The sequence below is a fragment of the Gossypium hirsutum genome, chromosome A05 (genome assembly GCF_007990345.1).
Source record: "Gossypium hirsutum isolate 1008001.06 chromosome A05, Gossypium_hirsutum_v2.1, whole genome shotgun sequence".
NCBI classification, from domain to species: Eukaryota; Viridiplantae; Streptophyta; class Magnoliopsida; order Malvales; family Malvaceae; genus Gossypium; species Gossypium hirsutum.
In genome coordinates, this window is record NC_053428.1 from 31,472,109 (window position 1) to 31,544,197 (window position 72,089).

The 72,089-nt window shown below is 33.8% G+C and overlaps 1 pseudogene; it reads left to right on the forward strand.

Annotated features, from left to right (window-relative positions):
- The first annotated feature begins 23,019 nt into the window (after nucleotides 1-23,019).
- Nucleotides 23,020-52,929, forward strand: LOC107960618 (pentatricopeptide repeat-containing protein At5g64320, mitochondrial-like; annotated as a pseudogene).
- The last annotated feature ends 19,160 nt before the right edge of the window (nucleotides 52,930-72,089 follow it).

Sequence of the window (72,089 nt, forward strand, 5' to 3'; positions counted from 1 at the left end):
CAATATATTTATTAAAATATTTTACTTAATTACTAAATAATTATAAAAATATTATACCTAATTTAAAAGCTTTCAAAATTTAAGGAAGTAAAAATTGTTTATAATATAATAATAAAATTTATTCAGTATTTTAAATTTAAAAGCATAAAAGAATGTAAAAGGAAAAAGAGTAACAATAAAAAGTAAGGAACATGGTAATAAGTAAAAGAGTAAGGTTATAAATGTAAAAAAAATAGTGGATATACAAAATTTTCATCTGAGCTTAAAGATTCAATAGGAAAAGTTTTATCGGTACGTACGTAGTGCGTATATAATTCAGTTTTAATTGAATTAATCGATTAAATCAAATTATTTCAGTTAATTAGTTGGTTATTCAATCTAACTCTGTTAAAGATTAATTAAGAATTTTTTAAATATTTTGATTAATAGTTAATTCAGTTCAAAACTTAATAATTAATTGATTAATAAAAAATATTAATAATAAAATATTATAGGCCCAATATATTAGATAGAACGTATATATTATGTATGCCCAAAATATAAAAATTAAAGGATGGATTTAAAATTAATTGGATTTATACAAAATATTGTAATGGGCTTAAAATCATAATAGATTTACATATTTTTGAACTAAAATAATAAATAAAAAGTAAAAGAAAGAAGCCTTAAAATTTTTTTTCACTGCCAAACTCAAAACAAAGTCTGGGCGGGCGCTGCTTGACACCAGACCATCTTCTATTTTTCTTGACTTTTTCGATTTTTTTTTATTTCATCACTTAAGTCTCAATTTTTTTTTATTGTAGTGTTTGTTATGATGATTTTAAATTAGTGTTGTCATTGTATTATTTGTTGTTTTTGTTTTTTCTTCTTTTTTGAATTAAAAGCAAAGTAAAATAACATTGCAATGATAATTTTTTTTCATTTTTTAAATTTATTTGTATAAAATAAAAAACATATAAAATTTCTGTTAATTTAGTTAACTATTCGAATTAATCAAAATTATTTTAGTTGGCTAAAATATTTTTAAAAAAAATTAATTTAATTAACAATTAATATTTTTAATATTTCAGTTAATTCGATAAATGATTTGTTGTTAAGCATTTTTTCCCACTGGAACGCAGCTAATTTTGGTGGTGTTAGACACACCATCAATCCGGTGAAATTGTTTCACTGGTTGCCAAAATTTTGGCCGGAACTTTTAGCTCCAATGATTACACCGGAATCCTAGTTAAGTGGGGATAATTATTGTTTTACCCCTTTCATTCATTATTGTATTATTCATTTTATTTTTGATATAATCATATAAAAATAATTTAAGTACTAGTAAATATAATATAATTTTATTATATATGTTATTTAGTATAAATATCATATAAATACTTTTTAATGATTTAATTTTTAATAATAATTACGATTTTATTAATTAATTTAAATATATTTTTATAATTTATTATATATTACTTTATGTTTTGAATATCTTATTAAGTGGATGTCTATCATGATCAAGATAAAGTTTTAATGTACTTTAAATTTTAATAGTTATTAGAATTAGATCTCTACTTCTTTTATACTTCTTATGCCTATAAATAGAGACTCTGATCAAGTATTGTAATCATCCCAATTGATCAATAAAGTTCATTCTCTATTGCTTCTTACATTCTCTATTGCTTTCATATTTTCTTTGTTTTTTATTCTCCACATCTCTCTTTATTTTATAATACGTTATCAGCACGATCTTGCTCAAAGTGATAGTTCCTTTTATCGATGATCAAATTTATCCTCCAAGATTTTCAACTTCTTTAACGGTAATATGGAAAATTTTTACAGGAAGTTTCTTTTATTTAATGTTTCATATTTGATTATTATTTTTCATTCTTCTTTCATTATATGTTATCATTGTTTTGATTAACTTATTTTACTTTTTTTTCTTAAGGATGGTGAAAGATTTGATATCATTATCCATATGAAATCAAGAATATTTTGAAACTATCTCATACCTTCTAGTGATGATGATGATGTTAAAGATCTTCAAATATATTTTACTGTGTTTTATTTATTATTTATTATAATTGGAGACTAATCATGACAACATGCATAGATAGATTTTGATTTGAAATCTCACGCATGTTTGCTATGGTAATTATGAAATAAAGAATCTATTGGGATGTTTATAAGTCTGTCCTACTAGATTTGTTGCATTACCCGAAGTAAATATAAACATAAAGAAAATAAAAGATATACTCATGGACTACTAAAAGTGGGAACATAGTAATGAATAAGAGAACAATAAGAGTTCTCAAGATAACTCTTCAAAGGGTAAAGATAACTAATGTTATCAATGTAATATGAAAGATTATTGGTCACATATGTGACATAGCCTAAATATTTTGTTTCTGTTAATATTCTTTGAGGAAGGATATGAGAATGTAGTAATAAATTATATCATCATTCTATCATCATAGATAAAAAATATTTATCTTATTTGGTGTTGAAACAACTAAATATTATTCCAATATTTGATAATACAAAATTAGTTGAAAGCTCCACAAGAGCTAATATCTCACTATCTAAAAAGCACAAAATTTGTGATGGTTAATGCATACTTTTTAAAAGTTATTTGTAATAGATCTCATATTGAGATTGTGAATGAGAAAAATATTATATTTCATATGAATAAAAAAGGGATTGAGTTATTAATTTATAATCTTTATGATATTATTTTGTCATCATCCCTATTAAAGGGTTGAAAGCAAAATATTTGATTGTGAAAGATATACTCATGAGCAATAGAATATGATAATTTTATCTAAAGTTTATTATGGTTGGATGCATCTAAAGTTGTAAGTATTTTTTAAAAACTGTGAGTATAACTCTATAGTATTCAGAATAAGTTTTCAATTAAAATTACGTGGTAAAATATTACTAATGAGAACTTGCAAGAAAGAAAACTTATGTATGAAAAGTCATTGGTTATGTACTTGTTATACACATGGAAAATAAGGTTCACTCTCAAAGTTTGCTATTAATAGATTTTTGGGCATTTGAAGATTTTGGCATATTCCCTGAAGTGAATATTGCATACAATTATTTGGAAATTATATTTATTGACTTGGTGGCATTATAGACTTCACATTGATTTAGACATTTCCAGTAGTAAATGTCACAATAGTAGTTATATGTGGAAACAAATTAAAATAAATAATAATAAAATTATCAATTTGTTACAATTTAGTACAATTGAAACACATGCCAGATGTTTACTAATACAAATACGTTTACTACTTAGCGTGACCAGTTAGACCATCATGGATCATAAATGATGCGAAAATTAATTGAGAATTCATATGGACATTCAATTAAAGAACCAAAAGATTCTTTAATTTAAAGAATTCTCATTTGTTGTTTGTTCTCAATGAAAATTGATTATTAGAAATTCACTAGCTAAAGTTGAGATTTAATGTTTTGCATTTCTGAAATGAATATGGGCCCATTCTTTCACCACGTGGATGGTTTTGATATTATATGATTTTTGTAGATGGATCTACAAAATGATCACATGCATTATCAACTCGAAACCTGTCGTTTGCGAGATTGCTTATTTAAATGATTAATTTATGATTATGCAATTAAAACAATTCATCTTGCTAATGTTGGTGAGCTTACATCCCAAGTTTTTAATGATTATTGCATGTCAATTGGGATAAAAGTTGAACATATTGTAGCTCATGTTCATAGACAAAATGATTTAGCTGAATTATTTATTAAATGCCTCCAACTAATAGCTAAACCATTATTTATGAGAACTAAACTTTTTATTTCAACATGAGATTATGTTGATTTATGTGTTGTACGCATCAAGCCAATAAGTTATAAATACTCCCCATTACAATTGGTTTTTGATCAATACCTAAATATTTCTCATCTTTGAATTTTTGTATGTCGTATATGCTCCAATTGCTCCACCACAACGCACAAAGATGAGTGAATCCTGAAAGAAAGTTGAGAATATATATTAATTACAAGTTTATTTGTGATTACAATTTTGATTCTATAGTTTTCCCGACATTAAGGGGAGAAAAATAATAACTTGTAATGAGTTAGGAGGAGAATAATTTGAACCAGAAGTTCAATAAGGATAACTTATTACAAGTTAACTGTTAGATGTACTTACAAACTTAATAAGAATAACCAAATGTTATATATCATCTAATATTTTAATTTGATTCAAAGTCCTAGTAGAACAATCAATTGGAATAAATAATAGATTGATCAGTTCCAAATATGAAAATTGTAGGGCCCAATTTTAGCCCGGGGCCCAATAAACAACAACTCAAGATACAAAGCCCATTTACAACCCAAATACCACCCCCACTAAACCACCCCACTAACTCCAACACCCCACTAAACCGACCACTAAACCGACCACTAAACCACCCCACTAACTCCATCACCCCACTTGCCTGCAAAAAGAAAGAGGAATCAGTTGTAAAATTTGGCTATAAAAGCCATTCAAAACTATTGTAAAGGGGTGCTGGTTTTTGGAGAAAAAAGGAGACTAATCAAAAATCAAAGTGAAAGAGGTTTTTTTCGTCTATTCTAGTTTTAAGTTCTTTATTTATTTTATTTTATCTTTCAATTTTTTTTTACATACGAAAGTAAAAATAAAAGGGAAGAAGCTTACCCATTTTGAAATTGCCGAAAAAAAGATTTTTTTTAGGTCCGGCCGCCGTGTAAGATGGCGCCGACAACGACGCGTGGAGGTCCAGTGACTGGAGCAAATCCGGACCGGTGTTTTAGAAGGGAGAGGGAGAGTATTATTTTTAATAATAATAATAATAATATAATAATATTATTATTATTATTTTTATTTTTAATACTTTTACTATTATTCTATATACTATTATTGTTTTCTTTTTTTTTATTAGTAACGTAATAGTATTATTTTTTTTTTTACCTTTTTATTACTATTATTATTAACCTATTATTATTATTTTTATTAATATTGTGTTATTTTCTTTTTTTATTATCATTATTAACATATCATTTCTATTTTTATCATTAATATATTATCATGCTTATCAATATTCCATTATTATTTTCTACTTTATTACTGTATTATTACTATTACTACTGTCCTATTACCAAACTAATCAATTTATATTATTATTATTATTATTATTATTATATTTTTTCCCTTTTTGTATTTATTTATTCATTTTACTTTATTTTTTTTACAAATCTCTATTTTATTTATTTATTTCAGATTTTTACATAATATCTATTTCCAACTTTTATACAAATTATTTATTTTAAATGTACTTATTGTTTATTTTGAACTTTTCTTCATGTGATTTATTATTTTAGATTTTGTCATATATTATTTTTAAAAAAAAATCATTTTGTATATTATTGATTTTCGGATTCTTTTCTTACATTATTATTTTGAATTCATTTATTATCATTTTCAAATTGTTTTTACCCTCTATTTCGATTTGCTTTGTTTTTAATTTATTATATATGTCTTTTAATTCATTTGTCTTTGATTATCATGTTAGTTTGTAAATAATGTATATTATGTGACCATCACAAATTGTTTTATTAGTGCATTCGATTTTGTTTACGTGGCAATTGCATTCGCATATCATGGTTTCAAAGTAAAAAGTACACCTCTTGCACTTGATATTATTATTCAAAAGTTTTCGAAAATAAGGCAATATTTCATTTTTAGATATTCGAGAAATCGTGCCCTAACGTGCTGGGTTTCGAATTTACCGTTTGACCAAATAACCAAATATCCTTTTGAAATTTCAATGCATGAATTTTAGAAATCACGAGATGATATTGGTTTCGAGGGTTTGAATTGTTGTATCCTAACGTACTGGATGTGATATTTTATTCCTTGGGAACAAAAGAATCCTAGCATCCAATTCGAGTATATTCAAACACTTTTAAACGAGATTGTATTTTTAAAATCATTTTAAATTTTCGACATTAGGACATTAATTAATTGATTAGGAACTAATTTTGGGTGCTGCGAGGGTGCTAATCCTTCCTCGTACGTAACCGACTCCCGAACCCGTTTTCTTGACTTTCGTAGGCCAAAATTAATATTTTAAATCAAAACGTTTTATTAGGTGATCCAATCACACCTAAGCAAAAAAGATTGGTGGCGACTCCATATTTTGTTTCAAAGTCGATTCCCGTTTTTCAAACTTAAAAATGGTTTCGACAGCTTGGCGACTGCACTGGGGACCAATAAGAGAGTCAAGCCGTAAAATTGATTATTTTTTGTCCTTTTGTCGAAAATTGAAAATTTGATTTGAAAATCATGATTCTTCTATTGCATTTGTTTGTGATCCTTATGTTTTCTAAAATACTCTTGCATTACATTGTATGAACGTTGTGGTCACACCTTTTAGTGGGAGTGAGAAACTATGCCTTCGTGAGGTTTTCACCTCCACATGGTCTAGTGGATTACTTCTGGAATACATCTGTACTTATATCTTCGTGAGATTTTCATCTTCGCATGGCCATAAGGAAATGTATTCCTCTGAACTGAACTCGATCCACATGAGCCTATCATGGGTGAGGATTGAGGAATCTGCTAGTTCAGGTATCCTTTCTCTAGAACCAAACCGCACATAGCGAGCCTTAAGAGCCCAATCCTAGGTAGAGCCACTCCAAACCCTAGCGGTTACCCAAGTAGGTGTCCTATATTGTTTTTTTCCTCCTGTGCTAACTTGTTTTGTTTTGTTTATGACTGCATTGCATTACATCATTATAGAAAGGAGGTGTTGATTCATATTCGATTGTTAAATAGAACTGTTTGTTATGGGAAAACGAACTTCTTGATAAAGTGGATTATAATACTGTTGTTTGAACATGGACCAAGTAAGCACAATGAAAGAAGGTTGATAGTTCGCGGAGGAAAACAAGACTTTGTTTTATTGCTGAGGATTCAAGTCGATAAGATTATTCGAGAGCCGTCACGTCCCGACTTTCTTAAAGGAGTTAACAAACATCGCGAGGATAAGTGAGTAATGAGTCACGTCTCGGATCAAGCAAAAAGGAGCTAGATGAGGCATCTATTAGAAGTTTGCGAGATTTGACTTTTACGAAGAAAAGAGATCTGTGTCTTTTCTTGGAATATGAGGGAAATGCCGCATATGTAATCCGTTTTATGTAAAGGAATTTGTTTTCTAGAAAAGTTGTTTTAATAGAATAGAATTCAGAATCAACGCCTTACTTTCTTTTGCATTCATTCCATGCATTTGCATTGCATTGCATCATGTGCATTAAACTTCACAAAAGAACCCTAATTAGTTAGAAATCGTGTTATAGTTACCTGGAACATCACTACTACACACGGAGAAAAACTAGAGTTATGGATCAAAAGTTGGAAAAAACTGGAACAAATGTAGAAAGAAATGTAGGATCGGCTGCAAGTACAGATGCAAGAGCAACTGGCCAAGATTCAGCAGGATATGAAAGATTAGATGCTAGAATCGCAGAAGAACATGATGAATCAGTTAACCCAGCTACTACTTGAAGGGCCAGGAAAAAGGGAAGAGCCTTATGGTCAACCCTGAGGATGATTATGAAGACCCTGCCTACCCACCGGGTTTTGCCCCAACAAATACCTCAGTGCAGCCCAACACATATCCACCAACGGTGTCTGTCAATACTAGTCCTCACCATCAAGCCGGCGTTTCGGCATTAACACACTTTCCGACAGGCTTAGGCACTAGAGACAATCCAACAAATCCCGGGGTCCCTGATCTGGATGACATGGTAGAGGTGGAAAGGGCAAAAGGATAACTCTCAAAGTAGTTGAAAGACCAATACAAATGGCTAGAAGAGAAGTTCAAGGTGCTGGAAAGTGCTGATTATCAGTGTGGTATGGATGCTAAGGATTTAAGTTTGGTTCCGGATCTAGTGCTCCCTCCGAAGTTTAAAATGCCAGAGTTTGAGAAATACAAGTGAACCAGCTACCCTGAGGCCCACATCACGATGTTTTTTCAGAGAATGACTGGTCATGTTAATAATGATCAGTTGTTAGTTCACTGTTTCCAGGACTGTAGCCAAATGGTACAATCAGCTGAATCACGCCCAAATCAAATCATGAAAAGACTTAACACAGGCATTCATGAAGCAATATGGCCATGTGACGGATATAGCGTCTGATAGGATCACATTACAGAACATGGAGAAAAAGTCAAATGAAAGTCTTAGGCAGTACGCTCAGAGGTGGAGAGAAGTTGCTACACAAGTCTAACCTCTACTGTTGGAAAAAGAAACAACCATGCTCTTCATTAATGCTTTAAAAGTATCCTTCATTAATCACATGCTGGGTAGTGCAACTAAGAGTTTCGCGGACATTGTGATGTCCGGTAAAATGATAGAGAATGCGATAAGGTGTGGAAAGATAGAGGATGAGGAAAGCACCAGGAGGTCAGCTCCGAAAAAGAGAGAAAACGAGGTTAGCAATGTGAGCGTGGGTTATGCAAAACCAATCACAGTAAAACAACTGAGAACGATGGCTATGAGCCAGCAAGCTTCACCAAGACAAGAGCCCAATACAAAGCAAAGCACGGAGAAGCTTCAGTTTACTCCCATTCCAATATTGTACCGGGAGCTTTACAAATGTCTATTTGATGCGCACGTTGTATCCCATCTCTACTTAAAACCGTTGCAGCCCCCATATCCCAAATGATACAACGCAAGTACTCAATGTGAATACCATGCGGGAATAGCGGGACACTCGATAGAGAATTGCTTCTCTTTTAAAAAGTTGGTCGAAAGGTTCATTGAAATGGGAATTATGAAGTTCAACGATTCCTCAGAACCTAATCGCTCTGACAATGGAGTAAATGCGATATTTGAAAGTAGGGGCAAAAAGACCGAGATACCTTGAACAAGTCAGAAGGAAAAGGAACATCGGGGAATCTGAATAACATATCCGAAGAGAGAATCGGGGAATAAAAGTTTCCAAATCCTTGCATACTTGGGAGTGTTTTGAACAATGGGACTGTGGAAGAGATCCCTATATTTTTAGCTAATCTAGAGTAATATTCAAAACACGCTTGTTGCTTTAGGCCTAAAGGCAATAAGAATCCCTTTTGTGACATAAGCTTGTGTCTAGAATTTTTATTTCAATAAAATGCATCTTTTTAAGCAAATATTCTTTCATTTTTTTTTCCATTTCATAGTATACATTCTTTTGTTCTTTAAACTGTCTTTTAAATATTCTTTCATTCTTCATTCATGATCATATCATACAAATAATCATTCTTAGAATCATTTATTCTTTGAAAATATGCCTTTGTACCTACAATAGGTCTCCAGATATCAACAACATGAACAACGCTGTAACTGACTCTCTTTTGGGGTGAGATATGTGCTTAAGCGGATCTCAAGACTTTGAAGATGACAAAGATTGTAGCCTATGTCCTGATTTTGTTAAGGATGGTAGAACATGATCCTACTCTACAAAAGGTCAGTGGACATTGTGAGCAAGAAGTAAAGATCAGAGCCTACATTGCCATGAAGACAAAGCGAATCATCATTGAGTTACTCCAAGAATTCAAAGATGTTTTCGCATAATTATGTCAGGATATGCCTGGGATATTAAGACCTGTGGGCGCTAATGTCTATACTGTGTTAGAAGGACACATGTTAATAGTTTCACAGTAGCCACACTAATCATGAGGTTTGGGTACTATTGGTCCACCATAGAGGGGGATTGTATCAGTTAGGTAGTATTTAGGTAGACAAGATCCATGTGCCTTATTTATTTCTTTACAGACTTTCTCTACGGAGGGCATGGTGTTATCAGGCTATTCTCGTCTAATCGATTCATCTTGGTAGTCATCGATGGTTTCACAAAGAGGGTGAATGTCACTTCATATAAAAATATTACAAGGTCGATAGTAATCAAATTTCAAAAAAAAAAGAGAAAGATCAGGTGCCGACAAGTAATATCAGAAAAGATCATGTCTAATACAACTGCACAATGTCAAAAGCTTGCAGTCTGTTCAAAGATCAGATACCATATCACAATGCAGCAAAGGCAGCCAAAAAGAAAGAAACAAAGAAGATTGTGGAAGGTGACCGAGACTTATAAAGATTAACATAAATAAGTTACCGTTTACCCTCTATACTTATCAAACATCGGCTAAGACCTTCATCGGGGTAATGCCTTTCTGATTAGTTTGTGGAATGGAAGCGTTTTGTCCATTATTTCTTTTCTCTGAGTCTTGCCAGAACTAAAGTTGGATGAGGTAGAATGGATCCAATCCTGATATGATCAATCAAATTTGAAGGGTATTTAGTACGGTTAGATGATGCGGCTTACGATAAAGGGGGTTCATCCTAAAGAATTGAGGACTTGGTATTGAAGAAGATCCTTTTATACAAAAGGGCTTTAGAGGAAAGTGGATGCCAAACTAGGAAGGACTTTATGTAGTACTAAGGCCTGTTCTGGAAGAGCATTGATATTGTCCGAGATGGATGGCAAGGACCTGCCCAATTCGGTGAACTCAGATTCACTCACAGTTAATAATTTAAAAAAAACACAAAAAAGAAAAGAAAAATAAACTGGAGAGGCCAAGGCGAAAACCTACAAAAGACGCCTTAAGACCAAAGGGGATTTGAGTTGAAGACCCAAAAAAGGCGACTCAAATTTGGATCAAAGTGGGGCATACAATAGTGTTGCTATGTCTGAATTAACAATGAAGAAGTATCCTACGTCTTGGGGCATCGACAAAGTACTCTGGATTCCCTAAACACAAATTGAACTCAAAATGGTTCTCAAGAAGTTGGTACAGAGAAGCTTAGGCTGCGATATTTGGGGCATTTATTTGTTTCCCCTTACTTATTCTTGTATACTGGCAATTTTTGTTCTCTTCGATTAATTCGTTCTTTTCAGATTTTGTTCTAATAAATTTTAGTTTTTATCTATTTTTATAATCTTTTTCAAGCATTTCATATTGAAATAATGATTAAAGGATTAATAACACTTTCACAAAATGAGTTCTGCACATTACTCTGGAAGCTTCTAAAAATATGCAAGAACCTGAAGTAGGACAATTATTTAGAACTCACCAAGCCTAGGAATTGAAAATACCTGAGAAGAAAATTCTAGATTTTTTGTCAGTTGAACAAGAAGACATACGCTAGTGATACAATCTAGACAAGTAGCAAGCAATAATAGCTCAAACGTTAAAAAAGGGCGTTCTCATGACATTCTACATTTATAAATATATCATTCATAGCACATTTAGCTAGGAGCATTTGACTCATTCTGATCATAGCATCCTAGTCATCATCATTAGACATAAACATAGGCCTATGAAATTGATTCTACAGATGTGTCCCCTAGAGGATTATGTAGCAAGTTTGGTTGAAATGACAAATCTCCACTAGCCTTAACTCCCTAAACAGTAAGGCAACAGGCTGGAAATTACAGATCTTATCTCCTTAAGTAGTAGTGGAGCAGATCGAAGACGGTGAGCCTTATGCCCCTAAGTAGTAGGGAAACAGGCTGAAAATTACAGATCTTATCTCCCTAAGCAGTAGTGGAGCAGATCGAAGACAGTGAACCTTAACCCCCTAAGCAGTAGGGCAACAGGATGAAGATTACAGATCTTATCTCCCTGAGCAGTAGTGGAGCGGGTCGAAGACGGTGAGCTTTAACCCCCTAAGCAATAGGGAAACAGGTTAAAGATTACAGATCTTATCTCCTAAGCAGTAGTGGAGCAAATCGAAGGAGGTGAGCCTTATCCCCCTAAGCAGTAGGAAACAGGCTGGAAATTACAGATCTTATCTCCCTAAGCAGTAGTGAAGCAGATTGAAGACGGTGAGCCTTATTCCCCTAAACAGTAGGGAAACAGGCTAAAAATTATAGATCTTATCTCCCTAAGCAATAGTGGAGTGGATCGAAGACGGTGAGCCTTATCCCCCTAAGCAGTAGGGAAACATGCCAAAAATTACAGATCTTATCTCCCTAAGCAGCAGTGGAGCAGATCGAAGATGGTGAGTCTTATCCTCCTAAGCAGTAGGGAAACAGGCTGAAGATTACAAATCATAAGCAGTAGCGGAGTAGATTGAAACGAAACTCTTATACCTCTGGAGATGCAGTGGGTTAAAGCGAGGTTACCTTAAGAAAGGGAACGCCAAGAAGTCAAGACTTAGCAAGATTGGGCAAAATTGGCCCTTTTAAAGTCTTTGCTCCATTCTCGTTACACGACAATGAGCAAAAAGGGGCAGTTGTAGAGCCCAATTTTAGCTTAGAGCCCAATAAAAAACAATCCAAGAAACAAAGCCCATTTACAACCCAAATACCACCCCACTAAACCACCCCACTAACTCCAACACCCCACTAAACCGACCACTAAACCACCCCACTAAACCACCTCACTAACTCCATCACCCCACTTGATTGTAAAAAGAAAGAGGAATCAGTTGTAAGATTTGGCTATAAAAGTCATTCAAAACTATTGTAAAGGGGTGCTGGTTTTTGGATAAAAAGGAGATTAATCAAAAATCAAAGCGAAAGAGGTTTTTTTCGTCTATTCTAGTTTTAAGTTCTTTGTTTATTTTATTTTATCTTTCAATTTTTTTTATTTTTTATTTTACATACAAAAGTAAAAATAAAGGGGAAGAAGCTTACCCATTTTGAAATTGCCGAAAAAAGGATTTTTTTTGAGGTCCGGCAGCAGTGTACGATTGCGCCGACGACGGTGCGTAGAGGTCCAATGACCGGAGCAAATCCGGACCGGTGTTTTAGAAGGGAGGGGGAGAGTATTATTTTAAATAATAATAATAATAACAATAATAATAATAATAATAATATTATTATTATTATTCTATATACTATTACTGTTTTCTTTTTTATTATTATTAGTAGTAACGTAATAGTGTTTTTATTATTTTATTATTATTTTCACCTTTTTATTACTATTATTATTAACCTATTATTTTTATTTTTATTAATATAGTGTTATTTTCTTTTATTTTATTATCATTGTTAACATATCATTTCTATTTTTATCATTAATATATTATCATGCTTATTAATATTCCATTATTATTTTCTACTTTATTACTGTATTATTACTATTACTACTGTCCTATTACCAAACTAATCAATTTATATTATTATTATTATTATTATATTTTTTCTTTTTTGTATTTATTTATTCATTTTATTTTCATTTTTTTACAAATCTCTATTTTATTTATTTATTTCAGATTTTTACGTAATATCTATTTCCAACTCTTATACAAATTATTTATTTTAAATGTACTTATTGTTTATTTTGAACTTTTCTTCATGTGATTTATTTCGCCTTTTTATATATGTATATACATTACTTATTTTAGATTTTGTCATATATTATTTTAAAAAAAATCATTTTGTATATTATTGATTTTCGAATTCTTTTCTCACATTATTATTTTGAATTCATTTATTATCATTTTCAAATTGTTTTTACCCTCTATTTCGATTTGCTTTATTTTTAATTTATTATATATGTCTTTTAATTTATTTGTCTTTGATTATCATGTTAGTTTGTAAATAATGTATATTAGGTGACCATCACAATTGTTTTATTAGCACATTCGATCTTGTTTACGTGGCAATTGCATTCGCATATCATGGTTTCAATGTAAAAAATACACCTTTTGCACTTGATATTATTATTCAAAAGTTTTCAAAAATAAGGCAATATTTTGTGTATGGAAATTCGAGAAATCATGCCCTAACGTGCTGGGTTTCGAATTTACCGTTTGACCAAATAACCGAATATCCTTTTGAAATTTCAATGCATGAATTTTAGAAATCATGAGATGATATTGGTTTCGAGGGTTTGAATTGTTGTATCCTAACGTACTGGACGTGATATTTTATTCATTCGGAACAAGAGAATCCTAGCATCCAATTCGAGTATATTCAAACACTTTTAAATGGGATTGTATTTTTAAAATCATTTCAAATTTTCGACATTAGGACATTAATTAATCGATTAGGTACCAATTTTGGGCGTTGCGGGGGTGCTAATCCTTCCTCGTACGTAACCGACTCCCAAACCCGTTTTCTTGACTTTCGTAGGCCAAAATTAATATTTTAATCAAAACGTTTTATTAGGTGATCCGATCACACCTAAGCAAAAAGGTTTGGTGACGACTCCATATTTTGTTTCAAAGTCGATTCCCGTTTTTCAAACTTAAAAATAGTTTAGACAAAAATTATTCTAGATGGTCATATAGTGGAGGCAGGTGCTCTAGAAGAGACCCAAGACATAACTAATAAGCAAAACTTCAGAAGAGATTCAAGTACCTGAAATTGAATTTTAAAATAATGAAAATAAGAGATCTTGATAAGTTATGTCAATTCAAGAAAATGTGGAACCGAATAATAAAAGTGGTCGACAATGATTTTGCATGCAGTATTATTATAATGAAATAAAAGGAGGATCCTGAATAAATCTATTGAGAAATATAGATATAGAATAAATTGATCAAAACAGAAAGACGTAACTCAAGTACAATTAAATTTATGGAGTTTTTGGACCAGTAGTCCAAATATCTAAAGGTATAAAACTAGTGAATGTGCAATTAAAGTAGTTTTACAAAAGCAGAATAAAAATATGAATTTTTTGGCTAAGTCCTGACATTGATATGAAAAGATATGATATGAAAAGATATAATATTCTTTTGTGGTGGATGTAATAATCTTTAGATATATTATTAAATTGACAATTCATAAAAGATTTAACTTGCGTCTAATGGATATTGTTACAACCTTTTATGAATCACTATATATAAATTTTATATTAAAATCCTTGAAAAATTTAAAATGCTAGAAGCATATTGAAATTCTCCGGAAATTTTTCATTTATATGAATTGAAATAATTGAACATGTGTGGTAAATTTGACTTAGTCAATAGTAGTTGAAAGAGGGTTATAAAATGATCCAAAATACCTATTTGTATTTTTATAGAAGGATCATGATTAAAGTTTGCTATGATTATTGTTGAAATTCCTAAAGAGATCAAAATATGTTTCCCCAAAATTTTCCCTCACTCATGATTTTCAAAAGAATAGTGGTATAAATGCTTAGCAATACATTCAAATAGTCATATGAAAAACTAGTAATCAAGATTGAATACATAAAATATGAGAAAGTATGTTATGTTTTCATGAGGGGGAGTAAATACGCATTGTACTCTTTTTCCCTTAATCGAGTTTTTGTCCCATTGGGTTTTCCTGGTAAGGTTTTTAATAAGGCAGCATATTATGCGTATTATAGATCGTGTACTATTTTCTTTCATTAGGTTTTTATCCCATAGTGTTTTTTCTAATAAGGTTTTAACGAGGCACATTATCTACCAATAGACATCCAAGGGGGAGTGTTATGAATATCTTATTAAGTGGATGTCCATCATGATCAAGATTAAGTTTTAATATACTTTAAATTCTAATAGTTATTAGAATTAGATCTCTACTTCTTTTATACTTCTTATGCCTATAAATAGAGACTCTGATGAAGCATTGTTATCTTCCCAATTGATCAATAAAATACATTCTCTATTGCTTCTTACATTCTCTGCTGTTTTCATATTTTCTTTGTTCTTTATTCTCCCCATCTCTCTTTATTTTATAATACTTTATATGTTTTTTTTTTCTTTTCTAAATGTGGAATTTTAGGAGAATGAAAACTTTTCTAATTGTATTTTATTAAATATTTATTTAGTTTAATTCAAAATAAAAATTAAATTTAAATGACTTAAAAAAATATTTTATTGACACATGTCACGACTCTGGTGGTCCATTCTGCTAGCCATGTAAAAATTTAACATCGTTAGTCTGAGGTCCTTATTTGTGTAACGAATACCAACTTTAGGGGCCAACATGATCTGAAATAAAATTTAAGGACCAATGTGAGAAAAGTTGTCAAATTTAAGAACTAATCAATAAATTAAACCTTATAAATACGTTAATTGAGTTTCAAAAAGTATAAAAACAAGTTCAATCAAATTCATAAATACTATAAGAATTACAAAATTAATTTTTGATAGACATTTAATTAATTCATAGTGAATTTACCTTTGGGTTACTTTTGTTTCAAGTTAATGTTACTTTCATTGTTGTAAAAAGAGTTAGGACAAAAAAAAAATGAAATAAGATAATTTTGCAAGAAAAAATATGAACATTACAAAATTGTTAACACGATTTAAATTCAATAATTATATTTTTACAATACATCACTTAAAGAATAATTTTATTTAACAATTAAACTAGTACAACTCTTGATTTATGCCTTACCTTCACATCAATGGATAATTGCAGCCTCAAAATTGTCTTACAATTGCTACAATCAATCTCCTCAAAACCTCACTTTACAATCAATATAAATCTTTAAAAGAATACCTAAGAAGAATGTCAAAATATTAAGTAAAAGATAAGACAATATTTGAAAAAAAAGACACATCATTATGTGTGTATAACGACTTATAAATAGGTTTTGGATAAATTCTCTCAACTTTATTTCAAGAAAATAAGATAAAATCTTAGTCAAAACTTCACTCTTAATTCCTTCAACAATGCTGCCACATAGAAGTGTACTCAAAACTTCTCTTATACATTATAACACCTCAGACATTTCTTGCTTAATCAAATATAAATAACCAACGTTAATTTTATACAAGTTAAACTTGCCAAGAAAACAAATTTATTTAACACTGTTACAAACTATTGTTTTTGTTCGATATGAGACAATCAATCAAAAGCTTGAAAAATTAATTATGAATATTTTACTTATATATATATTAACACAATTTAAATTATTTTAAAATTTCAAAAATCAATTTTTTTCAGACACTATTTAGAGTAATAATTTCAAACTTTTCATTGGGTATTATCTCTTAGTCAAAGCCTCATAGGCCAAAATTTGAACTGCGAGGACTAAGGAAGTCCATATTAGCCTTTTTTAAAGGCCTGCCCGAATTCACAATATTAATCAATTTCCAAGCATACCCAACAAAGGAAAAATAAAATCCTTGGTTTAGAAGAATTGTTTCTAAAATCTTAAAATTATATCTCATAAATATAATTTATTTTAATTCAATCATACACATTTGAAAAAATAAATACATCAAATTATCTTTTTTATATTAGATAAATATAATTATTTATATATGCAATATATAAACATAAAACAATGGTGATTCAAAATTGTGTTAATAATTTTTTAGAATCAAATCTATTCAAAATTATGTCTAAAAATGCACAAAATTAAAATTTATTTATAAAATTATACATTAAATATAAATTTAAGTATAGTTTTAAGATTTATCTTTTTTTTTTCCGAAGAATAATATTATTTAACAATCAGAATATTGCAAAGATAAAATATTAGTTGCATGGGAAATATTTAAGAGTTTATATAATCAAATCATTCCCTCATTTTAAATGTTTTTAATGAAATAACTTCATCTGATTCAATAATACTCTTTATTATAAATATTTAAACAGAATTTAGACAACATGAAAGATTTTTATATATATTTCTATTGTTTCAAATCCTTTCATATATTAACGTCCTAGAATTTAGACAGAATTTCCCACGTATGTATCTACTAATAAAGTGCACGTACCAAAAAGAAATCTATTAATAAAGTGTCCGAGCAGTCGCCTATGGCATCCAATAAAAGAGTTTTCTTTAAAAAAAACAATTGCCATTCATGTACATTAATTTCTTTTTGAAAAAGTCCGAATGGAAAAAAAAATCATAAAAACTTTCAGAATAGATTGGTTCATCAATTTTTAATTTAACATTAATATTTGAATGGTAAAAGTATTATAAAGATTATTATATTAAAAGTCGAATTATATTTTGATTATTTTATTTAAAAATAAATAAATTAATTCATATATATTAGATTAAAGAGTAAATTAATTATTTTATTAAAAATTTAATCTATTTTTACTTTTAAAAACTAATTTATATATATCAATATAAAATACACATAATATTTCATATGCAATTAATCATACTAAATTTTAACAATAAAATTGAGTAGAATTTTTAAACCATATGCCCATCTCACTTCACCGTGCCTGCGGGAAATATGGGGATTGCCTGCTGCAGAAAACATTAACATTTAACAAGTAAAGAAGTGTAGGTGGGATGAATTTTCAACAATGTTGATTAGAGTTTTTAATTAAAGCATGTTTCAAGCAGAACACCATTTATAAATTCGGGACAAAAATGACTGACACTGGCTGCAGTCATGGTACGACGTGATGCTTTTTGGGGAAAAAAATCAAAATATGACTGACACAGAGAATGGAAAGCCCATGCAAAATCTCCCAAGTGGATGGCTCTGCCTCAGTAGCAAATGTTTTTAATTACCCTAATCAATGACCATATCTACCATTGTCCTCCCATTTATTATTTTCTGGATCATGAACTTCACTTCTGCTGCCCAAAATTATTGGAACTCATAACTTCACTCATAAAATAAGACATAATTTCTTATTTAATCCTTTGAACTTTATAAAAAAACTGAAGCCTTATTTAATTTTGTCCTTTTAGTTAATGAAAGATTAATATTTTTAACTTTAATGATGTGATATACACGTAAATCATCACTTGAATAACACGTCAATATTTAATTAAATTTAAATTTTAAAAAAATTTAAAAAATATTTCTAAAAATTAAAAATTATTTAAAAATATATATTAAATATTTTTTTTAATTTTAAAAATTTAATTAAATATTAACATATAATTTATGTGTATGTCATGTCAATAATTCTATCCATTCTGGATGATTTAATAAAAAATATAAATTTAACAATGAAAATAGAGGAAAACTTAAATGCAGGAGTATAATAACTTTTTCTATAATACTGCATGAATAAGTAAATAATATCTAGGAACTTCACTCATAAAAATAAATGTATGTATAAGGAAATAAATATCTAGGCTATCATTTATCACTTTAGCTAAATATTCTAATGCGTTAATGTTATAAAATCTTGGCATGTCAATGCATAAATACTTGTGAAGCGTAAATTCAAATTATTGCATATCACTGTGGGTCCTTATGAATCTTCCACGTTAGTATTATAAAAATTCTAAGATCATCAACCTCATCAAAGATTAGAATCTTTATTCATTTTATTTGATTCATAGATTCAATCAAACGATGGTTCCTTTATTATTCATTATGCTATAGAATTCAAACAAATCATTAAATATTTGTCTTACATCATGGTTTTTAATTTCGTTCGAATTTTCTATTTCCTTGTCTTTTTAATTTTGATAATTATAGAAGGAAAAACAAATATGATCATAAAGAATAAAGAGAAGTTTGAACTGTGAAAAGTGAAACTTAATTATAAGCAGCTAGCATACATCGGAAATCATGTTTAACATTAATTATCCTATAAGAAAGTTTACATTAAAAACTGTCCTATATTAATTGCACAATAGGAGGGTTAGATTTGATATTCATCTACCTGGGTTTCGTAATAAATGATTTTTAAGTTTAGGATCAAAATTAGTATCCATGATTCAAGGCTTAACATTTAGCTTAAAATAAAATTTAGGATTTGTTTAGATAATATAAAGAATTATAATTCTTTAGATATGTTTAGTTGATATAGTGTAATTACATTATAATTTTTTATATTATGTTTAGTAGTATAAATTGTAATTACATAGTTACATAATTTATATTTTAAAAAATATTAATTACTATAAAAAATTATTAGTACGATAAAATAATTTCTAAATGAGTAATAAAAATTGAAATCAAATAATCATATTTAATATGCTAGTCCAAAAAACAGGAGTTGACAATATGATTACTAATAAAAATAACAAAAAGAATAAGCATTATATACAATTCTATCTAATTGCTCAAGCATTCCATATTGTTAGTTATTACCTCTTTAACATTTAACATTTAACATTCCATATCGTTCATTACTCCTTATCATCATCTATTGGTCCTTAATCGAATTCACCATCGCCAAAATCTGAATTTATATTTGTGTCATTAAGATTATCAAAATCATCTTCTTCCAAGTATTCTTCAAAGTCTGAATCATCTCAATTCCACATATGAATAAGGTTATCAAGTATGCAACACAACAATATGATCTAACCTTATTTTTTTATGTTATACTGAGGTAATGTTGTTAATATGAGAATTTCTTTTTTAGGACAACAAATATCCTCTCAATCACATTTTGAAGTTTTGAATGTCTCAAATTAAGAAGTTTGAGTCATCTTTAGTGCTTGTGTCTAACTCCATTCTCTCAAATGATATCATACCCCACGGCTTGGTGCAAGTAAACCTTTTTGTATTTGCATAATTAGCAATTACCACATAATATTTGGATTCACGGTATTAGAAAATGTGCTCATGTTGTAGTAAATGTAACAACCCGATAGTCATAGGTGTCGGAAAATGTATTTTTGAGGCTCCGTTTTTATAAATTAGATTGAGGCTCCATTTTTATAAATTAGACTCGTAAATATTTATTAGAAATATTTACGAAGTTAGTTGTCTGGTTAATTACGTTTTGGTTAGGTGAATTTGCATGAATTAAGAGTAATTAGATAAAAAGACTAAATTGCAGAAAGGGTGAAAGTTAAATTATAGATCGAATAAAAATTCTAAAGAAGCAATTATGTCATTGCTCATAAATGAGGCCCCATAAGTATATTATTATAAAATTTAAAGTAAATATATATTATAATATTATATAATATTAAAACTTAATATTTAAGTATATATATTATATATTATATTTTAATATAAAACAAAGAAATAAAAGAAAAAGAAATAGAAAAGAAAGAAAGAAAACAAAACAGAAGGGAAAAAGAAAGAAAAAGGAAATAAAGAAGGAGAAAGACAAGCTAGCGTATTCAATTGTTCAAAGTTCAATTGGTTAGTCAATTTAGTCTATTTTTGTTGTAATTTTATGTTTTTAGAATCTCGGTATTAAATATTACCCGACCTATGTCAAAATTTTAGAAATTATTGAGTTTTTAAGTATTGTCTATGTTGAATAATTTTAGTATTAAGGATTAAATTGATAGATTTTTAAGTTAGAAATGAAAATGGATTGAATTGTAGAAAAAATTGTAAAATTTGAGTAATAGGGACTAAATTGTGAAAATTTAAAATTTAGGGATTTAAGTAAAATTAAGGAGTTAAATTTAGTTTAAAGTGGAGTTTGTATGAAAAATATAGGATTAATTGTAAAGAAATAAAATTAGTCTCGGTTTAGAGACTAAATTGGAATTTAAGAAAATATTGAGTAAAAATTTAAAATATTAAATATGAGATTGAATTGTGCTGTATTGATGAATTTTAATTGTTTTAACTCCGTAGCTAACGTCGTATTGGAACCCTCGACTAAAAAGGGAAAAAATAAAGTCGACGAGGAATAGCTCGAAATTTCCAGTTTGTATTTCTATAATCCGAATCTAGTTATTAATTATTAAATTTTAATTTAATGTTTATGGTAAGTAGTTGAAGTGAGTATTTGGTATTTTGATATTGAATTAATTTTAACTTGATAGGAATTGATTGAATTGATATATATATATATATTATGAATGGATTGATTTTTTTAATTGAATTGAATATATGTGTAATTATGTGATTATATAAAAAATCAGTATTGGATATTGATTATATCTGAAATGTAAAATTAAACCATATTAACTATATCAGATTGAGTCGGATATAGATGGCATGCCATAGGATTGGAAGAGTTTAGGGATTTCTTCGACTTTGAGTCGATGAGACACTGGGTTTCAATTTATTACTTTAGATATATTTGATGAGGCACTGGGTGCCAATTTAATTCGGTTTAGCCGATGAGACACTAGGTGTCAAATTATTACTTCGAATTATCTGATGAGGCACTAGGTGCCAGACTGGTGTGTTTGGTTGGATCTATGTATCCGTCCGAGTCGTGTTAATAGGGGTAATTAATTAAAATTGCATTATGATTGATGTTAGATGATATTGTATGTGAAATGAAAATGGGATAGTGAATTGAAATATAGATTGAGAGACATGAATTGTGTATTCATGAATTGGATATGGAATGAACAAAATTATTATTTAAATGATATGTGTATTATATTGTGAAAAGCTATTTATATAGCAAATATGAGAATTGAGATATTGTGAAACAAATGAAATGTGATAGGGTTATTGAAATATTTAGATTGTATATTTGTGATTTCATATATTTTTTTATATTCAGATTATATAAATACCACTAAGTTTTACTCAGCATACGGTTTTGTTTTTCATGATCAGGTTAGATATTAAATTTTGATTGTTGATTTAGCATCCAACAACAGTCCCGAACTCAAACATGGTGATGTTTTATCCTTTTTGTCTGCATGTACCAAGGGGTGCCTAGATAATAACTATTTTGTAGTTTGGTTGTAAAGTAAATGGAATTATAAGTTTAATATTGGTTGGTTATATACATATAATATGTGTTTATGTTTGAGGTCATATTATGGCATATTTTAAGTAAATGCTAAATGAACATGATTTAGGTAAAATAGATTAAATTTGGCATGTCTACAAGTTGGATTTGAATGATATTCTATTGATATGTTTTATTGATATAATTGTGTACCTATGAAGGTACATTGGTTAGGCACCTAGGATGATTGTTATGACATGTTTTGGATGCGTTTGATTGTGCTGTGAAATTATATCTGTTTGATCGGTAATACTCTGAACCCCCATTCTGGCGATGGATGTGGGTCAGGGGTGTTACAATTTAGTGGTATCAGAACTTTGAAGGTTTAGCCGATTCTCGAACTAAATCAAGCTCGAAATTGAGTCTAGAGGTACATGCCATAATTGAGTTGAATTGAGTCAGGATTTGGATGCTGATATATATTTGTTTTTGTTTTATAGTTGAAAATGTTGGATGATTATAATGATGATGTTGATCAAGAGATGTATATCGAAGATGATGTTTCCAATGAATTAGATGAAACTGAATCAACAACACTTAATGTTAATCCAGTTAGTACTCAACAACCTAATGTTGAACGAGGTAATATTGAGGAAAGAGATTATTCACAGTTATTTAGAGCTATTGCTGATGCTTTTCAGTGAGTGGTGAGAACTACATCCGCTAAGACATCTACCCCTACTGTTCGTTGAGCTCTGATAAAAGAATTACGTAAATATGGTGCAATAGAATTTTTGGGATTGAAATGAGTTGATCCTTCTACAGCTGAAATTTGGATTGAATCTACTATTTTGCAACAACTTGAGAGCAACCCATGTGAAAGTTTAATATGTGTTGTTTCTCTACTGCAAAGAGAAGCATATACTTAGTGGCAGTCAGTGACATGTCATGTACCAGCAAATCAGGTAAATTAGGAATTTTTTCAAAAGGAATTTCAAAATAAATATGTGGGTAAATAGTATAGTAAAGACCAAAAACAAGAGTTTTTTTATGCTAAAACAAGGTGAAATGTCTGTGGTTGATTATGATCGAGAATTTTTGCAACTTAGTAGGTATGCTGCTGAGTTTGTGTCTACTAAAATTAACAATTGTAAGCGATTTTTGTGTGGTTTACGCGATGAGTTACGAGTACAATTTGTATCACACAGAATTACTAAGTTTGCAGATTTGGTGGAACAGGCAAGAATGGTAGAAAAAGTTTTGGGTTTTGATAAAAAGACTGAGAATATTCATACTGTTGGAAAGCGTCTTGGAGTTGCTAGTTCAAACCCACCACCGAAGAGATCAAAAGAATTCTGTAGTAGCTGGAAATTAATTTTTAAATCAGATAGAACTGATAGAAACCGTGATAGACAACTGACTATATCTACGGGTAGTGTACGAGGTCCATCCAGGGATACTGATATTCTGAATTGTGAACACTTTGGGAAAAAGCACCGTGGTGAATGCTAGAAATTAACTTGAGGTTGTTTTCACTATGGATCTACAGAACATTTTGTTAAAGATTGTCCGAAGAATGAGAATGCTACATTCGTTACTTCACAGAGATTTATGCCTACTTCTAGAGGTCGCGAGTCGAGTCAAAGTGGTTCAATCTCGAGAGGTGGTGCTAGAAAGGGAAATAATGTTGTTGTTCAACAATCGGAGGCCAGAATGCCAGCTCAAGCTTATGTTGTGCGGACTTGTGAGGATGGTTATGCTAATGATGTGGTGACATGTATGTTTTTATTATATTAAAATCCTGTTTATGCTTTGATAGATTAAGGATCTTCACATTCATATGTTAATACTAAATTGGTTGAGTCGAGAAGTTTAAAATCTGAGACGTCTATAGTATCAATAGTGGTGTCTAGCGTATTGGGACAATCTGTGTTAGTGGATCAGGTATGTAGGAGATGTTTGTTAGTAATACATAATATGACATTCCCTGTTGATTTGTTGATAATGTAGTTTGGTGATTTTTATATGATTTTGGGTATAGATTGGCTTATGGAGTAGGGGGTGATTCTGGATTGTTGTAAAAAGAATTTTGTTTTTCAGAGTGAAAGTGGTGACAAGATTGAGGTGAATGGTATTCGAGCAAGTAGTTCAACTCGTATTATTTTAGCAATTCGAGCTAATAAACTTCTTCATCAAGGTTGTAAAGCTTTTTTAGCCTATGTAAAGCTTTTTTAGCCTATGTTATCAATTCGAATTCTATTGATAGACAGTGGAGTAAAATTTGAACTGTTTTTCAATTCTCTGATGTGTTTTCTGATGAATTACCTAGATTACCACCGGATTGAGAGGTTGAGTTTACAATTGAAGTATTTCCTGGTACGGCCCGGTGTCAATGCCCCCTATCGTATGTCACCTACGGAGTTGAAAGAATTAAAAGTATAATTGAAGGACTTATTGGATCGTGTTTTTACACGCCTTAGTGTATTGCCTTGGGGAGCTCCAGTGCTTTTTGTCAAAAAGAAAGATGGTTTGATGTGGCTTGTATTGGTTATCAGCAATTGAATAAGTTGACGATTAAGAATCGATATCCTCTACCCCGTATTCATGATTTATTTGATCAACTAAAATGAGCTTCTGTCTTTTCAAATATTGATTTGAGATCGGGTTATTGTCAGTTGACAGTGAAAGAAAGTGATGTACCAAAGACGACATTTCAAACACGATATGGTGATTATGAATTATTAGTGATGCCTTTTGGATTAACAAATGCTCCATCAGCATTTATGGATTTTATGAATCGTATTTTCCAATCATATTTGGATTAGTTTGTGGTAGTATTTATTAATGATATTTTGGTCTATTCGAAATCTGAGTCCGAGCATGAACAACACCTCAGAATTATTTTGCAAGTGTTACGGGAGAAACAGTTATACGGGAAGTTTAGTAAGTATGAATTCTGGTTATCAGAGGTTGTATTTTTGGGTCATGTTATCTCAACAGATGGAATTAAAATTGATCCAAAAAAGATCGAGGCAATTGTTCAGTGGAAAACATCGAGGAATGTGTTAGAGGTTCGTAGTTTCCTTGGATTAGCTAGTTATTACCGAAGATTTGTAAATGGATTTTAGAAGATAGCCTTGCCGATAACAAAGTTGTTGCATAAAAATGTTCAATTCGTTTGGGATGATTAGTGTCAATAAAGTTTTGAGAAATTGTGGCAGATATTGATTGAAGCGCCGGTTTTGACTTTACTGAAATCGGGAAAGGATTTTGTTGTTTATAGTGATGCTTCCTTAAGCGGTCTTTGTTGTGTTTTGATGCAAGACGAGAAAGTGATTGCTTATGCATCTCATTAGCTGAAAACACATGAACGAGACACTACTTTGTAATGTGAAAAGTGTTATATTTATATTGATCATAAGAATCTCAAGTATCTTCTATCTCAAATGCAGTTGAATTTAAGACAGCGCTGTTGGATAGAGCTTCTAAAAGATTTTGACTATTTTATTAATTACCATCCTGGTAAAGCTAATGTCGTAGCTGATGCGTTGAGTAACAAAGCAGCGATTGAATTGCGAGCAATGTTTCCTCAGCTCAATATCAATGACAATGGAAGCTTATTGGCTGAATTAAAAATTAAACTGGTGATGTTTGATCAGATCAAGTCAGCTTAGTTAAAGGATGACAAGTTGGTGAAGAAAGAGCAATGGTTCAGAATGGTGCTTTAGAAAATTTCAGTATTGATGATTATGATGATTATGATTGCTTAAGATTTCATAATCAAATCTGTGTTCTAGATGTTTCTAAATTGAAAGAGTTGATACTTTGCGAAGCTCACAATAGTCCTTTTGTTTTACATCATAGAGGAACGAAAATGTAACATGATCAGCGAGAATCTTATTGGAGGCCGGGAATGAAAAGAGATATGGTCGAGTATGTGGCAAAATGTTTAACTTGTTAGCGAGTTAAGGCAAAACATTAGGTTCCTACCAGATTACTCCAGCCTATTACTATTCCTGAATGGAAATGGGATTGTATCACGATGGATTTTGTAACAGGATTACCATTAACGGCAAGTAAGAAAAATGCTATTTAGGTAATTGTCGATCGAATTACGAAATCAGCTCATTTCATTACAGTCATGACTGATTGGTCACTTTAGAAGCTTGCTGAAGTTTATATTCAAGAAATTGTGAGATTGCACAGTGTTTCTATGTCGATAATTTTTTATTGGGATCCGTGATTCATGTCGAGATTTTGGAAAGAGTTACATAAATCTCTTGGTACACTTGTAGCACCCCAAACCCGGCCCAGACGTTAAGGCTGAATCCGACGTGCCACTTTTAAGTCAAAAACCCGTGTTCCCTTTTTAGTGTTTTAAAAAGCCGACTTTTGTCAAACTAACCAAGTGAATGGAAGCTGGGCACCAGGTAGGTATCCATAATAGAGGAGGTGAGCCATGAAGGCTGCTTAAGTACCAAGCTCTCCGATTGGATCCAATCCTAGACATGCCCACATCCATTGCCACACTTGGTTATAACAAGTTGAAATTTCTTTGAGTGATTATCTTTGGTAAATCGAATATTCGTGACGTTGTGTTATTTTAAAAAAAAATAAGTATCGTTTTGAAATCACGCCTTAAGTCTAGCCCATTTGAATTAGTATCCATCAATTTAAAGTTGTTTTTAATAATATAATCCCAGAAAAATCAAAGAAGAAAATAAAGTTAAAATAGCCTTATTACAACCCAAAAATTAAATAGTAATTAAAAATAACTTAAGAAAACCAGTCTATTTTTCAAACCCAAAAGTATTCACCATGGCCACTCTGGATCCCCTCCGGCTCCAAGTCACCCACATCAAGGCTCACCTGCAAGGTTAAAGAAGGGGTGAGTTTGGGGAAACTCAGTGTGTAAGGAAAACCCATTCAAAGCCTAAGTCAGCTCAAGCCCATTGGGCCTAAGCCCATTCAGGTAACAGTGGTACTGGGCCAGAGCCCTTTTCAGATTGCAATAAACTGGGCTTTAGCCCCTTATTCAGATAACAGTATGGCCCATAGGCCCATTTCAAAATACATGCAACATCAGTAAACATATGCAAGCCCATTTGGGGAGACTACTCAACCCACCAACCACTACATTCCACCCATACCAGCCATACACTCCATGTGGGGAATAGCTCAACCCACCCAGCCCAACACTCCACAGTTGCAGCCTTGCTGCTCAGTTAACAGTAAATTGAGGCAAAGCCTCCAGTACGTGGACAAGCCACTTTCAGTACTTCCTCCGTCAATATCCCAGTCCCATGCATCAGATAATAACAACATGGCATGCAATAAATAACAACAGTCAAACATGCATTTAGGTCAATTTAACCCTAGGGGTATTTCGGTAATTTATCTCCTAGGGGTAAAACTGTAAATTTTCTACTTTTAAAAGTATTTCAGTAATTTATCTATTTTAGGGTTTTCATGCATATTCCTACCTTTCACGTACTAACAGAATCACTACCGAGGGTTCTTACCGAATTGGGCCCGTTGGCCCATCATTCCAATTTTGGCCCATTAAGCCCAAAAATATCGAGGGCACAGAAATCATGCACTTTGCAGTCCAAACATTGCAGGTTACCAAAAATATTAATCGATTTACCTCACGAGCATTCGCACACTCGCAAATCTACAAAATACCGGTTTTCGGCTTTTCGGCTTTTCGACTTTTGCCGATCTAGACTAAGAAAGAGGGTGTTAGTTACACACCTGTTTGCGACGATATGCTGACGAGATCCACACACGAACCGCCTACAATTGGATTACTAACACGTTAATCTAACTATTCAAATACAAACTACGTATTAACCCCTTACAATATTCGGCCAACCACACCTACAGATCATAGTAAGCTTATAAGAAATCAATAAGCAACTCATTAACAAATTTTTGTCAATGTTTACCACATAATCAAAATTTCACTGCAAGCTGTCTTCCTGAGCAACAGTCACTAAATCATTTGTAACTAGAGCTATGAAACTCCAAATCAAGTGCCGTTAATTTTCCCTGCAAATAGACTCATATATCTTCTATCCATAAAATTTTCAGAATTTTTGGTATGGCCAATCAATACCAGATTTTTCTTAAAGTTTCCCATGTTTCACTGTTTGACTAATCTGACCACTCTTCATTATGAATCAAATTTCTCATTGTACAGAATTCAAAATATGTTTTCATTTATTTCATTTGAAACTAGACTCATTAAGCTTTAATTACATAATTTATGCAGCTTCTAACTCATCTCCCACAATTTATGGTGATTTTCCAAAGTCACGTTACTGCTGCTGTCCCTAGCAGATTTATTACCAAATCACTCTTTCACACCTAACTTGCATGCTTGTTATTTAAACATGTATATCACCAATCAATCATCACATATCTATGATTTTACTTAAGTATAATCTCCATTTCATCATTTTAAAGCATAACATGTTAGCCGATTTTTCCCCTTAGCATCTAAGGCACATGCATGCTCATTTGTTTGGCTCAACTTCACCTATCTTCCATTTTTCATCAAAAGAACATGAAACAACAACCAAAAACCAAAATATGCTTCATGAGCTAGGGTAGAATCAAGAAGAACTCATGAACATCAAGATAGAAGCAAAGTACCAAAAACTTACCTTCAATTTTTCCCCCTCCTAGTGACCGAATATTCAAGGGTTTCCTCCCCTATTTGCTCTCTCTCAAATTCGGCTATGAAGAACAAAAAATGAACAAAAACCTTTCTTTACTTCCTTTTGTTATTCTTATCACTCAACATTTTATGACACATAAATGATATACTAATATTTGTGCCATACTCATGCCATAATTCCAATAAAAATATGCCCATAATGCTTACCATGCCCATCATCCATTAATTATTAAAATGCTAATGCCCATCATCCATTAACTATTAAAATGCTAAAATGCATACATTATCAACTATCCATCACCTTGGCCAGCCACTACATTAAAAGTGGGAAATTTGACATGCAAATCCTCCTATTTTGCACTACTATTTATTTGGCCACTACAAATTAGCCTATAGCATTTTCAAACATTTTCACATAGGTCCTATTTTATAATTTCACTCCCTTTTTCTTATGGAACAAAAATTAACTAAAATTACCGGGTTCTATCTTAAGCTTGGGCCTTTTAGAGGCCCACTAACATAATTAAACCTATGCCAACATTCACAGAATTCACGAAAATTAGGGCGTTACAACACTACTTAATTTTAGCACAACTTTTCACCCACAGACTGATGGATAGTCTGAGCAAATTATTTAGATTTTGGAAGATATGCTTCATGCTTGTATTTTTGATTTTGAATAAGGTTGGGAGCGTTACTTACCTTTGACTGAATTTGTATACAATAATAGTTTTCAATCAAGTATTCAAATGGCTTTGTATAAAGCTTTATAAGGTCGTAAGTGTCGATCACCTGTCTATTGGATGGAACTGAGTGAAAGAAAAATGATCAGGCCGGAATTAATCCAAGAAACGGAAGACATTGTTAAGAAAATTCGAGATAGATTGAAAACAACTTTTGACAAACAAAAATCATATGCAGATTTGAAATGTCGAGATATTGAATATTCTGTTGGCAATAAAGTATTTCTTAAAGTTTCGCCTTGGAAGAAAATTTTGAGATTTGGCCGAAAAGGAAAATTGAGTCCTCGTTTTATTGGACCATATGAGAATACAGAAAGAATGAGACCAATTGCATATCGTTTAGCTTTGCCTACTGAATTACAGAAAATACATGATGTTTTTCACGTTTCAATGCTTAGAAGGTATAGATCAGATCCATCTCATGTTATTTCAACAGAGGATATTGAAATTTTAGCACGTGAGGTGAAAGAGTTATGTAATAAGCGAGTTTCGTTAGTGAAAGTGTTGTGGCGTAGTCATAGTGTTGAGGAAGTGGCTTGGGAACCAGAAAAAGCTATGAGATCCTAGTACCCCCACTTCTTTTCAGGTAAATTCCGGGGATTAAATTTATTTAGGGGGAAGAATTGTAACAACTCGATAGTCATGGATGTCGAAAAATGCATTTCTGAGGCTCCGTTTTCATAAATTAGACTTGTAAAAATATTTATGAAGTTAGTTGTGTGCTTAAGTAGGTTTTGGTTAGGTGAATTTGCATGAATTATGAGTAATTAGGTAAAAGAACTAAATTTCATAAAGGGTAAAAGTTGAATTATAGATTAAAGAAACATTAACGGGACTAAAGAGGCAATTATGCCATTACTCATAAATGAGGCGACATAAGTATATTTTTATAAAATTTAAAGTAAATATATATTATAATATTATATAATATTAAAACTTAATGTTTAAGTATATATATTGTATATTATGTTATACTATAAAACAAAGAAATAAAACAAAAAGAAGTAGAAAAGAAAGAAAGAAAGAAAATGAAACAGAATGGAAAAAGAAAGAAAAAGGAAAGAAAGAAGGAGAAAGACAAGCTAGGGTTTTCAATTGTTCAAAGCTCAATTGGTTTGTCAAGTTTGTATATTTTTCTTGTAATTTTATGTTTTTGGAATCTCGGTATTAAATATTACCCGACCCATGTCAAAATTTCAGAAATTATTGAGTTTTTAAGGGTTGTCTATGTTGAATAATTTTAGTATTGGGGATTAAATTGATAGATTTTTAAGTTAGAAATGAAAGAGGATTGAATTGTATAATAAATTATAAATTTTGAGTAGTAGGGACTAAATTATGAAAATGAAAAATTTAGGGATTAAGTGAAATTAGGAAGTTAAATTTAGTTAAAAGTGGAATTTGTATGAAAATATTTGTAACACCCCAAACCCGGCTTAGACGTTATGACCGGATCCGACGTGCCACATCAAAACGTTAAAACATTTTTTTCATTCTAAGTCCAGAAAATCGTACTTGATGTTCAAAGGATTAATTCATTAAGGGTTAAAGTGAATGGAAGCTGTGCACCAGGTAGGAAATCGGAAAAGAGGAGGTGAGTCCATCGGACTGCTTAAGTACCAAGCTCTTTCGGATCCAATCCTAGACATGCACACCGCCATTGCCACACTCTAACATCGCGTATATTTTTAGGTTACCATTGTAATTATGTCTATTTTAGAATAAAACATATTTAAATTTGGAAAACATTATCATAGCAGAAGCCTTGTTTGTAATCGTGTTACTTTGAAATTAGTTTATGTTTTTGGAAAACGAACCCTAGATCTAGCCCATTTTGATAGTTAATATAATTTAAGATCATCATGATAAGTTATAAATCAAAACCCAAATCATCAAAGTAAAGAAAATTGAAGTCCAAATCACCAGAAGAAGTCCATATTACAGAACGAGTTGCCACTCCGAATCCCTCGCGGCTCCAAGCCCACTATGGTTGGGGATTACCTGCATGGATGAAAATAGGGGATAAGTTTGGGGAAACTCAGTGTGTAAAATTAACCCAACCATAGCCCATATCAGTTCAAACCACAGAAACAGAATAAATTGGCCTTAGCCCAGAACAGAATATAGAATTAAGCCCATAGGCCCAGACAGATCAGATCAGATATTTCATGTATATGCAAAACCCAACACATAACCAACCACATACACCCCCTTACCAACCTTTCACCATGTGGGGAGACTACTCACCCAACCGCTACACACCACAGAATTATGCAGCATGGCAGCCAGAACAGATAATGTGACAGAGTCACCAGATACAGATAATCGTGGCAGAACCACCAGGACAGATATATGTGGCAGAGCCACCAGATCAGATAATTGTGGCATAGCCACCAGGACGCTTCCTTCATAATATAAACCATGTCCCCATGCAACAAATATTCATTCATGGCATACATCATACAGATTTAAATCAACATGCTTTTCAGACAAAATTATCCCTTGGGGCATATTGGTCATTTACACCTAGGGGTATCATGGTAATTTTCCATACATAAGGGTATTGTAGTAATTTAGCTACTTTTAGGGTTTTCATGCATATCCTATCCATTTACGCACTATCAGAATACTTACCGCGCATACTTACCAAATTGAGCCCAATGGCCCATGAACCCGATTTTTGTCCCATTAAGCCCAAGTTATAAAAATGCACAAAATCGCACGTACTGCAGTTCATTACCTTCAGAATACCAAACATACAAACCCAACTATCTTACGAGCATTCGCACACTCGCAAATTTCCAAAATACCAACTTTCCAGCATTTCGGCTTTTCAGCTTTTACCGATCTAGTCTATGAGAGGGTGTCAGTTACACACCTGCTTTATGACGATTCGCTGATGAGATCCACGCACGAACTGCCTACAATTATAATACTACCACATTAATCTTACTACCGAAATGAACTACATATTAACTTCTTACCATATTAGGCCAACAACACCTTAGGCCTTAGCGTTCCTACCTTTGCCGAAAATAGCGTCTCGATCCAAATTCGTTCGCTCCACTTGTCCAAGCCCTTGATCAACAGCATCTTAATCACACTATTACCAAAATAATACTATTATCACAACCCCTTAGGGCTACAAGTCCAAAAAACGACAACCTCCCTAACCTTTTAGGGATTCTGACTTTTCTTAAAATATGAAAGATAGACTAAGTTGGAAAGAATTACCACCGATTCTTTCAGTCAACATTCCCCTTTAGTTCCTACTTGATTCTAATGCAGTTCTAAGCCCTCAAACGATAACAAAATTCGAGCCTTCAGTGATCTCAGTATTCGGCTATGTCCCTAGGATAGTGTGGGAGTTTCGGCTTTTTGCAAAAGTGTAGAGAAAGATAAAATATGAGGGTTTTTACTTGTGGTGTTGTTGACAGAAACTTGGGGTTTAAAGGTTGAGAGAATCGGCCAAAGATGATGAGAAAAATAAGAGATTTGGCTAGGGAAAAATCGGTAAAAAAGGAGTCAAGTTTTCAGGATTTCGGGATTTGAGGCAATCGGCTATAGTCTTAAAAATAATGGAAGGAAGATGGTATAGAGTAGGGTGGCTGAAGTATTCGGCTATCGAGAAAAGAAGAAGAAAAGAATAAGTGGATGGAGAGAAGAGAAAAAGAAAAGAAGAGGAGAATAGTCAGGAAACGGCACCACTTACCACTAATGCCGAATTTATACTGGCACTAACCCTAGCCGAAATTTGCCCCCTTTAAGCATCCATTGGCCGGCCAACTCTTGCTCTTCAAGAGTCCACCATTCGGCCAACACAGTTCACCCTAATCAGCTCCTAAATCTTCTCCAGACAGACTTTCACTTCAGTTCCACTACTTACCTTTTCTGTACATAAAAATTAATATCATTAATTTGCTTATCTTGTGACTCGAACTTTAGCCCTCCTTACCTTACCACGCCACCTCTAAAGCCCCTAAGTGGTGTCACATGCCAACTTACCACAGGCTTCCTTGTGTCCTCTTTTACCCAGTTAATACTTAAAAGCCCAGTTAACCAGAACCCCTTTTTCCCTATGGATTAAAATCACCTAAAATTACTGGATTTTAACCTAAGCTGGGGCCTTCTAGAGGCCCCCTATCATAATTAAACCTTCATCAAGCAGACAGAACACAAAATTTTAAATTTTACCAATCATTCACAGAATTCCCGAAAATTGGGGCGTTACAATATTAGATTAATTGTAAAGAAATAAAGTTAGTCTTGGTTTAGGGACTAAATTGGAATTTAAGTAAATATAGAGTAAAATTTTAAAATATTAAATATGAGATTGAATTGTGTTGTATTAATGAATTTTAATTGTTTTAATTCCATAACCAACGTTGTACCGAAACCCTTGAATAAAAAGGGAAAAGATAAAGTCGACGAGGAATAGCTCAGAATTTTGGGTTTGTATTTCTATAATCCGAATCTAGTTATTATTTATTAAATTTTAATTTAATGTTTATGGTAAGTAGTTGAGGTGAGTATTTGGTATTTTGATATTGAAATGATTTTAAATTGATGGGAATTGATTGAATTGATATAAATAGTATGAATGGATTGATAATTTTTTGAATTGAAATGAATATATGTGTAATTATGTGATTATATGAAAAATCAGTGTTGGATATTGATTATATCTGAATTGTGAAAATAAACCCTATTAACTATATTGGATTGAGTCGGATATAGATGGCATGCCATAGGATTGGAAGAGTTTAGGGATTTCTTTGACTTTGAGTCGATGAGACACTGGGTTTCAATTTATTACTTTAGATATATTTGATGCACTGGGTGCCAATTTAATTCGGTTTAGTCGATGAGACACTGGGTGTCAAATTATTACTTCGAATTATCTGATGAGGCACTAGGTGCCAGACTGGTGTGTTTGGTTGGATCTGTGTATCCGTTCGAGTCGTGTTAATAGGGGTAATTAATTAAAATTGCATTATGATTGATGTTAGATGATATTGTATGTGAAATTAAAATGGGATAGTGAATTGAAATATAGATTGAGAGACATGAATTGTGTATTCATGAATTGGATATGGAATGAACAAAATTATTATTTAAATGATATGTGTATTATATTGTGAAAAGCCATTTATATAGCAAATATGAGAATTGAGATATTGTGAAACAAATGAAATGTGATAGGGTTATTGAAATATTTAGATTGTATATTTGTGATTTCATATATTTTTTTATATTCAGATTATATAAATACCACTGAGTTTTACTCAGCATATGGTTTTGTTTTTCATGATCAGGTTAGATATTAAATTTTGATTGCTGATTTAGCATCCAACAACGGTCCCGAACTCAAACATGGTGATGTTTTATCCTTTTTGTCTGCATGTACCAGGGGGTGCCTAAATAATAACTATTTTGTAGTTTGGTTGTAAAGTAAATGGAATTATAAGTTTAATATTGGTTGGTTATATACATATAATATGTGTTTATGTTTGAGGTCATATTATGCATATTTTAAGTTAATGCTAAAATGAACATGATTTAGGTAGAATAAATTAAATTTGGCATGTTTACAAGTTGGATTTGAATGATGTTCTATTAATATGTTTTATTTATATAATTGTGTTCCTATGAGGGTACATTGGTTAGACACCGAAGATGATTGTTACGACATATTTTGGATGCGTTTGATTGTGTTTTGAAATTATGTCTGTTTGATCGGTAATGCTTTGAAACCTCATTTTGGCGATGGATGTGGGTCAGGGGTGTTATAGTAAACATGTAACTATTTTCTATATATTTGAACAATGAATAAATAAAGTTAATTTGACATTTCATTATTATCTCTTGTGTTTTTGTCTTCATGTTTTGCACTGTAAGAATGTTTACATTGTGAGAAAGACAACTTATTTCAGTAGGTAATTTAAACAAGTCTGTAATCCCGTAAAGGAATCAAAACGAATATTTGATTCAGATACTTAGAAGGATTACCATGTCATCTACAATTCCAATTAGGGAGATGGCTAGTCTTGGCTATCAAAGTAATTGACTCCACGGATAGAGACAAAGATGTATTCATTGGAAGAGTAATACATTGGACTGGACTCAAGTTGAATTAATTCTGAATCCGTTTGTGAATTAATTCACATGTGGCGTTCATATTGTGACTTACCTAAACCCCGAGTTAGTTACTAATCCTGTGTATGTAACTCATGTGCTTTGATATAAGTGGAAGCTTATGCTCTAAACATGATCGAGCTGATAGTCGGTATGTTAGTCATGCACCAAAATATAGGGGGCTAGTTGTAATGGATAGAAAAGAAATGAGCTATAGGCTCAGAGGTTAAGTGATAATGCATTCATCTAAGAAATCCTAGGTTCGTACTTCCTTCCTCCCATTTCTCTTCCGTTTATTTTCTACAACGTAAGGTAAAAGCTATATCTAAAATGTATATGGTCAGGAGTTGGTACTTAATAACAAATAGGCTTTAGGCCTATTGGGCTTCACTGCCTTATAATCTTAGGTTCGAGTCACTCCTTCCCCAAATGCATCATTTTTATTTCTCATTTAAAAATTTTGGGTAAATTATCCATGCCACCCTTAGGGTTTACAAACCCTGGCTATTTAAGCAATTTATTTCCTAATTGGTTTTCACTTTCCCCTTTTTCAATTCCAATTAGAATTTTATCTTCATTTCCCTATTTTTTTTCCTTTTTCTTTTCATTTCCTTCCTTTACATCAGATTTTCATTTTTTTGCTATTGATTAATTTGTTTTTCAGGATTAAAACATCCTACATTCGATCGTTCTTTCCATTGGGTTTATTTTTGTCGTCAATAGCATCCATTTTCTTGTCAATAATCGGTAAGTACACCTCATTTCAAAGGGTTCGATTTCATTTTTCCGTAATTTGATTATCCAAAGCTAATATTTCATGTAGTCTAATCAATTTTTTACGGTTCTTGCCAAATTCTTTGATAATCTTGACAAATCCTAAAATCAATTGTTAATTTATGAGCAAATGTCATTTAAAGAAGTTGATTTAAGTGAACCATATCAGAATCAGGCATGAGGAACATCAATTGGTCTCCCAGTGAAAGGTGTGTGTTTTTTATGTGTGAATCGAAGTAAACTGTATGTAGGATTAAGGCTAAACGGCCTCCCACATGGGCGTGTGGACCACACAGCCATGTGCTTCTATTATGTTAGGGTACTCTCGATTTTCACACGGCAAAGAACCTCTCACACTGCCTACCATACGGTCATGTCTCTCCTGTAGGGTAATTTTTATATTTGTCACACAGCTGCAGTCTGTTACATTGTAACACCCCAAAACCCGACCTAGAAGTTTAGGCCGGATTTCGGAGGTCACATTGATCACTGAAGTGATCGTAGGAAAAAGTTTATTTTGACCAGCTAGAAAACAAACGGTATTTGAGTTACGTAAAACTCTCCGTTGTAAAATCCTGATATTATAAAAATTTTAGTTCAAAAGACGCTTACGTGCATATAACACAATATTTCGTACCACAATATTCAAAATTAAACTTACAATTCTAATTGTTTATTTATAAATGTGGAATATGAGAAATACTTTTAAAGTCAATTACAAAACGTGGCTGTCCGAGACCTCTTGCGTGCCGAGTCCAGCAACAACATACGAAACTACTTGAAAAAAAAAAGAAAACTGAGGTGGTGAGCTACACGAGCCCAGTGTGAGTTCAAAACGATAGAAAAACGAAAATTAAGCACTACAATAAAAACAAAATATCACAATGGCAATCCGAGATCCAAATACTCATCACAACCAAAACAGAACCATCAGTACTGAACAAATCGATCTATATACCGTTAATCTTGCAATCAGACAGACAAAGACAAAATGTGGAACAAATGCATCAACGTGACACCCACCCATCCAGCCAAACACCTATTCATCCCCCATTCACACCACAAAAGAGCTATAAGAAACTCAACCAGCCCTACACACCACATAGGACCAATCCAACCTTACATACCATGAATGTGGAACAAAAATCAAAGATTAAAAGAAAAAGAAGAAAAAAGTGGAGGGAAGAGAAGAACATGAGAAGTGATTTAGAAACAAATTTTCTTTTTTCTTTTTCCAAAAATAAAAATACAAATAAAAATAATAACCACATAAATATATATAAAACAAAAAAAAACAAAACTCAAATAAAATTAATTCCTCAACACACATGAGGATTCGAACCCAAAACCCAAAGGTAAACTAACACACATCCAACCACCAAACCATCATACCCATTCTAACATAAAACACAGCAACAAACCCAATTGTTCGATCTAGCCACTGACCCTACCTGCAAATCTCAAAACTTCCAACCCCAAATTTCAGGGTGTTACATACATGATCGTGTAACCCTTCCACACGGCTTATAGCTTCTCACACGGCTATGTGACCCTTGTTTTACGGTTTTGTCCAAAATTTTTTGAATTGTCCACTTTAGTCTTTGTATAGTCCCCAAACTATTTTTAGTATTTTATTTCATTCACTCGAGTCCTTAATAATATGAATAATGTTGGAATCCATGATCTGAGTGACTAAATTAATACTGTATATGCATGATATTAGAATGTTATATGTCTACTGTCACTATATTTTTGAAAAATTGTTACTGTTACTCTTGCCATTGTATTACCAATTGCATGATCAGCATGCCTACTGACACTGATGAATAGAGGTGTTCATGGACGGGCCGGGCCTAAACAAAATTCTAGGCCTGGGCCTGACCCGACCCGAAATATAGGCCTAAAAATTTGTCCAAGCTCAGCCCAAAATATAATTGCTAAGCCCGAGCCCTACCCGACCCGACCCATGTTAAATTTTTTTATCTTATTTTATTAAATAAAATGTTTTAAAAATATAATAAATCAAATACATTTAAAAACATAAAAACAAATATTAAAACAAAAAACAAATAAAAAATGATACTAAAACAATTCTTAAAACAATACACAAATTGAAAATATAATAAAAGTGGTTATATTAAAATTGAAACAAGTTAGAACTAAAATAATAACAAAATTAATAATAAAACAAAAGCTCTATAATATCCAAATAATATTAAAAATGACAACAGAAGAACATAATAAATAGCTACAAAAGAATAATAAAACACCTCAAAAAGTAGCACTTAAACAACATAAAAAACAACAACAAATGTAACACCCCAAACTCGGCTAGACGTTATGCCCGAATCTGGCGATGTCACATGGAATGGAAGTCGAAAACGAATGTCGAGTTAAAACTATTCCAGTTAAATTAGCCTTTATCTTAGTTCGAAGTATAACACATGTTATTCGATATGTATAAAATCATATCTTTTTAGCAGAAACTTTGAAAACACTTATTTAAAAAAAAGTATCATTTGCTCTTAGTGAAAACCGAGTTTTATCATGCTTAATAGTAATAAATCGTAAAACAATTAAGAAACCGAAAAATTAAAGCCAGACCGTCCAAAGTCCTTAAGTTACATTAAAACCCCAAATAAGTAATATAATCTAAAAATTGGCGAAAAATAGTCTAAAATTTACGTGCGGCCACCGTCGAGTCCTCCACTGTGCTGATCCGTTAAGTCTGGGGATTACCTGTACAGATTAAACAGAAATGGTGAGTTTTCGCAAACTTAGTGTGTAATCACTATCGAAACATGCATACAGATACACATCAGAATACAATCAGACATAGACTGGGCCGGAGCCCATTACAAATTCAGTTTGGGCCTTAACTCAATCAGATACATTATGTAATAACAGAAAATTAGTCTTACCCACCAACCTCTACACACTATTTCCGTCCATCCCTACACACCATGTGGGGATTAAATCAACCCACCCATCCCCACACACTATGCTGTACCGAAATGCGGCACATAATTAGATATTTGTAGAAGAGCTGCCAGATAACAGGCTTAATAGCCTTTCAGACACTTCCTCTAAATATCGGCAATTACCCACACCGACGCAATGCAACATAAAAAAATGTCATGCTATTATACTGTTACAGTTCATACAATCAGATATCATAATTTATGCTCGGTACAAAAATCAGACAAACAGATCACTCGTATAGGGGTCTAAGTAGGGCTTACCGACCCTCTAGTAGATCCACAGTCGACTTGGATGACCCGTGCAACCTTAGACAACTTTTCAGAAACATGGGCCAACACGACCATGTGGCCTGCTCATGTGGGCCCACACACCCATGTGGCCCATAAGGTTGAAATCTGGTACGGCCCAATAAACCTTATGTTCAACTTGCCTTTTCGACCGAACCTCAGAACTTTCTTTCATGGCAAGACCTTCAGAATCACGAAGTCCCCCACAGAATACTCAATCTCGTATCTCTTCAGATCCGCATAAGACTTCTGCTTGTCAGTAGCCGCTTTCAAATGATCCCTAATCAGTCTAACTTTATCCTCTGCCTCAAAAACCAATTCAAGACCCAGAACATGTCGCTCGCCTAACTCAGTCCAACATAAAAGAGTGTGACACTTACGACCATACAGTGCCTCGTAATGTGCCATCTGGATGCTAGACTGGAAGCTGTTATTATAGGCAAACTCCTTCCAACTGCCTCAAAAATCAATAACACAGCTCCTCAACATATCCTCCAGTATTTGAATCACCCTCTCAGATTGACCATCGGTCTGAGGATGGAATGCAGTACTGAAGTCCAATCTAACCCAAAGCTTCAAGCAACTTCCCCTAAAATCGAGAGGTGAAGCAAGGATTTCTATTAGAGATAATAGAAACCGGTACCCTATGTAGTCTCACTATCTTAGAAATGTAAAGCTTAGCCAGCTTCTGTAATGCATAGTCCGTACAAACCAGTATGAAGTGCGCTGACTTGGTCAACCGATCCATGATGACCCAAACTGAAACCTTCTTAATGAGTGTCAAGGGTAGCGCACTAACGAAGTCCATCGTTACATATTCCCACTTCCATAGAGGAATCTTAATTGACTGTAGCAAACTTGTTGGCGATTGGTGCTCAGCTTTAACCTGCTGGCATGTCAAACATCTAGACACAAAATCGGTAACCTCCTGTTTCAATCCTAGCCAGCAATACAACTCTCGAAGATCTCGATACATCTTATTCCCACCAAGATGCATAGCGTAAGGGCTACTATGCACCTCTCTCAATACAGACTGCCTTAGACCAGAATCGTTCAGCACACATACCCTGCCTCAGAAACACAACACACGCTCAGAGTTAAACCCAAAATCTGTACTGCTACCACTCTCAATCTGTCGAAACCGAAGACCCAAAAATTCATCATCCAACTGTTTACCCTTAATCTACTTAACCCATGTCGGCTTAACCTAAAATTTGGATAATAAGCTACCATCATCAAATAGACTAAGGCAAGCAAACATCGCCTTCAGATCTGTCATAACTCTACAGCTTAGTGCATCAGCCACCACATTGGCCTTGCTAGGATAGTCCTCGATGGTGCAGTCGTAATCCTTAAGCAGCTTGATCCATCTATGCTATCTAAGATTCAGCTCCTTCTAGGTGAGGAGATATCTGAGGCTTTTGTGATCAGTGTAAATGATACACTTCTCACCATACAAATAATGCCTCTAGATTTTCAGTGGACGACACTGTCAAAAGAACACGGGCGTGCGCATAGGTACACGACCGTGGGAGAAATGAACCACATCACATATGGTCGTGTGGCACGATCATGTAGCCACACGACCTAGACACTCGGGCATCGCAGAAGACCGTGTGACGATATCTCAAATTGCGACAAGCACGGGCGGGACACGAGCCACACGGTTGTGTGCTTCGACCGTGCCACTTGAAAAAATATATATATAAATAAATATAGATTATTTCTCTTATTTTATTTTTTTAAAGATTCATTTTTAAGCTCGGCTTATCTTTATGATTACTATCAGATTATTCCCTCAATTCTCCTTTTGTCCTTCAGAATCATGTTTACCCTCCAGCTTTATTTCCAATAACTCGCTCTCGCTAATCCAGGAATTTCATCCATTTTTAATTCAGGAAGTTTCACTTCTCTCCCTATCTTATGAACCTATATTTATATTTATCAATATATCTATCTTTGTACATTGAGGGCAATGTACATCTTAAGTGTGGGGGGTATTCATTTCACTATAAAAAAATCCCTGAATGATTACCTTGTTCTCTTAAAAAGCTCTCATATCATGTTTAGGATAAATTTTGATTGATTTATGATTTTTATTGATATTTCTTAAATTAAAACATAGACATTCATGCATTGATTATTTAAACTTTGAAGACATTAGAAAATTAGCATGATAAGTTAATTTTTAAGAATTCAAAATTTTAGGTTGATTCCCCAAGTCTAGGTATTATCTTGAGTTGGAATTCACAAGTTTAAACATCAAAAAGCCAAAATTTTTGTGAGATCTTGAGCCTTTAGAGCATCTATTATTTCTTTCATTCTCACTTTCATTATGAGTGTGTCAGTATTGAATTGTTATTCTAGAACTTGCTTGATTATGCATGTCAAGACCACACCATTTGATCTGATATGTCAAGATGATAATGGAACTTAGGATTAACCCACTCATGTCATGAAAAGCCTACTTTCATAATTAACCCTTAGCGAACCCCCTTGTCCTTAAACACTTCGAGTGATTTGAGTGAATCTTTAATGAGGATGTTAAACTCCGTGAGATTTCGAATCGAGGTAACCACTTAGATAAGGGGAGATGCCTAAGTTTTACATGATTAAATACTCAACTTGGAATGTTTGAAGCTCTAATGTTCTTTTAATTGAATTCTCAATTTACGAATACTCATGAATTAGTTTGAGATATTTTCGATAGAGATTATAAGTTGAGAAGAATTTATTTTGATTATGAGTTGAGAATTTTTCTTGTGGACAAGCAAATGCTTAAGTGTGGGGGTATTTGATAAACCGTAATTTATACATATTTTTACCCCATGCTTAACACATTTTATAGATGATTTTTTTCTTGAAATTGGTGAATTTGATGCTCCTAATGCCTTAATTTCATGTTTTCTAGCAAAAGGAATGAGAAACGGGCCAAAAACGGAGAAAATGGGCCAACGTATGAAATCAACACGGCTTGAACCTCCTCACACGGGTAGACCACATGGCCGTGTCAATTTGGCAGAATCGAAGCACGACTCACACGGGTAGACCACACGCCTGTGCCTCTTTAACAGGCTCGACCACGGCACGAAGTAATCACACACGGGCGTGCCACACGGGCATAAATACACCCTAGAGCAGGAGGAAAGGAGACAGAGAGAAGGAGGTAGGGAATTGCTCAAGGGAAGCCGATTGATCCATCTCAGAAGTCGGATTCATCTTCAAAACTGAAGATCTCCCCTTAATTTCTCTTCAGGAGTTTTGGGTTTTCTTTATGTTTTGTATTCATTATTCTTCTAATATGTTTTCCTTTTTAGTTATGAACTAAATCCCCTAAATACCTAAGGGGAATGAAACCTAAGACAAATCTTGTTATTATTTTCTGAATTGTATGATAAATATTTGGCTTGTTCTTAATTATGTGTTCTTAATTCTTGTTTTGATATTCCAGGATATTGATTCAAGTTAAGCTCTTATTCAGAGGAAGAATAGATCTTGTCTAAGAGTACAATTGTCATAATTAAGCGGAGTTGATTGCGCGCCTAGAGATAGGGTGACAAGATTTTGTCGGATTAGGGTGAAACCTAATAAGGAAATCCATAGATCGAGTTAATGCAACCCTAGGGTGTTAACTAGAGAAAAGTCTCAATTATTCAGTCTAGGGATTAGACGTTATTAGTCTTGAATAGGGATAATAACATAACTTAGGGATCTCTACGGAACAAGTTAAATGAATAAATCGTCCGATTCGGAGTCAAAATAACAAGTGAACTCTAGGTGGATTTTTCCTTAGGTATTGTCTTAATTCAATTGTTTTCCAAAAGTAATCCCTTAAATCTATTTTCTATGAATTTTTAGTTTAGTTAATTAGTTAGTTAAAACAAACCCCCTTATTCTTAGGCTAGATAATAAAAAGACAGTCATTACTAGTACTTTTAGTTCCTTTGGGTTTGACAATCTGGTCTTGCTAAAACTATACTACTGTTCGATAGGTACACTTGCCTACATCGTGATAATAGTTAGTTTCAAGAACGATTCATTATAAATATTTAAATCCTGTCACACAAAAATCGCGATCAACCAACAACACCAAAACAACACCAAAAACCTGTAAAATATAATCAACCTACAAAATATTTATAAATTAACCAATCAACATAATTAATTTTATAACAAACTATAAATTGTCAATAATTAGAAAGGAAGGTAACGTAAAAAGCAACCGAAAAAAACATCTTCATTGTCATCATCATTCTTGCAACCAATTTCTAACATGAAATAAGAATAAATAATTAGATAAGCAAATTGATAAAAAGAAATTATAAAATTACAACAATAAAACGGGAATAATAATTACTCGTTGAAAATCCCTTAACTCGCATCCAATCATCAAAGCAAACAACGACTTGAACCTTTTCTGGCTTAAGTGAACTCCTCTTAGGTGTAATAACTTTCGTACCGATGCTAAAAGTCGATTCGGAAGCTACAGTTGATATTGGAATTGCCAAAAGATCACAAGCCAATAATGAAAGCTCGTTATATCAAAATGAACTTTTGCTCCAATAATCTAAAACATCTATTTGACTATTCAACGCAAGCTCTAGCTCTTCTAAATAAATGTTCAACTGTGACTTTTCATTCTTAGTGCTAGATTCATTTAAATACCTTTTATAATCATCACTCTCATCAAAATCTCCCCCAAAATCAGCACTATTAACATTGTGTTGATACAAACTAGAATCAACAGGATTTTTATCCAAAACATTAAAACTTCCAGCCAAAGAGGAAGACATGAATTTGAATTTTAAACAAGAGTCTAAGATTGCTAAGAATGGTTTCAACATAATCTGAAGCATGAATACCATAGATTGCAGCAAAGCAATACTGCACATAATTCAATTGTAACGAAGATATAAAATTGCAAAATATGACAATATCAACGAATTCTCAGCCCAATATTTATTCAATTTCTCTTGCATTTGCTTAACCATTGGAGTTAAAAAAGAATAAGGACCTTTAACTGTATCAAGTAAGGCCTTGTGAACCTTCAAAACCCCTTTAAAATAAAGATTAGCCATTGGATAATTAGAACCAGAAAAAACACAAGTCACATCATAAAAAACTTTAAAAAATTTGCAAAAAATAGCAACATTTCTCCACTCCTCGTTAGAAAGTGCAAATATTTGATAATCTTTATCCCATTGACCCTAATAATCTAGCACATCTTTATAGTAAAGAGAAGATTCAAGCATCAAATAAGTAGAATTCCATCATACACATACATCTTAACGCAACTTTTGGGTCACATTAAAATGAAAACTTTTGTCGACTACTGTAACACCCCTCACCCGTATCCGACACCGGGATAGGGTTCGAGGCGTTACCAGGACTTACATTTGTATTACACTATTTGGGGTCGTAAATTTTTGCTCAAATTTAAAACCTTTTAACTATGAATATCTCGTCCCTTACATAGGCCTTCGAGGCCTATAACATACTTAGAGGCAGTGCGGGACTAATTCGTGCACATTCAAAAAACCTTGGGCTCCTTAGAAAATTTTTCTTATCTTAAAGTGTCACACGCCCATGTAAACGGGCCGTGTGGTCACATACGCCCGTGTGACTTGGGACACGCCCATGCCCTTTCTTTAAAATTTCATCTATGTAAGCCCATTTTTGTCCAAAAATTAGAAATTGGGCAAATTACTCTCTAAGACCTTCTAATTCATAACCCAAAGCAATTTTATACAAATTTATTCTAGAATTCAAGTTTTTCAATTTATTCAATTTAGTCTCTAATTTCCAATTGAACACCTTACTCAAAGAATTTCTTCATGAAACTTTAACACATGCATATACTCGTATTCTAGGCCCCTAATAACCATAAAATAAATATTTTGATGTCAAATTTGTGGTCCCGAAACCACTATTCTGACTAGGCCTTATTTTGGGATGTTACAACTACATCATAAAATCTTTTCCTACGAATTCCCGACTTTTTTATGTACTTAATTCTATTTCAAATCTTATCAACAACATGATTAGCAAGTTCCAAACCAAATTTAACTATAAGATTCAATATATGTGCAAAACATATAACTTGAAAAAAAGCACCATCACACAAAATAGCTCGGGTCGCACGAAAATGATTTTTAAGACAAGAAACCATAACATCATTATAAGAAGCATTATTCAAAGTGATGCTAAAAATTTTCTTGTCTATACCCTATTGAGATAAACATAAAACAAGCTTATCCGCTATGTTCAAACCCTCATACGGAGGAAATAAGGCTCTAAACCTTATAATTCTCTTTTGTAGCTTCCAATCTTTGTTAATCCGATGAGCAGTAATGCAAATATATTCATCATTAGTATGCTCTGAGTTCCAATTATTGAAAGTTAGACAAATTAAACCAGGTGCTTTAGCTAACTCTTCTTTAACATGATCTCTCTCTTTTGCATAATACATTAGGACATCCCTAGCAGTGGTATATCTACTTATATTCTTGAAATTAGGACTAGCAATTCTCATCATGTATCTAAATCCCGATTCTTCAACTGCCCTAAATGAATTCTTGCCACACACAAGAAAAGTAGAAACAGCTCGACGACACTCATCAGCATCAAACTTGTAGTTTTTTTATAGATGGACCACCTCCTAATGATGGTTGAGTGGCTATGGTGTATTGAGTGATGTCCTTAGTAGCTTCTTTCAAACAATTATTTAGATGACGTCTTAAATGAGAGGTTCCACTAGAAGATTTAGCAGAGAAGATACTCTTACAGTGATTACCTTGTGCTTTCAATTCATTTTTGTTCTCGTATTCAAGCTTTGTCATTTCATTCCACACCTTTGAAGTGGTAGACTTTTGACATTTGAGAGAACTTTCATACTTATTAAACTTATCGTCCACAAGTATAAAAGTGTTCGAACTAGCCATAGTCATAAAATCACAAGTCCTGATATCCAAATAAACCAAAAGATTATATAATTGTTCAACAATTTTATATAATATATGAATTATTCCATGTTATTATTTACTATCATAAAATGTTAGCTTAAATTAAAACTAATCTAGAGTAGTTAAGATTAACTGGACTTCAATTATCGGATGAAGTATATGACATAACAAATATTAATCTATAAAGATGTCGTATTCTATATTCATGTTAAAAAATGACTTAGACATAAATACCAAATATAAATACATTCATAAAAATAAAAAATAAAAACCAAATCAGATAAATAAGGTTTTTTAAGGGAGGGAATGTGCCAATGAAGTTCCTAGATCCATTTCCCACATCCATTCAACTTAAGGAAATAATGTGAAGTGTCCCTTGACATTAGTAAAAGCCATAGATGAAGATCTTGGCATTGAAGATGTTATGACATTGAAGTAAACAGTAACATAACTAGAGATATTCAACCTTACATTTGAATATGTTCGACAAAAAAAGAGATAACATTACGTCAAGTTGGTTTTGTCTTTTATATATAACTTTATTTCAAATAAATTAAATAATGGAAATTTTGAAAAGTAATATAATTAGAGACGTAAATGAGATATTGGTGTTCATGTATTATTCCAATTTGATTCAGAAAAACTCGAATTCGATACAATAATTATTGAGTTGAGCTCAAGTACGATCAAGCAGAATTCGAGTACTTTAGTACTTGATTCAATTAGTTTGTGAGCTTAATTAAGCTTTTCATTTTAATAATTTTTTTATATTATGAATTATGTTTTTACCTTACTATATAAAAAGAGCTTAAGGGTGTAAATAAGATATTGGTGTTTGCAAGAGCTATTAAAATTTGATTCGAAATAAAAACTTTGACTTTGATTGGTAATTATCAAGTTGAGCTCGAACTCGAGCAACTTGAACTATTGATTGAGTCAAATTCGAACACTAATTTAAATATTGCCAAAACAACTCTAAGTATCAAAATTTTATAAAAATACCGTTAATTTAAATATTAGATTGTTTACTTTAAAAAAATATTAGGTTTCAACTTGTGTTGATCAAAATTTTAACTTATCATGTTAAAAATAAATTATTCTTTATAAAAATAAACATTATATATAAAAAAATAATGCCAAAACAACTCTAATGTTTGAAATTTTATAAAAATAACGTTAATTTAAATATTAGATTGTTTACTTAACGAAAATATTAGTGTTTAAGAAATTCATTTCAACTTGTGTTGGTCGAAATTTTAACTTATCATATTAAAAATAAATTATTATTTATAAAAAATAAACATTATATATAACAACAATAATGCCAAAACAACTCTAAGTTTTGAAATTTTATAAAAATAACATTAATATAAAGTATTACATTGTTTACTTAATGAAAATATTAGTGTTTAAGAAACTCATTTCAACTTGTGTTGATCAAAATTTTAACTTATCGTGTTAAAAATAAATTACTATTGATGTAAGACAAAACAAGATGTTATAAACTAAATAGAAAATTTTTAGTCGTAAACAGTAACCAGTTAGAATGCAAAGTCCCTCTAGCATTGAAGATACAATGAATGCAAACCAAATGCAGCTAGTTTATGTACACAAAAAACAAACAGTCAGCAATGAGGCCTCCATTCCGATCAACAACAATCACAAACATTCGAAGCACATTCGGTCAACAACGATCACAACAATCACAAACATTTGAGGGAATACGGAGTTACCAAGCTCAGATGTGCTAGAATTGGCTAAGAACGCTTATAATGAAATGCTTGCTGTTGGATTTATACTAAATAAGATCAATATCAGCAATTTTTCCATGTGTCTATGTAGTGTTGGGAAATTTGAAAAAGCATGTAACATTATTCATGAAATGATGCGTAAAGGCTTTATACCTAATACTAGTGAAATGATGCGTAAAGGCTTTATACCTGATACTAGTAAATACTCCAAAGTGATTGCTTATTTGTGTAATGCCTCTAAAGTAGAAAAGGCTTTTCTATTGTTCAGGGAAATGAAAAAGAATGGTGTCGTACCTGATGTATATACATACTGTAACAACCTGTTTTTAGTTAAATCAAAATAGTGGTTTCGGAACCACAAATATGAGGTAAAAATATTTATTTTATTATTATTTTAATGTTTATATTATGAATATATGATGGTGTGAAATTTTTGTTAAGAAATTTTAGCATTTGGTTGTTCAATTTGATGAAAAGGACTAAGTCGCGTAAGGTGTAAAAGTGGAGTTCTATTAGCTAAAAGTATCTAATAGCTATAGAACCTTAAAGTTAAGGTACTTATGTGGTAATTAGACCATTACTCATTTGAGTGGTCATTTATGGACATATTGACATGTGTATTAATGGTTACTATAAAGGTTAAACTGGTAATTAGTAATTATAAGTTAATTAAATTAAAACAAAATCATTTTTATCAACCATTGTCATCTCTTTCACCTATTTTTAAAGGAGAAAAACCATGGGAGCATGTTAGGGTATTCGGCCAAGCTAATTATCTTGCATTGGTATGATTTTTCATCCCGTTTTCAATGATTTTTATATTTTTGAAATCGTTGCAACTAGGTCTAGCTAGCCCAGAGACTAATTTACAAAATGTTAAAGATTTTGAATGTTTCCATTGATGAATATGTATGATTTTTTATGATTGATGATAGATTTTGAATGTTATTTGATAGATATACAAGTTTTGTTAAGTGATTTTTAGTTAAAATGCAAAATAGGGATTAAATTGAGAAATGTGTAAAGTTAGTGGTTAAAATGTAAAATAAATGAAAAATATGGGCTTCTAGGGTCATAATAGTAATTTGGCTAGCATGGGTATATTTGAAATTTCATTAATTTTTGATTTTATGAAATAAGGACTAAATTGTGAAAAATGTAAAAGTTTAGGGGCAAATGTGTAAAATAGCCATAATGTATATTTTGAATTGAATTGAATAAATAATTGATAAAATAAGTTAATTTTGAATATATTTAGATCAAAAAAGGAGAAATACGGACTTGGATCGGGGAAAAGATAAAGTACTCGATTAATCGACAATTTCATCATTTTTGAATCGAGGTAAGTTTGTATGTAATAAGTATTGTTATAATTATGCTTTAAATACTTTGATATTGCATAAATTGTGTATACAAGACTACAGTCATATTTGACGACAATTCGGCTATGTATGGCACTTAGTGTGCGATTCGAGATAGTTTCGGCTATGTATGGCATTTAGTGTGCAATTCGAGATAGCTTCGACTATGTATGACACTTAGTGTGCGAGATTAAAATAGCTTCAGTTATGTATTGGCACTTAGTGTGTGAGAATTCGAGTATTCGACATTCTTCCGTTTGGGTATGAGTTTGTTACGGATTGGCTCAGGTATGTATATGAATCATACGAGCTTTAAATTGAAGAAGTTATGAAGTTTGAATAGAAGTAAATGATTAAGCATGTGGAAGGTTTGTTAGTATTTATGAATTACAAATTAACAAGTTCAAATTGATGAATTGTATATTTATGACTAGTTGAGTTTATTTCATACGAGCTTACTAAGCTAAAACTTACTTTGTTTATTTTTCCCATATTGTCTAGTGATTTCAAAGCTAGCTCAGATTCGAGGATCGTCGGAGACTACGTCACACTATCCAACCATCACTTTAGTACTTTTGAGCTTATGGTTTGGTCATATGGCATGTATAGGATTATGGTTATTTTGATATGTATCTTGGTAGTGAGTTTTTCCATTTGAGATGGCTTATGAATGGTTATGTTTTGGTTTGTATATATAGCCATGAGACTTGGCTTAATTTGGCTAGTTTGGTTATGTTTATATAAGTGTGGATATGGTTTATATTGATTGATTGAGGTTGGTTTGCAATGTTATTGATAGTTGGTATTATAGATGTCAAATGGTTGATAATTGAGAAGCTATGTGCTTTTGGATTGATGTATGATGATGCATGTTTGGAAAATGTTTAATTAGATGATTTGAAAATGTAAAGTTGGTATGATTTGAATGAGTAAAACATGAGATAGTAAGCATGCTAGTTGTTGGAATTGAAATGGTATGTTTTAGTCTTGATTTTGGTTGAATTGGATGACCATTTATGCTATGAGTGCGTACCATTTGAATTGTGTAGGTATGCACAAAAATTGGGTGGCAAAATGGCTTGGTAAATAGCCTATTTTTGTCCACACGAGCAAAGACACAGACATGTGTCTCAGCCGTGTGTGACACACGGTCATGTTACATGGTCGTGTGTTCCCTGGTGTTGAAATTGAAATAAAGTTAGTATGCTCCACACGGTCTCACACACGGGCGTGTGATCGACTGTGTGGCATAAGTCAATATTCCCCTTAATTTGCACACGACCTAGCACACGGGCGTGCGAATTGGCCGTGTTGCATAAGACAGTATACTCTACTGGTTTGGCACAGCCTGGCACACGGGTGTTTGTAGCTATTTTGAAGGGCACACGGGCTAGACACACGGGCTTGTGGTTGGCCGTGTGATCCAGGTCAGTAAGCTCACTTGTTTGGACACGGGGTAGGACATGGGCTGGGACACGGCCATGTGCTTCCATTTTGAATGTTCACATGGCCTGTGACATGGGCATGTCTGGTGGCCTTGTGTACACGGGCGTATGTCCCCTGTTTTGAGAAAAATATTCTAAGTGTTCCAAATTTTTTAAAGTTTATCTGTTTAGTCCCGAACCAATCCCAACGCATGTTTAGGGCCTCGTAGGCTTGTATTAGGGACATTTTGAATGAGATTGAATGATGAATGTTTGAATTAAGAAAATGTATGCTAAAAGTATGTATAATTGTGTTGTAAGTCTGGTAATGCTCCTTAACCCTATTTTGGCATTGAATACGGGTGAGGGGTGTTGCACATACACTATTTTAATTGATAGTTTTTGTAAAGCTAATCTTATTGAACAAGCATATATTTGGTTCGATTAGATGGTAAAGGGTGGTTGTGCCCCTAATGTGGTGACGTACACTACTCTAGTACATGCTTATCATAAAGTAAGGAATGTGTCCAAGGCTGATGAACTCTTCGAGATGATGTTGTCTAAAGGTTGCATTCCAAATGTTGTTACATATAAAGCTTTGATTGATGGTCATTTTAAAGCTGGGCAGATTGAGAAAGCCTGTCAAATTTATACTAGAATGTGCACTAATGCAGAAATCCTGGATGTAGATTTATATTTTAAAGTGGTTGACAGTGATGCCAAAGCACCAGATGTATTCACATATGGAGCTTTATTGGATGGTTTATTCAATGCTCACAAGGTCAAAGAGGCACACGATTTATTGGAAGCCATGTTAGTAGTTGGTTGTAAGCCAAACCAAGTCGTGTATGATGCTCTTATTGATGGATTTTGCAAGGTTGGAAAGCTAGAAGAAGCATAAGAGGTGTTTTCCAAGATGTCTGAGCATGGTTATAGTCCAAATATTTATACGTACAGTTCATTAATTGACAGGTTGTTTAAAGATAAACGACTAGACCTTGCTTTAAAAGTCTTATCCAAAATGCTTGAAACTTCTTGCGCTTCTAATGTTGTTACATACACAGAAATAAGTGATGGCCTATGTAAGGCTGATAAAACAGATGAGGCCTATAAGCTTATGTTTATGATGGAAGAAAAGGGATGCTCTCCTAATGTGGTGACTTATATTGCGATGATAGATGGCTTCGGCAAAGCAGGTAAAATCGAAAAAAGCCTTGAACTTTTAGAACAAATAGGTTCCAAGGGTGTTGCTCCGAATTTCATCACGTATAGTGTTCTGATAAACCACTGTTGTATCGTTGGCCTATTAGATAAAGCTTATGAACTTTTGGAAGAGATGAAACAGACATAATAAAACAGAATCAAAACTTTCCTTCATTTTCACAATGACCAAACAAAAAGAAAGTGAAAACGAGATTTCTTACCGGAGTCAGTTGAGGAAATCGAATAGATGCCAATGATAGAGGAAGCAGGTGAGAGGTGGAGCTGAAGGTGCTGATTGGTGAATAGTACTGACGGACAACACTGCTGCATCGATGGAGGTGGTGAGTTAGAGATTTTGATTCTAGAATTGGGAATAAGGTGGAGGAGGGTGCGAAAGTGTAACTAAAACTAAAAGTAAAGTTAAAAATTAAAAATGATTAAAAATAAAATGAAATATTTAGTATATAATTTGGGCCAAGCCGAAAGCCAAAAAAGTCTTACCCGAGGCCCAGCCTGTTTTCTAAACGGGCCTCTTGTTTTTCCAAACCTATTTTTCGGGCCTTTATTTTTACCCAAACACTCCTATCTTTTGGACGGGCCTTCGGTCCTAGTTGGGTGGCCCAACCCATGATCAGGTCCACTAATGAACCAAATAAATGTTATATATGTCTCTGCTATTGTTGAACTAAGAACATGTTAAGCATTTTTACTTTTTTTTTACATGATATTGTTACAAGCATGTCATACTACATTGCATGTGGGGGACGATATGAAAGGAGAAAGTAATGGCAGTTTAATAATCTACTACACTGGTAGTTCATCCACAAATTACTAGCAGCTTTTTTCTGCAAATATGTTGCACATCCACAACAAGTGATAGTTTATCTGCAAATTTTTTATCTGAAAATACTAGTGGTTCATCCATAATTTTTAATACTGGAAGTTTATTTGCAAATTACTGGTGGTTTATCCAAAACGCGGTGTGCAAGGATGGATGAGTTTTGGGAAACTCTTACTGTGGTGTGTAACAGAATTAGGTAGGACATTTTCTGATAAATTTAAATTGCATTGCATTAATAAGCATTTACATGGCTGTGAATACTGAGATATTATTCTGAAATATCTGAAATATCGATATTTTGAATTGCTATTCAATTGTGATTATTCTATGAGTTATTATCCTATATGATTTGTCTATTGTTTCCATAGATTTTCTTGTGATTGAACTCACATTCAACTTCTTAATCTAACCCCCCAAATTATTTCCATCTTTATAGATAACCTACTACGTTAGGATGCGGACTCGACATATGAAGGGCTCAAATCGGATTGATCTTTTTTATTAAAAAGTATTTTAGATTTACTATTTGAAATTTTTGTTATTTTGGAACTGTATCGCTTTCTTTGAATTGTGGCATGGGACTACAATTTTTGGATTTATTTAGTATGCATGATATTTAATTTGAATTTAGGAGATTGAAACATTGAATTTAAATTAATTATGCATAAAATAATTCTGATTTTACTTAACTAAAATTAAGTTGAATATAACTTTTTGCTAAATTATAAATAAATTTTGAGTAATAAAGAAATTAGAAATTAATTGAGTTTTCAAAAGTAATACCCGTTACAAGAAAAATGTTAAACTTAATTAGTTTTTGTTAACTCGTGAGTTTTTCTGAAAATTGGCTAAGTTTTCTTCTAAGATAAACAAATGCTTTAAAATGATTATTTTATAAACTCCGTTAGCTTACTGGGTCATTTTGGTGGCCAATGTAATATTTCGAATTTGGGTCTAATGTCTAAACCGAGTTGGAGAGGTTACGTGACTTGTATATGGCATGGCTTTACTAGCAATAGTGAAATTCATAGCTCGATTAACAAGTTAACGATATCTTTTCATTGGTATTGTGTGGATTGATAAATATGGAACATGGTTACAGGTTGTTCATTCTCGAATGAGCAATTTATCATAGTCATTAGTTGAAAGTGATCATATTAATCATTAAAAAGACACAATGATGACAATGAGATAAAATAGGATTGTATTGAGTGAACGAATTTAGCCCAAAGGAATCAAGGATATCATATGAGGGTAATACATATATGACGAGGTCATTGGACAAGACAATTGGACATATTGCTTTCATTAAAAGAATACAATAAGAAATTTTAAATTATGGTATTTCTTGTAGACTGACTCTATGATCAAGTAAATTGCGAACTATCAGAACAATTCTTCAGGACATAATTGCAATTACTTGAGCCTAAGTATATATGTTCGATGGGTCTCTTCGCTAGCTCAACAAAAGCTTGATCAGATTTCATTTGAATCAGAAGAAAATTTTACGACTTCAGAAATAATTTAATTGAGTCGATTTATTCTATGTAGAATTAACTTAGGAAGTCGTGAAAATTTTCTCAATTAGAGAATTTGATTAAAGAATTTTATTGAAAATTTAATTTGAAAAATCTTAGTGAATTTTTGAAAATTTGATTTTTATCAAGCAAAATATAATTAATTAAAATAAATATGATATTTTTGGAAATTAAATTTCAAGTCAGACAACTGGCCTAATGGATAATTGAACTTGAAAAATTGGACCCGAGAACCATAAATCGAGACTAAGACCCAAAACTAGTTGAATCAGGCTAGGTGTATGAAACTAGGCCGACGGTCTAACTAATTGCTAGACTGAACTGAACCAGCAACAGTCAAACTGGTTGTCACACCGGCTAGGCATGTGAATGCCTAGTAGTTGGTGCACCGACCATGGCAGCACATTGTTCGAACGACCAGCCCTGTCCCAGCCAAGACACTAGTGACCTTGCAATGAGGCATCGAACCAACCAGACCCTTTTGGGTAAAACAACAACGGTTCGGGGTGTCGAAGGGTTGTACCTACAACGGCATCATTGGGAATGGCGTCTGTGATGGTATTGATCTAGCGGGTGGTTGATGGTCGGCGGCTGTAACACCCATAACCCGTATCTGTCGCTGGATTAGGGTTACAGAGCATTATCAAACTTATCTCTAAAACAATCAAACATTTTATATTCATTTCTCATTTCCAAAAAAAAAGCCATTCAAATTCAGGCATATAGTCCCTAACACGAGCTCTCAAGGCCTAAAACAAGCATTAAAACAATTCAGGACTCAAACATGAACTTAAGAGAATTTTTGAAAAAACATTGAAGATTTTCAAAGTACAAGGGGCACACTCCCGTGTCACAGGCTATGTAGATATTCGAAATGGGATCACATGGCCGTGTCCCAGCCCGTGTCTGACCCCATGTAACTCACTGACATGGGCCACACGGCCAGACCATATGTCCGTGTGCCAGGCCGTGTACCCTTCGATGTAGCCTCACACGTCTATGTGCCAGGCCATGTGCTAAGCCGTGCAAAAACTAAGGAGTATACTAACTTGTATCACACAACCAAGCCACACGCCCGTGTGCTAGGCCGTGTGAAGCTACTAAATTTTTTTCTAAAGAAGTATCAGAGGACATACGGTCGTGTCGCCTGGCCATGTGTCACATACGGCTGAGACACACGCTCGTGTCTCTGCCCATGTGGACAAAAATAGGCCATTTTTCAAGCATTATTTCTTACCTAATGTGGTACCAACCTACACATACCAAATAGCATATGATCATATCATGAATAGGCATTCAAACCAATTACAACAAAGTCTAAATCATACAATTTCATTACAAACAATCATAAGCTCTTAGGCATCTCAAATGATCATTTTAAAAACATGCCAAAATCACCTCCAAAAACAACCTAAATGGTCAATTACATATATGCACTATCTTGCCTAAACATAATATGCATATCGTGTACCAAGTTCACCTATTAAGTAAAAATCTACTAATACACAATCAAAGCATTCCCATGGCAATCATATTTCATACAAGATGAGGCTAGCCTCACATATATATACATACCAACATATACCAAATCAAGCCACATTAAATGGCTAGTTACATAACAAAACATATAGGCTTCCATTAGCCAAATGACTTGTACATGCCATATAACCAAAATACATACAGTTCAAAAGTACCAAAATGAGAGTTCAAAGTGTGATGCAATATCAGACAACTTCCAAAACGAGCGAGCTTTCGAATCACTATAAAACACAGAAAAGTAAACAGAGTAAGCAATTAAACTTAGTAAGTTCGTATAGCATAAAACTCAGCCTACCATTTAATCACAATTTAAGTAAATAAACATAATATAAAAAAACTCAATTTAGTCCACAAACTTAACACATATTCATCCACAAAGTTAGACATGAAATCGCAAATCTCATAGATTCAATTCTCGCATGATTCACATACATATCTATATTGGTTTATATTGAATTCTCATACTCTCGTAACATCAATATGCTTGTAGAACCATTTGGAATAATATCAGATACTCAGGTATGTCACACACTAAGTGCCAATTTGTAACGCCCAGAATTTGGGCCTAGAAGTATTGGGCCTTAAGTATGGGTCCGTAAGGAAGTTGTATATAAGTATTTAATTGTACAAGGAAATGACACAACTAAATGTCTGCTTTAGTGGTTAATGGCCCTGAGAAGTGTTGGAGAAATCTAGGGTTCAAACTTGGGCTTTAGCAAAAATTTTGGTAATAAGTGAATAAAACCATGGGTGCTTGGATGAAGGCCTTTTAAATTATCATGGTAAATAAATGACACAAGGAAGTTTGTGGTCTAGTGGTTGTGGCGTCTTGCAAGGGATCCTAGGTTCAAGTCTTGGCTCTTGCAATTTATTTTGGGTTTTGTTTTAAAGGAACTTGGACTTTGGCCTATAGACCTTATAATTAATTGAGGATAAAATATGACACAGAAAGAGCCTGTGGTGGAGTGGTAAGGTGGCGTGTTGTGTAAATGTGAGGTTTGAGGTTCAAGTCTTGGGATGCACAAGGAAGTATTTATTTTGCTGTTTGAGCTGTGTAGGAGGTGGAGTTGGACTGGAACTCTGTGGTTGAATGGTCATAAGAAAATAAGGAATTTTCCTAATGGTTGAAAGTAATCCCACATCGGGAAGCTAACATGGGAATTGGTGAGAAGTTGGCTTTAAATAGAGCGAACCAGATGAGTTGGTGAAAAAAAAAGGGATTAAGACCCAATGCAGGGTGTGCCAAGGTTGGTGATTGTGGACTACTTCAGCGTATTCTCATAAACATGTGTGCATTCACACCCTTCTTTGTTAGAAGTCGACAAAAGTCGAAAAGTCGAAACCTCGACATTCGGGGCCTCATGAGCATGCAAACGCACGTGGGGCGAGCCAAGCCCACAAGTCATAAGCAATAGAATGTAGAGGCCGCCACGAGCATTCTCGTGTGCTGGGGCTGTTCTGGGCCTCGAAGGGCCAAATGGGCCCCATAGGCTCGCTTGTGAAACTTCACTGATAAGTGGGATGTAGATAGACTTGTCATGTCGCGCACACGACTTAGGTAGTTCTGGGCCACGTTGGGCCTAGATGGGCCGTGTGAACACAAAGGGCTCGTGGGCCCCACACGGATTGAATTTGCAACTTGTGATAATTATTAGACTGGGCTATGTAGGTCACATAGCCGTATCTAAATTTGGGCCGTATGGGCCACACGGGCAGAGTACACGGGCGTATGAGCTTGAATTGCTTGAAATATTCTGCAAGGTTGCGCGGGCCACCCAAGTCGACTATGACCTGATTGTAGGGTCAGCAAGCGTTACCTAGATCCATTACTCTAATCTGATACTAAGATGCATGTAAAAGCATGATAATTAAAGCATGTGTATCTGTTATAATATTGTAGCGACGTAAAAAATTCTCTTTCGGTCGCTAATTGAGGCAATTATTTGAAAATTTAAAAATCGACTTTCGATTTTATTAAAAAAAGGAGTCGCCACCGATCTTTTTTCTAGGTGTGACCGGACACCTAATAAATCATCCTTTTTTAGAAAAGAAAACTTATTCTTGCACAAAAATGAAGGCCGAATTTAGGTCTACGTCAAAAGCCAAAGTAAAGTTGGGTTCGGGAGTCGGTTACGCGCAAGTAAGGTATTAGCACCCTCGCGACGCCCAAAATTGGTATCTTATTAAACATGTGTTGTCTTAATTTTCAAAATATGAATTCAATTTGACATTTAAGTGTGATCCGATTGAAGGAAATGAGAAGTTGTAAGTTTTTAGTTTTTTAGAAGGATATCCCATTTTTAACACGAGCCGACTAACTTCACCCAACATAGCGATGAAATCAATGACTTAATGTTAAAATCGGTATATTGCCTTATTCTTAAAATTAAAATGTAAAAAGTTTCTAAAATGATAGTAAAAAAAATCTAAGAATATTATTGTAAAAATGCGAATAGTGATGTGAATAATATAAAATATTAAAATATCAAAATATTAGAATAATAATAATTAATATTGACAAATAAAAAATAAAATAGAAATAAAAAGTGACATAATATATATATATTAGAAATAACAATGATGTTTAAAAATAATACTATTAATAATACTTCATAAATATGTACATATTATAACCCTTTTTTAGAATAATAATTAAATATACGAAAATAATATTATATACACAAAAAGGTATATATACACTTATGGTGAAATATATGTACTAACATTAATAATAAGTATAATCGGAATAAAAATAAATACAATAATATATACTCAATATGGTATTAAAAATACGTATATATATAATAGTATTTCGGAGTATGTACATGAGACAATATAAAATATATACATGGAAATATACAAGAAGTATACAACTAATAACATTAAGAATATATATATAATATAAATATAATATATACAATATACACATATGATAAAAAACTATTAATATGTACATGTATATCTAATACACATTAAGTAAAAGTACTAATGCTAACAATATTAATAATAAAAATAATAATAGATATATATGCATATAATAGTAAGAAACGGAACATAAAGAAAAAAAATATATATAGCTAAATATAATATAATAATAACAATATATAAAAATAATAGTGATAACAATATTACATATATAACATGATTAATATTTAAAGCTAAATTAAATAGCAAAATAATATGAAATCCAAGATAAATACGAAAAATAAATGAAAAAGAATAGAGAGGGAAGAGAGAAGGGAGGGGGGAAAGGGAATCCGGCCAGGGGGGCCGGTCACCGGCCGATCGTCGGCCCCGCCCGGCCAGGGGAAAGGTAAAATTTTTTTTCTTAACAATATATGTATATATAAAGAAAGAAAAAAGCAACACAAAAAAAAAAGAAAGAAAAAGATTCGAAAAAAGAGGAAAAAAGAAAAGAATGCAACCTTTTTATTGATGTTTCTTTTGTGTTCAAAATTTGAAGGGATTTTTGTGTTTGTCTCATTTTTCAATCTTTGTAAAAATCCCCCCCTTACATGATTTTTGAATGGCTTTTTATAGTCATCTTTTACATTATTTTCTATTATTTCTTTTTCTATTTTGTAGGTGGTGGTGGTAGACAATGGATATCAAAAATGGGAGGAAAAATGGGGCAAGTGGGAAAGTGGTTAGGTGGCTAAGGTTTCTTGGTTTTTTTTTGGAGGTTAGGTTTTTCTTTTTTTTGGGGGGGTTAGGTTTTTTCTTTTTTTTTTGGTTAGGTTTTTTTTTGGAGGGCTTAATGGGCTTTTGAATTGGGTTTAATATTTGGGTTTTGTAATGGGTTTGGGTAGATGTAAATGGGTCATGGGTTAAGGGTTTTAGTGGGTTTAAAGGTTTGGTTGGGTTTTGATATAATCGGGCCCGGGCAATTTGGGCTTCTACAAATATGATGATGATGTTATGATTTGATATCTACATACGAGCATGCCATTGCATTGCATTAGGTTGGATTGTTGTGAAGAGAAGGGAGACTGAAAGGCTTTTAGCCTGCTATCTGGCAGCTATGCTGCATGTATCAGATATGTGTCATTTTACGGTACCATTTGGTGTGTAGGGTTGGATGGGTTGATGTTATCCCCATACTTGGTGTGTAGGGCTGGGTGAGTCGATTCTATCCCCACATGGTGTGTTGGGTTGGATGGAGATGGTGTGCAGGGTTGGATGGGATAGCATGCATCCATGCATTCACACATTCTGTTTTGTTACTGAGATGGGCTAGGCCCAATTGATTCTGTTATGGGCTGTGACCCAAATGATATTGTAATGGGCTTTGGCCCACGTATGCTCTGAACCGGACTGTACTGTTACTGTTAAAGGGCTTTGGCCCAGACTGTTTCTGTTTCTGTATACTGACTGTTACTCTAGTAAGGGGATTACACACTGAGTTTTCGTAAACTCACCCCGTTTATTAACTATGCAGGTAATCCCTAGCGTTAGGTGGATCGGGGTCGCAGAGGGACTCGGAGACGACCACACAACTGCACATGTTTTTTTCTATTTCGTTTATTTAGTTAAGCAATTTGGTTTTTGATTTGGGTTGTATTAAGGCCTCTTTATTTTCTTAACTTTTTATTTGGGAAATTTATTTAGTATGCTTAATATCTGTTAGAAGTAGGGCGCGGTTTTCCAAAACAACAACTGGTTTTCAAAATATCACGTTTCCGTAACTGTTTAAAAGTAAGCTTTCGCAGCAAGTAAGGTTTTAAGGGAATTAATGTTTCACAAGTTTTAAAATAGCCAGAGGTTTTGAATAGTAAAAAGGGTTTTCAATAAGAACATGGTTTTCGAAAAATACTTCAATGTGATATGCCAAATCTGGGCCTAACTTCTAGGCCGGGTTTGGGGTGTTACACAATTACATGGTCAAAACCATCTCTATCTCATATATCATATAGATGCTCAATCTCGAGCTATCACTGGTCTGCTCACACAAGCTGACAGTCGAGACGTAGCTACACGGTGTTGCTCACACAAGCTGATGAGTAACTACAACACATGCCGAAAAACTTAGCCACTGGTAGAACGTAAGGGACTAGCACCCAAAACACGGTAACCCCTAATAACATGTCTTTTGTATCATATCTATTCCTAAGGTTCAACCGGGGTCTCATACTTCGCCAAATCTTCGTTGAGTATTTCTGTGAAGTCGTATTTATCAAGAATGCAATAATAAGGCATTTAAAACACATTACTTTAATACTTATTAACATACGAACTTAACTCTTACTAGTTTAGAGAAAATCTACCGATCAATCCACTACTTTATCTTTGTCTCGATCTAATTCTGGACGTGGCTTTTCTTGATCTATATAATCAAATTTAACTTATTTAAGTCTCATTTTATTCAACTCAATCCAAAACTTTATATTATGGAAAAATTACTATTTTACCCTTAAACATTTAACTTCTTTACAATTTAGTCCCTATCTTACAAAAAGGCAAATTCATACAATGTAATCCACACCCATACTAACTGAATTTTATACAAGCTTATAGCAGCTCATACATTTCACCACATAAATTTCACTTTTCTCAATTTAATCCCTATTTGACATTTTCAACCAAAATTACTTTACAAAACTTGTTTATCTAACAAAAACCATTCATTTTCTACCATTAAACTGCAAAACCCTAACCTATAAATCAATATAAAAATTCAAAAAAACTCAATAGTTTTGCAAATTAGTCCCTGGGCTAGCTAGATTAAGCTACAACGACTCTAAAAACATAGAAATCATTAAAAACGGATACCTCAAAGCTGTAATTTTCTTTATTTTTCTTCAATTTTTTATTTTAATGCTCAAGGTTGAAGATGATACAACCTTTTATTTTATTTTATTTTATTTTACTTTTATTTACTAATTTACTTAATTAACCTTGATATATAACCTTTAAAATCACATAATAAATGTCCATATTTGTCCACTCAACATGTCAATGGTTTAATTACAAAATAAACCCTCCAATAAATTAATTTCATAGCTATTAATTCCCTTTAGCTTATAGAACTCAAGTTTTGCACATTTTTACAATTTAGTCCTTTTTATCGAATTAAGCATAAAAAGGGTAAAATTTCTTAACGAAATTTTCATATGCCTATCCTATCATGCTGTAGACATTAAAATATTAATAAAGTAAATATTTTCACATCAAATTTATGGTCTCGAAACCACTGTTCCGATTCCACACTGTTATAGTGGTGATAGTTCTTTGACGATAGAGCAATGGGAAATTATACTCCTAGTGAGACTCTACCAGGTAACTTGGTTTCAAATTAACTTTTTTAAAAAATAATATTATTTTAAAAAATTATATTTAATTTAATTTAATATTTATCTTGATAGAATTTTATTAATTTAATATTAATGTGAATCATTCTAATTTTAATTGAACCCTCTCTAAACTCTCTCTATGTAACACCCCAAAATTCTTATTTTTGTTTCTATTAAATTGTGTCACAAATTTGTATCTGCATCAGAGGTTAAGTGTTCTGGGTGTGTGTGTGAGGTCCCAAGTTCAAGCCTTCGCTTTGGCAAATTTTGGAATTTTTCTGATTTAAGCCTTACCCTTGCTAAGTGGCTTTAAGGTTAATTGTGGGTGAAACCATAACAGAATGAGCCTGCTGGTCTGGTGGTTAAGGGGAGTGTAAGTTTGCTGGAGGTCTTGTGTTCAAGTCCTTGCGTAAGCTTTGATGTTTATATTTTTACTCGGGTGGTTGAGAGGGTGTTTGAGTTAGGCTAAAAGTTTGAGTAGTGGGAGTAGTAGAGAGATTTGAGGGATATGGGAAGTTGAGAGTTATCCTCGTTTTGTTTCTTTTTGAAAAAAAATCTCTCACCTTCTGACATTTTCCTCCCCATCTTTTTGTTGATTTTTCCTTTGAAATCTTCTTTTCTTTCTTTGTTTTTTTGTTTCCCTAAATTTATCTTTTCGCTTAGTAAAGTGGTTTGCATTGGTGCGAGATTGGTAAGTCTTCTATTTCTGTCGTTGTAGTGGTTGCATTATGATTGATTAGGAATCTGACTTCTATTACAATTAATGGTGTAGACGAAGGTCGTGAGCAATGAGAGTCATAGTTTCGGTTTGGTAAGGGTTAACGAAAGTTCTTCATCGGTGGTAAGTCGGGTTTCTGTTAGTTCACTTATGTCGGAATCGGTTAATCAATTGCTAAATCAATGTTGGTTAATCTGGTTTTTAGGTTTCGAGAGGCTTAGAAGTGGTTTCACATCGAACCAATACTAGGTGTGTACCTGAAAACACAAAAAACGAGGTTTCATCAAAAACTGAAAACCTTACTATCAACACCACTCAAGCGTGTGGTTGCTCGTGTGGTAGGCTGTGTACCATAACACGGCCATTTGATTGATGAGGCCAGACCGTGTGCGCGGGACACAACTAGAGGTGCTCATGAGCCAGGCTGGGCCAGGTTCAGGCCAGGCTAAACTAAAAATTTAGGCCGATTCATTGGGCTCAGGCCGAGTTGAGCCCAAAAAATGGGCTTAAAATTTAGTCTAAGCCCAACCCAAATAAAAATGCTAAAACCTGGGCCCAGCCCAGCCCGGCCGCCCGTATTAATTTTTAAATTATTTTATATAATTTTTAAATATATATATAATACATCAAAAATACTAAAAAAATCAAAATAAATATTTTCCAACAAATTGAAAATAAATCTTAAAAAATATGTAGACTTAAAATAGCATTAAGATAGATGCAACTTAACAAGCAAATACCTCTAAAATAATAACAAAATTAACAAATGCCTTTAAAATAATAACAAAATTAAAAATAAAATAAGTTTTATACAATATCCAAATAATAACAACAAAATAGTAGCAACATAATAGTAATATGGTAGCAAAATAGGGAGAAAACAACAAGAAAATAACATTCAAAAATAAAAAAATTAGATTTTTTTGTCATTTAGTGAATTCGGGTCGGGTCGGGCCGGGCTTGAGCCAAAAATACCTTACTCGGGGCCCGACCCATTTTTTAAACGGGCCTTATTTTTTTGCCCAACCCATATTTTGGGACTATATTTTTGCCTAAACCCTCCCACATTTCGGGCGGGCAGGCCTTAGGGTTGGGCAGTGTAGTCCGACTCATGAGCAGGTCTAGACACGATTGTGTGATGGCCAGGTAGGTCGTGTGTGACATACAGGCTAGACTAATTTGGGTCGTGTGGGCCACACGGGCGTATGAGCCCACACGGGTAGTCCACATAGGTGTATGAAATTCTGGACCAAGCCGTGTGATCCACGAGGCCAAGGCCAAATTGGGCCGTGTAGGCCACACGAAGGTGTGGGCTCGCACGGGCAGGCCACATAGGCGTGTGAACCCATTTAACTGAAATGTGTTCTAAGGTTGCGCGGGTCGCCCAAGTTGACTATAAAGCTACTGTAGGGTCGGTAAGCACTACTTAGACCGTAAATGCGTGAATTGTATGTATGATGATTATATGCATGAATATTGAACTGTATGTGTAACTAGAATTCGTGTATTAGCATATCATATATTGTATGTTGTATTACATTGGGTTGGGATGTTCATGTTTGGAGGAAGTGTACTAAAAGGCTCTTAAGCTTATTATCTGGCAGCTCAGATGCTAATTACTGATTATGTGCCAAATTTAGTACTATTTGGAGTGTAGGGATGGGTGGGTATTTTAAATCCCACATAGAGTGTAAGGATGGATAGGGATGGCGTGTAGTGGCTAGTTGGGTACGACTCTGTTTACTGATTGATGCATATCTGATACTGAAACTGAAATGGGCTAAGGCCTGAACTGCTACTGAGACTGAAATGGGCTTTGACCCAGATTGCATTTGACTAATAACTGTTGTTTGACTGTATGTATGTTTTCTGTAGAGATTGCACATTGAGTTTACGTAAACTCACCCCTTTCTGTTTTATCTGTACAGGTAATCCCCAGGCTTAGACGGTTCAGTGCAACTGGAGACTCAGCGGTGACCACAAGTTTATTGAATGGTTCTTATCTTTTTAATGGTTTTAATTCCTATTTATTTTTCTGGGTATTTTTTATTTAACTTGGGACTTTTTGGACTAGTTACCATTGTTTTGAGATTTTAACTGTTCTTCACGAACTGTTGAACTACATCGAAACTCAGTTTTATTGATGTTTTTCCTAAAAGCAAATGATTTTCAATAAACATCACGGTTTTTAAAGTTTCCGCTACAAAATAGGTTTTAAACGAACTAAATTAATGAGAAAAAAATTGTGAATTTGACGAAAGATAAATAAAAGATAATAAACGAGAATGGTTTTGACTTGGTAATTCGATTTCAAAATTCCATCCCATGTGACATCGCCAGATTCGGCCAAAAAGTCTAGGCCGGATTTAGGGCATTACATTTAGTAGTATCAGAGCAAGGTTGCAAAACTCAGCTATAGATTTTGGGTTTCAAAAATTGGATTCTAAGGAATTAATTTCTAATTTTTTTTGAACTAACTTGACTTAGTATGTGGTACACCGAGTCTCTAGTGCCGATCCTGTAAGTATTCTGAAACTGTGATAAGTTTAAACTAAAAATACTGTAGATAGTACCTTCTGAAACTACTATAAGTACTATACTGTGAAAACCCTCTAGATAGTATATACTGAAACTGTAGCGAAATTGATAGAGACTGCGATTTACAAAAAATCACTCTAAATTACTAGAATTGTTTACAATAAATATCTGCTAATAAATACTGAAACCGTAATTGATCCACAAAATTTGTAATACCAGATAAATCTGACTAGACATGAGTGCACAAGGTATCCACGAACGAGGTACCAGAGGCCGAGGTAGAGGCCGTAGAGAGGCTCGATCAGAGTCCTATTCACTGGGCAGTATGCCAAATCTGGACACGAGTGAGATGCCAGTGTTGCCTACTACTGAGACTGGGTCTCAAGATCACATGGCTGGGGACGACGCATTGTCCCAGGGTATGTTAAGGATATTGGAGAAGGTCGTTGGGATCAACACTGGATCTGGGGCCTGAGGGTCGATTATAGAACGACTCCGGTCTAATGGAGCTGAACTTTTTAAGGGTGTCACTAGAGTCACCCCTAATGTGGCTGAGTACTGGATTGAGGCCACGAAGTGGATTATGGATGACTTGGATTGCACCCCTGAGCAGAAACTGAAGTGTACGGTCTCTTTGTTACGAGACGAGGCTTATCAATGGTGGCTGACTGTTAAGGAGGGCACTCAACCCGAACGTCTAACATGGTAATTCGTTAAGACCACCTTCTAAGGGAAATATATGGAAGCCAGTTATGTGGACACTCGTAAGAGAGTCTCTGAATCTCACTCAGGGGGATCGATCTATGGCCGAGTATAAGGCCAAGTTCCTAATATTAAGCCGTTATGCGCGAGGTATAGTGGCATCGAAGTATGAGAGGTGTGTCCGCTTTGAGGATGACCTCAAAGATAGTTTGAGGGTTCTGATAGCTTCGTAGCGGGAGCGAGATTTTTCTATTCTGGTAGAGAAGGCGAAGATCATCGAAGAGGCCTAAGAAAAAGGCCAGGACTGATGGACAAATTAGAGCTGGGCCCCCTATTGCTCCTACTAGGTTGCAGCTATGTGGAGATTGTGGTAGACACAATCAGGGCGAGTGATGGAGGAGGACTGGGGCATGTTTGAGGTGTGGGTCTCTGAATACCGTATTCGAGAGTGTCCGCTGAGAGCAGATCAGATGTAAGCTATGGGTTCTAGTACTGCACAGCGACAGAAGGTAGTTCAGCAGCCACCGAGGGGCCGTGGTTAGGCTAGGGGTGGTAACAGTATGGGCCGTAGATAGAGAGCATCTGGAAGAGGTATTGGACAGACTGAGGGGAGGCAGTTTGCTCTTGTTCATACTGCTCATCATCGTGAGGACAGAGATGCTTCTGATTTCATCATTGGTTTGTTCCTTATTTTTTATGTACCATATCTCGCTCTAATAGACATAGGATCTACTCATTCCTATATAGCCTATTCTGTTTTTGAAAATTTGGGGTTATCGGTTGAGAGCACTATGAGTGAGGTCACCGTACTGAGTCCGTTAGGACAATCTATTCGGGTTAGTAAACTCTATAGGGATGTATCCTTAGGGGTGCAAGGAACTGTCTTTCTGGGGGATCTGAACAAGCTTCCGTTTGTGGAGTTCGATATAATTCTGGGTATGAACTGGTTGGTCAAGCACCGTTTCAGTCTAGATTATGCGACTAAGAGGGTCGTATTGAGAACTGAGGAGGATAATGAGGTAGTCATGATTAGAGAACGTCAGAATTATTTGCTAATGTGATCACTACACTAGTAGCTGAGAAACTAGTTCGCAAGGGATGTGACGCGTACCTGGCCTACGTAAGTGTTCCGCTTCTGTGGACTCTACTTTAAAGGATATCCACGCTGTAAGGTATTTTCGGAATGACTTCCCTGAGGAGCTACCGGGTTACCTTCGAATTGGGAAGTGGAGTTTAGGATTGAGCTTTTCCCTGGTACAGCTTTGATGTCTATCGCTCCCTATTGAATGGCACCGAAAGAGCTTACGGAGCTTAAGGTTTAGATTCAGGAGTTGTCAGATCGTGGTTTCATCTGCCCTAGTGTGTCTCTGTGAAGAGCACCGATACTGTTTGTTAAGAAGAAAGATAGATCCATGAGGATGTCTATTGACTACCGGCAACTGAATAAGCTGACCATAAATAATAAGTATCTGTTATCGAGGATCGATGACCTGTTTGACCAGTTTCGAGGAGCTTCAGTATTCTCTAAGATTGATCTCTAGTCTGGGTACCATCAGTTGAGGGTTAAAGAGGCTGACGTACATAAAACGGTGTTTATGACTCATTATGGTCACTACGAGTTCCTAGTGATGCCATTTGGACTGACTAATGCACCGGCAGCTTTCATAGATCTGATGAATAAAGTATTTGAGCCCTATCTGGACCGGTTTGTGGTAGTGTTCATTGATGACATATTGGTTTATTAGGATGAGCACCACGAGCATCTTAGGATTGCTCTTCAGATTTTTAAGGAAAAAAACTCTATGCTAAGTTTAGCAAGTGTGAGTTCTGGTTACGTGAAGTAACTTTTCTGGGACACATGGTTTCTACTGAGGGGATTTGTGTGGATCCTCGAGAGATTGAGGTTATATTAGATTGGAAGCAGCCTAAGAATGTGTATGAGATCCACAGCTTTCTGGGGCTGACAGGTTATTACCGACGATTTGTGGAAGGTTTTTCACTGATTGCAGCACCCTTAACTAAGCTACTACGTAAGGGTGTACCATTTGTCTAGACTGATGTGCAGCAAGAGAGCTTCGAGAAGCTCAAGATTATACTGACTGAGGCTCCTGTTCTGATACATCCTGAACTTGGAAAGGGATTCACGGTTTATAGTGATACATCACATGTCGGTTTGGAATGTACGTTAATGCAGGACCGTAAGATGGTAGCATATGCGTCACATCAGCTTAAGACGCATGAGATGAACTACTCGATGCATGATTTTTAATTGGCCACCATGGAATTCACTTTGAAAATCTGGAGTCACTCTCTGTATGGTGAGAAGTATGTCATCTACACTGATCACAAGAGCCTCAAGTACCTCTGACTCAGAAGGAGTTGAATCTTAGGCAGCGTAAATGGATTGAGCTACTTAAGGATTATGACTGTACTATTGAGAACCATTTTCGCACAGCCAATGTGGTGGCCGATACGTTGAGCCGTAGGGTTATGACAGATCTGAGAGCGATGTTTGCTCGATTTATCTTGTTCAACGATGGGCGTTTGCTGGCTGAGCTGCAAGTCAAACCAACTTGGATCAAGCAGATTAAGGGTAAATAGCTGGAGGATAAGTCTTTGGGTTTATGGTTCCGTCAGATTGAAAGTGGTAGCACAACAGACTTTGGGTTGAACTCTGAGGGTGTGTTGTGTTTTCGAGGGCAGATATGTGTACTGAATGTTCTAATTTGAGACATCCTATATTGAGAGAGGCGCATAGTAGCCCTTACGCTATGTACTCTGGTGGGAATAAGATGTACCGAGATCTTCGAGGGTTGTATTAGTTGCTAAAATTGAAGCGAGAGGTTACTAATTTTATGGCTAGATGTCTGACTTACCAACAGGTTAAGGTTGAGTATCAGTTGCTTTCGGGTTTGCTGCAGCTGGTTAAGATTTTGTTATGGAAATAAGAGCGAGTAACGATGGATTTCGTTAGTGGGTTACCTTTAACACCCACTAAGAAGGATTTAGTGTGGGTCATCGTGGATTAATTGACCAAGTCTGCGCACTTCATACCGGTTAGGACAGATTATTCTTTACAAAAGCTGGCAAAGCTTTATATTTCTAAGATAGTGAAACTGCATGGGGTACCTGTTTCGATTATCTCTGATAGGGATCCTCGCTTCACGTCTCAATTTTGGAAGAAGCTACATGAGGCTCTGGATTTCAGGTTAGACTTCAGTACTGCGTTCTATCTTCAGACCGATGGTTAATCTGAGAGGGTGCTTCAGATACTGAAGGATATGTTGAGGAGTTGTGTTATTGATTTTAGAGGTAGTTGGGAGGATTATCTGTTGTTGGTAGAATTCACCTATAATAACAGCTTCCAGTCTAGTATTCAGATGGTGCCTTACAAAGCCTTGTATGGCCGTAAGTGTCGCACTCCCCTATGTTGGACTGAGTTTGATGAACGGCGAGTTTTGGGTCCTGAGTTGGTTTCTGAGACTGAGGATAAGGTTCGATTGATCAGGGATTGTCTGAAGGCGGCTTCTGATAGATAGAAGTCCTATCCTGTGTTCGAGTTCTTACGCAAGCTTTGATGTTTATATTTTTATTTGGGTGGTTGAGAGGGTGTTTGAGTTGGACCAAAAGTCTGAGTAGTGGGAGTAGTAGAGAGATTTGAGGGATATGAGGAGTTGAGAGTTATCCTCATTTTATTTCTTTTTGAAAACAAATCTCTCACCTTCTGACGTTCTGCTCCCTATCTTTTTGCTGTTTTTTCTTTTGGAATCTTCCATTCTTTTTTTTTTGTTTTTTTTGTTTCCCTAGATTCATCTTTTCGCTTAGTAAAGTGGTTTGCATTAGTGCGAGATTGGTAAGTCTTCTATTTCTGTCATTGTAGTGGTTGCATTATGATCGATTAGGAATCTGACTTCTATTACAATTGATAGTGTAGAGAAGGTTGTGAGCAGTGAGATTCGCTGTTTCGGTTTGGTAAAGGTTAACGAAGGTTCTTCGTCAGTGGTAAGTCAGGTTTTTGTTAGTTCACTTTTATCGGAATCCGTTCATCAATTGCTAAATCAATGTTGGTTAATTTGGTTTTTAGGTTTCGACTGGCTTAGGGGTAGTTTCACATCGAACCAATACCTTGTGTGTATCTGAAAACACAGAAAACAGGGTTTCAGCGAAAACTAAAAACCCCTCTGTCAATGCTATACGGGCGTGTGGTTGCCCGTGTGGTAGGTCGTGTGCCATAACACGGGCGTGTGATTAACGAGGCCAGGTCGTGTGCGCGGGACATGACCGTGTGATGGCCACGTAGGCCGTGTGCGACATACGGGATAGACTGATTTGGGTCGTGTCGACCACATGGGCGTGTGGGTCCACACAGGTAATCCACATGAGCGTGTAAATTTTTGGGCCAAGTCATGTGATTCACACGGCCAAGGTCAAATTGGGATGTATAAGCCACACGGCCGTATGGGCCCATACGGCAGGCCACATGGGAGTGTAATCCCATTTAACTGAAATGTGTTCTAAGGTTGCACGGGTCGCCCAATCGACTGTAAACCTACTGTAGGGTCGGTAAGCACTACTTCGACCCTAAATGCGTGAATTGTATGTATGATGATTATATGCATGAATACTAAACTGTATCTGTAACTGGAATCCGTGTATTTGTATATCATATACTGTATGTTGCATTTTATTGCGTTGGGATGTTGATATTTTGAGAAAGTGTACTGAAAGGCTCTTAAGCCTATTATCTGGCAGCTCAGCTGCAAATTACTGATTATGTGTCGCATTCGGTACTACTTGAAGTGTAAGGATGGGTGGGTGTTTTAAACCCCACATGGAGTGTGGGGATAGACAGAGATGGTGTATAGAGGCTGGTTGGGTAGAATTTTGTTTACTAATTGATGCATATTTGATACTGAAACTGAAATGGGCTAAGGGTAGAACTGCTACTGAGACTGAAATGGGCATAGGCCCAGATTGCATTTGACTGATACTGTTGTTTAACTGTATGTATGTTTTCTGTGGGGATTGCAAACTGATTTTATGTAAACTCACCCCTTTTTGTTTTATTTGTACAGGTAATCCCCAGACTTAGACGGTCCGGTGCAGCGGAAGACTCAGCGGTGACCACAAGTTTATTGAATA